Below are 69,882 nucleotides of genomic sequence, written 5' to 3'. Positions count from 1 at the left end.
CCTGAATAGCTGGTACCCCTTCCCCATGCTCAGTGCCTCTCCCAAAGACTTGGTAGCTTCTGAATACCTATTAAAGATTGATTGATTGATTGATTGATTGATTGATTGTATATGAGTACACTGTAGCTGTCTTCAGACACACCAGAAGAGGGCATCGGACCCCATTACAGATGGTTGTGAGCCACCATGTGGTTGCTGGGAATTGAACTCAGGACCTCTGGAAGAGCAGTCAGTGCTCTTAACCACTGAGCCATCTCTCTAGCCCTGGGCATCTCCTATTAAAGAAATGGTAACACAGCCTTCCCAGTCTGGCTTCTTTCACTCAGCATGACTTTAAGGTCCGTTCACAGTTTAGTGCATGTGACAGTTGGTTTTAATTGTCAGCCTGACTAACTCTAGAATGGCCGTTCTCAACCTATGGGTCATGAACCCTTTGGGGGTCACATATCAGATACCCTGCATGTCAGAAATTTACATTATGACTCAGAACAGTAGCAGAATTACAGTTATGAAGTTGCAACAAGATAATTTATTGTCGTAGGTCACCCCAACACGAGGAGCTGTATAAAAGGGTCTCAGTGTTAGAAAGGTTGAGACCCACTGATTCAGAACCAGCCGAGAAGAGAGTTTCCATGAAGAATTGTCCAGGTGGGGGGCTTGTCTGATGAGGACAGTCCTGGTTTGGATGGTGCCATTTCCTGGTTTGGAGTTCTGAATTATGGAGAGGAAGAACCTGGTACAGACATTCCTTCTTGGATGTTGACTGTGGGTGTGGCGAGCTGCTTTGTGGGGAGTGTGTGAAGTCCTAGAGAATGAGCGTTGCTGACTGAGCTTGGCAGGGGCCCCAGTGCCTGAGGCCCACAGAATGACAAAGACCTCCATCCACCGTCTATATGCAGATGTTGACGGCGCCTAGAGAAAATGTCCACAACAGCTTCCTCCTCTTGGGTGTTTACAGGGACTCCCCTCCTATGAAGACTAGCTACACTTACCTCCTCCTTCAGGGGTGTGTGTGTGTGCGCGCACTCACCTATCATTCTGTTTGGACTGGTGGCCACACTGATCTCTACATGCCATGCCATACTCAGTTGGCACCAGAGCCTTGGACGGCATCTCTGTCCACAACCATATTGTGTATTTCCTTTGGGCTTTTGCTCTTTGGGGCGTCAGCTGCACAGGTGTGAGTGCCTCTCACGTCTATGCCTGGTATTCCAGAAGTCTCCAGTCATGCTTGGCTTGTAAGTCCCCACCGTCTCATTTCCTCAAGTCACGCTGGGAGACCAGGCTCCGGAGAACTGACATCTGTCCCGTCCACAGCAGTGGAAGACAGAGGTGCTCAGGCTGTGAGCCTTTCTGAGGTCACTGTGCCAGGCCTAGCACTGCCACCAGCCTCTGATGTCAACCCTGACCCTCGGGTCCCGCCCTGCCGGCCTTCTATCCTTCACCCCCTGCTATGAATAACGTTTGGATTTTTTAAAGTCTTATGGAAGGAAATTAATCAAAGACGATTGTGCAAAGTCTAAGATATTTACTGCTTGCCTCTTTGGAGTTGAGGGTTCCTAGTCAGCTTAGTGGGGTGACTAACAGCCTGGGGGCGTGACCGTGAGTAAGGCTGGAACGGTGTTTCCCAGCTGTGCCTCACCCAAGGCCTGGGTGCTGGCCCGGGATCACACAACCCAGGTTCCTCTCAGCCTAGGTTCTGCCTGGATCCCCAATACCTTCTCTTCCACTCACCCCTCCCCCACCCCAGGAGGAGGTAAAGAATGTGACACCTCAAAGTGGGGCATTAAATTTTAATGGGGGCCGATGCATATTTAATAGGGCTTAACAAAGCGTCCTTAAAGACATCCCAGACAGCCCCTGGGGGGGCTAAGTGCTGGCTGCTACAAAGGCCAGCCTGCCCGCCATAGCCTGTGCCCCCTCATCAGTCTATGGTGGCATCGTGGGACGACTTGGCATTCCAAACTCCTGCCAGAGCCCAGTGCAGGCCCTGAGTCTCTGAGGGAACTGTCCTTCCATTATTAATATTTGTGAGCTGTCTGATGAGCCCCTGAGGCAGGCGGCCCAGTCACAGCCCTGCAACTGCAGGCTCAGCATAGCCCTTCTTCCTCACATCCCAGCCAACGTCAGGCACCACTGTTGGAGGCAGAGGGTCGGCTGCAGACATCTGGGTACGAGCAGAGGCATGGGCAGGTCCCCCTGAGGCTCTGGGATGAGGAGGGTCTGTCTCCATGCCTGCCCCATGCTAAGAATCCTGGTGTCTTAGATTGGCTGCCAGCCAGGCCCTCCTGGCCCTGCTGAGTGCTCTGAGACCAAAGGGACTTTCACTCACGGTCCCCCACTCCCAGTCTACTTTCACACGTACCCTTGGAGACATTTCCAGGGGTCCCCAAAGGTCTTCAACGGGAACACGCCTGTGCTTAGGGATACTTCTGTGCAGAGGAAGCTCCCCCAGCCCTGGGTACATGAAGTACAAGGACATCCCTGGTCCTCCCACCCACCCCCCTGGAAGTCTCCCTGATTTCTGGTTGTACAGACAGCATGACCTAGCCTTCCGTCTGCACCTGCAGCCCATCGGTACTGTGTCCACACTTGCGTGACGTGTTGCCTCCTTACTTCCCCCATGGGACTTTCCAAAGTCTACCAGAGCTCAGTAGGTTCATCCTGAGGCTTTAGATGGACTCTGACCTAGTCCTGGCTCCAAGCTTCCCCTTGAGAGGAACTCGTCCCTGTCAAAATGCTCAGGACGAATGCCTGCTCAGAGTATCTCTCCATAACTACTTCTCTGACACCCATTGCTGGCCTTGTTCCTGCTCAGACCTACTGATTCTGCACCCACACCCACACCCACACTCCCTATGCTCACCCCCTTACCTCCCTCACACCCCCACCCCACACGCCCATGGTCCCAGTGACCATGACCTGTCCTGAGCTCTGTCTGTGCAGCTTCTAGATGACACCATTGCATCAAATCTCCAAGTCCCTGGCCCTCTCTGAAGGAAAACAGGCTCCTCATTCCAACCCAGAGGGACCCTTTCTGGTTCTCCATACTACGAGGGGCTTGGGGTCCACAGAAGTGCACAGATCAAGTATTACACTCTGTGCTAGTCAAGGCTTGAGCCCTAAAGCAACACAAGGCGACCTCAAGTCTTCCAGGGTCCATCCTCAGGATAGTTAATATATATCTTCTTGTGTGTGTGTGTGTGTGTGTGTGTGTGTGTGTGTGTATGTGTGTGCATGTGGGTCTGTGTTTATGTGTTTGTATATGTGTATGTATGTGTGTGCATGTGTGTTTATATATGTGTTTATGTGTGTGTATGTGTTTGTATATTTGTGTGCATGTGTGTATGTATGTGTCTATATATGTGTATGCATGTGTGTGCATATGTATATGTGTGTATGTGTGTGCATGTGTGTATGTGTGTTTATATGTGTTTTTGTATGTGTATGTGTTTGTGTATGTGTATATTATATGTATGTATGTGCATATGTGTATGTGTGTGCATGTGTTTGTGTATATGTATGTGTTTGTGTATGTGTACCTATGTTTGTATATTTGTGTGCATGTGTGTATGTGTTTGTATATGTGTGTGTGTGTGTGTGTGTGTGTGTATGTGTATGTGTGTGTGTGTACTTGTAGAGGTCAGAGGATGGCCTCAGGTGTCATTTGTCAGGCAACATCAACCATTTATTTTTATTTTTTTTTTTTATTTTTTTCGGAGCTGGGGACCGAACCCAGGGCCTTGTGCTTGCTAGGCAAGCGCTCTACCACTGAGCTAAATCCCCAGCCCCAACCATTTATTTTTAAGAGATGGACTCTCTCGCTGGCTTGTCGAGTAGGCTGTGCAGTGAACCCCAGGGGTCTGCCTGTCAACCTTTCCCATTGGGTTCTGAGACTCAGACTTCACTGATTGAATTATGTCTCAAGTCCCAGCATGTGCCTTCTTCCTCCAATCACTTGCCTCGGCTCAGCTCACCTATGCCCTATCTGAAGTGAACAGGAGTTTATTCATAGCCACATAGTCACTGGCTGGGCAAGCACAGGGCCCTGATCTTCATAGAACCTTAAGATTGCCTGCTGCTGGGGTTGGGGATTTAGCTCAGTGGTAGAGTGCTTGCCTAGGAAGCGCAAGGCCCTGGGTTCGGTCCCCAGCTCCGGAAAAAAAAAAAAAAAAGAACCAAAAAAAAAAAAAGATTGCCTGCTGCTGTGTTGAGAGAGTTGATTCGATGCCATGGACAGACCTGGGGGTTGGGCCAGAGATGTGGGTCAGTGCTTGCTTGGCACCGGAGGCCCTGAGTTGAATCCCCAGCATAAGAGAGAGGTCATGGGGGGAGAAGCAGAGACAGAGACAGAGACAGAGACAGAGACAGAGACAGATAGAGAGACAGAGACACAGGAAGATAGAGAGAAACAGAGAGATAGAGTGACAGAGAGACAGAGACAGAGACACAGGAAGATAGAGAGAAACAGAGAGATAGAGTGACAGAGAGACAGAGACAGACAGACAAACAGACAGAGACACACAGAGAAAGACGGGGACAGAGAAATTGCACAAAGAAGTACACATCTGTGCCTGCAGCCTCTGGCTCTCTGAAGTGACATCTGTGGGACTACACTGTGTAGCTGTTGTACTTTGAGGCACTATTGTACTTTGTACTTTGTACTTTGAGGCAGACTCAAGAACCTGGGTATGGTAGCCATGCTTTCAATCCTGATACTCAGGGGCAGATCTCTGTGAAGTTGAGGCCAGCCTGGTCTCCATAATGAGTTCCAGGCCAGCCAGGGCCACAGAGTGAGTCAGGAGTCAAGCTAAGCAAATTTACAAGACTCACGAAGCAGATGAACTTCAATGGTTCAGAAAGGGGCCAGTGAGATGGCTCAGGAAGGAAAGATGCTTGCTGCCAAGACTTCAGGACTTAAGTTCAATCCCCAGGACCCACATGATAGTTAAGAAGTGATTTTTACGAGACCTGACCCTTCCACACAGCCCTAGCTCTCACATGCTCCCCCTCCAAACAAACAGATGTAGTCTAAAATTTAAGCTCAGAAAGTTTCAAGTCTCATGAGTCAAAAACAGCAAGCAGTCGTTGGGGAGGAGAGCCTTTCTGGTGCAGATGCCTGGCACAGGGAGCTGCCACCCGGGCTGTGGTGACCCGCACTCCTGTGCTTATGGCCAGTCAACTCACTGGATCGTCTAGACAGACTTGAGTGGAATTATAGTTTTGGTCTGCCACCTACTTCCTATCTGAAGTGAACAGGAGTTCATGTCTCCCCAGGAAAAGTCACACAGCAGTAGGCAGGAGAGGCTGAGGGAGGAAATGGGACGCCAAAGTGACCAGTGCAATCCAGGCCCTTCAGGAATGGCAGACCCAGAGGAGCTCTGCCGCGCTGCCCCCAACCCCCGCCTCTCTTTCTTCCGTTGAGGTGGGAACTCCCAGATGATACCTTGTTTGAACAGAGCATCACAGTTAAAGCTATGCCAGACACTTCCTTTGGCAGATGGGAACAGGATATACAGGACAGGGCGGTTCCTCTAAGGCTCAGGCATGCCCTGGACCAGTGGGACCCGGCAGTGCAGGGGCCTTCTGCTACCTTGCCAGCAACTTGTCACATCCAGGTCATTGCTCAGAAAGAACTGCGTGTCCTTGCAGCTCCCCAGCCCCCTTTGTGTTTCCAGCCCCTCCCCAGCAGCCCACGCCCACCCTCCAAGCTGGCGTGCACAAGACAACTCACATGTGAGATGTGTTTTCAATTCTTTTACCATTTGCTGTCTTGTTAAAAAATATATATATCGTTCTTCCAACCGTCCTGAGAGACCTGTGAGTCCGTGTCTAAGATGCTCTGGTCCCCAGACTCTGGAAAATTCTCAGCGTTGGAACCTGTCACCCTGCATCTAGGGATGGGTGGGTGCCTGGCCCAGGGACTTGGCTCTTTAGGCAGTGGGGTCAACCCTGGCCTGAGGACTCGTGGCGTGGGAACTGAAAGGAAGCCCCACTGCTATATTTTGGGGTCCCGTTCGGAGATCTTAACCTGCATCCTCTTGCTCAGAGACAGGGGTTCAAAGCCTCACAGGAGGGTGGTCTGTGTACTGTGGCTTGCTGAACACTCTACTACAGTTCACCTCTCTCTTCCTTCTTGGGGCTGAGTGCCCTCTCCTCCCATGGGGCCACCAGCCCTGGCCCTCAGACTTGTTTTGGAGCCTCTAGAGACACAGGGTGGGCATTTCCTGGCAGACTCCAGGTGGTAGTAAGGAGGTCAGATAGGCCACTCCTACTGGCCACTTTGATCTGGACAGCTTAGAGTCAAATTGTGAGGATTAGATAGAGCAGTCGAAGGAAACTTCCAGAATAGAAAAGTCAAATCCAGTTTCACTTCCCATTCACACTCAGTGTCCCTGAAACCTCCCCATCTCCAGGGCCAGGGTGGGTGCCCATGCCCCAGGGCAGGATAGCAAGGCCTTGGTCAAAACACTCTCACCCTGCCTCCTCAAGGGCTCCTCTGAACCTCCAGGCCCAGGAGGAGGGGGCAACTGTGGTTAATTTAGTCTGTTTGACTCTTGTGAGCCTTCTGAAGTTCATAATGTATGGGGACTGTAGGGGACAGAGTGTCAGGTGGGAGCCATGAGCAGCAAACCTAGGCCAAAAATAGGCCCTTGCCTCATAATCAGGCCCCACAGGTGGCCCTGAGCTGGCATGGCTTTGGAGCCTGGTAATCAAGGAATTAATGCTGGGTCGGTGTGAGTGGGCACGCTCTAACTCCGGTACTGACTGTTCGAGGGTGCAGATTAAGCCTGGGAAAGTATCTGGTGGTCTTTGCAGAAAGCAGGCCACAGAGGCTTTGTGGAGAGAGGTGGGAGGGGGTGAAGACAACGCCAGCGGCAGAGCAGGGATGGTGGAGGGGAAGGCGGGCGCGCGCGCGCATGTGTGTGTGTGTGTGTGTGTGTGTGTGTGTGTGTGTGTGTGTGTGTGTGTGTCAGCCACAGTGGTGGTTATAGCGGTGAGGATGACTGGTGGGAGTGATGGTGGGGGCGTGACCATGGTAAAGAACACCTGTGATGGCAGTGGCAGTAATGGTGATGATGAAGGTGGGGATGAATGGGATGATGGAGATGGTGGTGGCAAGGTGGCGATGGTGGTTTTGGGGACTAGCCAGCACGGGGAGCGAGGGGTATGAGGATGACTGTAGCCCTGTTCCTGGCAGGCCCACGCTGTGGGGCCAACTGCTGTGTTTCATCTTCATGGCTCCCCAAGCAGGCTTGGCCTATTGTTCTTTGTGGGTATTTTGTTTTTAAATCTTGAAGGATAAATGAGTAGAGACTTCGAGAGATGCTGCCCCTGGCTCATGATCCTTCAAAGCAGCAAGGCTGAACCAGCACCCATGCCTGTTGCCTCCACTGCTCTGGCCCCTGCTTCAGGGATGCAGAGTCTGGTCAGCCAGAGGGATACACCACAGTCCATGTCTCTCCCTTTCATAAATGACATCCCCCTTGCCCAACCTGGGTGCGAGCCTGTGTGTCCTCAGCAGCCCCTCTGCAGAGTGGCTTCATGTTTCTTATCTCTTTGACTTCTGCAAGGAAGCTGATTAACAGATGGGGAAACTGAGGCCAGAGAGAAGCTATAACCTAACTTAAGAGGTCACAGAACACAGGTGAGGAGGTTGCTGACCTGCCCAGGGTGCTGATTCCTGGCTTCTCCCCTGGTCTCCCTGGAGCCCCAGCTGCCCCCTCATGCTCTGGGACAGAGAAGAGCATCCCAGGCAGGTGGGTCACTCTCCTGAACGTGGCACCAGTCCCTGGATGCCTATGCTCATCCTATCGTCCCTGTGGTGGGACCTCCTGACAGGGGGACCCAGCTGGGCTACAGTCCCCAGTGCCCAAGCTGCTGAAGGAAACATGAAAAAAAAAAAAAAAAAACAGAACCAGATGCCTCTGTGAACGCTCCTGGCGTTCTCTCCTCTCTCTCTGAAGGCTGGGGCTCCCCAAATGCTTGTACTTCCTCTCTCTGTCTCCTGGCTGCTGTCTCCAGCTCTCCCACCCTGCAGGTGACAGTCCCCACGACAGGCACCTTCCAGTCAAACTCAGCAGCCAGCCGGCCTGCAGTTTCCCCAACCCCCAAATTGCTCTCACTCACTGGCCAAGGCTCTGCTGGTGATCCAGACTTCCACCTCCCCAGGGAGTCACACTCCTGGACAATCTGTCCAGCCCTGTGCAGGGCCCTAGTCTACCTGACAGGCCTCCACCTATCTCTCATCTTCTCTGAAGAACCCATGGCCTTGGTCAGCCCCCAGAGGCCTCCTGCAGAGAAAATGAAGGCCGGCTATGCTGGAGAAAGGTGACTTTTGTCACCTCCTGGGCCCAGCAGAGACAGAGCTGGGTCTCCTGAGGACCCTCTGCTTTGCCCATTGGCTTGGAGGAAAGTCAGATCCCTAGGCAACAAGCAGACGCAGAGGCCCAGCGCTGCGCCTTGAAGACCCTCATTGGGCTGCCTCTCTCCCCGATGGCCCTCTGTGCCATTGGTCCCAGGGTCTCCTGAAGAAGGAGCTACGAAGGGGGCTCCTCTGGGTATGCTCAAGGCTCCTGTGTGGACCTCAGTTTCCTATCTGGAAGTCAAGAGGGCTAAGCTGGCTGGCTGTTAGCCGCTCTTCCCGTCCTGACATTGCAGGGATGGAGAACGGCCCCCTCCCCTCCTGCCCCACTGCAACCCCATCTCCATCACTAAGGGAAAATAAAAAGAAAAAACCCCACCACCCACCCCATCTAATCCTTTGCCGGCTTATACCACGCAGCTCAGCTCTCTCTCAGCTCCTCTGGGGGATGATGGAAATGTGAATTTAAATAGAGTTATGTTGAAAGAACATTACCTCGTACGGTCCCAGCAGGGAGAGGTCCTGCCGAGATGCCGAGGAGGCGGCGGGTGAGGCCGTCTGTTTGTGAGCAAGGCCAGCACCTTTGGACAATTACAATCAGGACAGCTTGATTAGCCCTCCTTCTCGCCTCACCCCTTCCCATGAATCTCTTTAATAGCTAGCTGCTTTCTTTTGGGGCGCTGGGGCCTGCTGCTGGGAACTAGCCACGGGTAGATAATCTCCAGGTGGCGCCTGCATGCCATTGGCTGCCAAGCCAGACTCAGCACCAGCTTTCTGGGCAGCCGGTTCCCCTGCCTCGCAGAGTGACCATCGGCCCGGGACAGGATTAACATGGCTGTCTGCTCTGAGTTAAGGCTCCAGACACAGAGCTCTTGGGCAGAAGGGAATGGGTGTTATGAGCTGGGAGCACCCAGAAGGCCCTTCTCCCAGTGTTACAGCCTAAGCTGAATCGTCCCATGCTACTGCGGGACAAGGGGTCCGCTGCCTCTCCTGCTGGCTTCAGAGTGGGCAGTTATGGGGAGGGCAGGGTGGGCAGGATTGTGGGAAATATTCTTGGAGGTATCCGGGTTGACTGGGAGAGGTTGCAAGCTCAGCCCGGCTTGTCCCCCACCCCCCCCCCACCCACCCCCCACCCCCCGGGTATCCCTTCAGCCTGGAGTTCACAGAGAGCCCTGAGGGGGTGATCAGGAGCGGAGTAGTGTTGAACTGGTTAGAACTGAGCTCTACGTAGTCACACAAGGCAGGGGGGCGGCGCTCTAGGAGGAAGCCAGGCAGGCAGAGGGAGCAGGAGTCCTGCAATCCCCACTGGCCCAAACCAGTTCTTCCAGGTAAAAGCCAGGCCTCCAAGATGAGAGGAGCTTGCTGAGGGGTACAGTTCCAAGAGGTACAGTTGACCCCAAATGCAGTGGTGTTGATGACCGTGGTGCTGGTGAGGATGATGGGGTGATAACGCTTGTGTCAGTGCTGGTGATGATAAGGGTGATGGAGATGAAGATGCTGATGAAGTCCATGATGGGTTTTGGTTACAGACCCCAGGTCTTCCTTTCTACCTCCTCTTCCCCACCCCACAGCATCAAGCTTCCTTCTCCATGAGAGGACCACGCTTGTGACACCATATGGGAGGGGTTGATCCACAGGGAGCTGCTCTGTGACTGAGAACAGATGAAGTAAGACCTCATTCATTCATTCATTCATTCATTCATTCATTCATAATCAAGTCTGCTGTGTACTGGAGCAAGCATAGTCCCTCACAACCCTGCTTCCCTGTGGCCCCAGCGCAGTCCCAGCCCATCAGAGGACTGCAGGACAGGCCTGAGTTGTCGGGATAGAGGTTACCCCACGTCCTCCGGTGCAGAGAAGGCTAGAGCCTTCCCACCAACCCTGGGCTCCAGGCACTGTGGGAAAGAAACCCTGAGATTGCAGAATCAAGGCCAGGCTGGGAGAGGGGATGGGGTGTCTTAAAGATGGGCTTGCCCTCTGACTTGGTAATTCCCTCCCCGGGAATCCATCTAAGGGAATAATTAGCGAGGCGGGCGGAGATGCACGGGAGTGTTCACTGTGATGCAGGCTGTTCATGGAACGTTGTTTATCAACAGCTACAAAGTGGAAATAAACGTCTAAAAAGAAGCAAGATTTACAAAGATGCAGCCCCGCCATTCCAATTCTGGAGGCTGGCCACGTGTGGCTGGGCTCCAGGCTCACTTGGGTGGCCTCTTGAGGCCTCTGTTCCCTCATCTGTAGATGGGGTAACCTAAGAGATGGCTTCCTGTGGAGGGTGAGCTAGTTAGTAGCCGTGAACTCAGCTTGACTCAGCTCCGGGTACCTAGAGCACCTTCTGGACACATCCCCTAATGCCAGTGATGACCAGACTGGCGATTAGACAGGAGATTTAGGGCATTTGACATGATGCCATCAGAAGCTACTACTCAGATCTCCCTTGTCCCCCTGCTGACCCCAGTTGTCTTAGAAAATTCTTCCTAAAACCACAGGCCAGACACACCCATCTGAAAGGTCTTTGATGGGCCGCATAGTTGTCTCAGGGGACAAAGGCGCTGGCCGCTGAGCCTGGTGCCCTGAGTTTGATACTCAGAATCCACAGGGTGGAAGGACAGACCTGATTCCCACAAGTTGTCCTCTGCCCTCTACTTGTGTGGAGCACACTGTGTGTATGCATGTACGTAATGCACACATACACACACACAGGCATGCACACACACAGAGGCATGCACACACACAGGCATGCACACACAGATGCATGAACACACACACAGGCATACAATAAATAAAACGTGATAGGAAATTTAAAATAAACCAAATAAACACGTGACTTGAAGATCTTAGAACATGAGCTCTCTGCCCAGCCTGGTAACGAAATGACGTATGTAGTTAAACACAAAGGCCACCTCTGCTTAGCCAGAGGGGCACTGCCTTTGCGCCGAGGACACAGATGCCACACGCCCCCATAGGGACAGACCGTGGCTGTTGTCAGGCTACAGTCTACACACTGGTTAGATCACAATGCACTGGTGGTGGCAAGAAGTGTGATGGCGGCCAGTCGGCATACATGGCATTGGCTGTCTTGTGGGAGCTTCAGAGCTTTACATACCAGAGAGATCTCCAGATGATCCCAAAGTACTGAGGTCAAGAGGGGACAATGCCAGGAGGAAAGATGGCCATTACAGGCTCAAGCATACAGGAACCCAGAAAACAAGTGTGCACTGACTTTTGCAAAGGCGAGATCTAAAGGGGTCTCTCTAAACCACCCTGCTTCTCTGCGTCTGTGACGAAGGCTTGCCCCAGGACCAGGGTACAGTTGCATGTATGATGTGGTCTAGAATGATAAGTGCCCAGAGAGCTAAACTCCCACAGGCCAGAGATCTGATGACACAGGCTGTGCTGGGCTGGGCTGTGGTAAATATTGATGAATGAGCTGCTGTTTTCCTGTCTAAGCCCCAGGGGCTCACGCTGCCACTCCCTCCCTCCCTCCGCCTGGGTTACACAGGCACAGATTCCTAAGAAGAGAAAAGAGAGTGTAGTATATACAGTCTCCAGCAATGCCTGAAAGCACAAGTGCGGGCTGGGAAGCTCAGACATACAGGGCTGCACTAAGCCCCAACATTCTCCATCCCCAGCACCACATAACCCAAGCGTGGTAGCTCGAGCCTGTAGTCCAAGCACTTGAAACGGAGACAGGAGGATCACCAGTTCAAGGTCATCCATGGCCACGTAGCAAGTTCGAGGCCAGCCTGGGTTACACGAGAGACCCTGTCCCAAAACAAATAAACTAAACACAGGTTCGAAAGAAGTTCTCTAAATCAGTAACAGAGGTGGTTTCTAGATCCAACCTTTATACAGCTATTCACGATCACTTGCCCCTGCTTGTGCATTGGTCAGCTACGGCTGTGGCAATGCTGTGTAACAACCATCTCTGACACAGCGGCTTACTAAATAGCTGACTGGTAGCTTCTCAGAGCCCCAAGAGGAATGCAGGAATACCTCTTATGGTCTGTGCTGCCCTGGCTCCAGTTCCTCTTCTCCCTGCTTCATCCCTTACAGCCATAATGGGCTCTTTCTTTCTCTCTCTGTCATGTCCACAAGGATGAACTATTTCCTCTAAAACTGGGGGCAAAACATGTCTTTGGGTCCTTAGGTTGCTTCAGGCCACTCCAGCAATAGAAGAATGACACAATACCCCACCTCTGTCTGCGGTCTGTCCAGGCCTCTCCTGCCTCTATCCTAACTCCGCCCCACACTTGTTCACTAGTCCATTTAAGTCAAGGCAGTCTGAGCTGCTCCATCTCCTGCAGTCCCAGCAGCCTCTTCAGTGACCTGCCTCAGCCTCCCTTAGAGCCTGTGTGGTAACTAACCAACAAAGACGTCCACTGGATACTGCTTCTCCGACCTCTGCCTGCAATGTCCCTAGGGCTTCCTATTCTGAGCGGTATAAAATCTACAGTGGGTCCCTTGCCTTGTGTCACACAGTCTTCTTTGTGTCTCTGACATCCTCTCTCCATTGTCCTGTCCCTAATACCTGCCAGTTCTGTTGGCACCCCAGGACCTTTGCGTCTGCTTCTTCCTGTGTCTGGTGTGTGTGTGTGTGTGTGTGTGTGTGTGTGTGTGTGTGTGAGAGAGAGAGAGAGAGAGAGAGAGAGAGACAGAGAGAGAGAGACAGAGAGAGAGAGACAGAGAGAGAGAGAGACAGAGAGAGAGACACAAAGAGAGAGACACAGAGAGACAGAGAGACAGAGAGACAGAGAGATAGAGAGACAGAGAGACAGAGAGCTCCCTCTCAGCGTCTCTCTCCCGTCTTCTCTGAAGATTAGCACTCAGCAGCCCTTCCCTAGTTCCTGGTTCATTTTCTCAGACACACCGTTTCACTGTAGCTAACACCACTAGGCTTAAACTGCATATAGTAGCACTTAATAAATATTTGCTGAAGGCGCTTGCTAGCAGATTGGCTGTGGGTGGAGAGGGAAGCGGCAGAAGAGAAAGCTAGAGAGACAGCTCCAAGTTCTGAGGGGTCAAGGGGTTGGCTGAAGTCTCTGTGAGGTTAGGGGGTTGTTACTGTGCAGTGACACCTGTCACTCCAGCTGAGGGTCTGAGCTGGACTCAGAGTGCAAACTCCCAACTCCGAGGCCAGCTGGGAGACAGAATCCAGTCAGTCACGCTTGAGTAATCGTTCCCTTCATGGGAAGGGGATGTGGGGCTCGGGGGTCTCCCTGCGAGCGGGAGTGTGGATGGGTCCGACTGCACAGGAAAGAAAAGAGGCAGCCCTGGGGAGGGGACCAATGCTGTGTTCTCGGCGGTGAAGGGGGCTGGGCACTGAAGCCCACGTCACCGCCAAGGAGATGATTGGTGTGCCCTTCCTTCTCACTGACACTGCTTCTGAGTGTTGACCCGTGCGTCAACCTCCTTGGAGGCACGGTGACAGCTGGGCTGCCTGCCCTGCCACTGCACTGAGAGCAGCCCTCTGGCAGGCAACACTGAGAGAGGGTCCCCAGGGAGCCAGAGCTTTCCCTGGGGACAGACACCCCTTCAGTCTAAGGGTCCACACTGAATGAGGCCTGCTGGGTGCTGGACATGGTGTGTTGAGGTAACAGGGTGAGGAGGCCAAGGGATGGAGTGACAGATCCACCTGGGAGCACATCACCACCCAGATTCCCACTGAGCATCGGGGAAGAGAACCATGTGCCTGGAGACCACACTTTGTGGGCAGGGGAGAGTAGTGGAACAGCCGCCAGGAACAGTGACTTGGCCAGTTCTTTCGGAGTTAGTCACCCTTCCACTCTAAGTTCCCGCAGAGCACACCCCAAGGTATGGTGCACCAGAAACGTGTGCAAAGGTGCTCGCAGCAGTGCCAGCACCATTCCTTACAGCCTTGAACAGAAACCGGCCAGATGCCCACCAACACAGAGACAGCAGCAGCAGAGGCCCAGGTGGAGCTGCGGACACACACAGGTGGATGACCTGTGAGGGCCCCCAAGGTGCACCAGGTCTCACCCCAAGTGTTTAAGAAGTGGCGAAACAGGGCTGGTCTGTGTCTGCATGACAAGCAGTTGCCTAGTATGCAGGAACCCTCCACACCAAACAGGCATGGTGGGACATCGGACACTGGGGAGGCGGAGGCAAGTGAAGGAGGAAAAACGCATTCTGTGCTACAACAGCTACACAGCGAGTTGAAGGTTAGCGTGGGCTACAGGAAACCTTGTCCAAAAAAAATAAAGAGCAAGATGAACCAAGAACAGGAGTAACACGGAAAGGAATGTGACCAAGTGGAAGTTCAAGGTGCCAGCAGTGCCCTACATGCTGACTGGCATGATGGACAAGACTCTTCTTAAGGTCCACAGATTTGGAGCGGAGGTGATAGCTCAGTAGGTAAGGGGTCGGGCTGCTACTGCAGAGGTCCAGGGTTCAATTCCCAGCACCCGCTGGGACTGCTGCCATCTGTAACTCCAGTTCCAGTGGATCGAATGTGCTCTCCTGGTCTCTGCAGTCACTGTTCACACATCATGCTAGCAAAACACCCATACCTGTAAAATAAAGATGAATAAATCTTTATTTTAAAAAAAAGAGACCTGCACATTTGGAGTTGGGGAAGTGGTGCTTACTGAGTACCGTGCTTATAAGCACAAAGACCTAAGTTTGTGCTTACAAGCACAAAGACCTAAGTTTGAGCCTCGAAAGTTGCATCAAAACCTGGAAGAGATGGTGGGCGATCCCTCGGAATCACACTGGGGAGGCAGAGCTGACAGCACAGCCTGGGGGCAGGAGCTGCTCCCTGGGATGCACCTGTGCCGCCCATCCCCCAACTCTCTCACTAATTAAGACCAAGAGAGTCTTCAGGCCTAAGCAGGAAACTGTGCGGTGAATGAACCTCTTATGATTCAGTTGCCCCTTTCATCCAAAGGGTTAACAGCACCTCACTCTGAAGGGCTCTCTCTTCTGGGGTCCTGAGGCAGACATCATTAGCATCTGAGGGGTTAGGGCTCAAACTTCCCTGCTGTAACCTCAGGCAGGCTTCATGCTCTCTCAGGGCCTCAGTTTCTTCATCGAGTGAGCAAAGGGTTCCCCAGGGCTCCCCGGCCAGCCAATCTATCCTGAAAGGTGGGCCTCGGTCCTAGTGAGGACTGTCCCAGAAGACAAGGTAGATGAAGCCCAAACAGGGACACTGGAGACTGACCTTTGGCACCTGCTTCCTTCCTCAGGGCTCGGGAAACGATAAAAGCGACTCCACAAAGCTGTCCTCGATGTCCACGCATGCCCCATGGCACAGGTGCCTGCCCACCCCACTTCTCAATACTTATACATTAAATTAAACAATTTAAAGTGAAGACTCGGGGTTGGGGATTTAGCTCAGTGGTAGAGCACTTGCCTAGCAAGCACAAGGCCCTGGGTTCAGTCCTCAGCTCCGGAAAAAATAAAAAATAAAATGAAGACTCTGGAGCCTGGAGGGAGAACTTAACTTCTCACCATGGTTTTTAAAAGACCAGCAGCCATCCTCCATGGATTTGCCTCAGCTCTTCCTGTCTTGTGGAAACACACAGAGCATGCAGAGGTCAGTCACATGGCAGACACATAAACCAGCTGGTCCAGGCACCCCAGTTGTGTCCTCTCCCTCCTGCTTGGGTTTCCTGCCTAGTGGGTAACTCTGCATCTGGGGTTCCCCACTCCCCACTTCTCCTTTCTCCTGCCTTCTCTTCTCCCAGCCTCAGGGGTGCCAGGGTCTTGAGAGGCACACCGCCTCCACCATGCGCTGGTTAGCCTCCACCCTCCCTCCAGGGTGCTCCTTTTTTTTTTTTTTGGTTCTTTTTTTCGGAGCTTTTTGGTTCTTTTTTTCTTTTCCGGAGCTGGGGACCAAACCCAGGGCCTTGGGCTTCCTAGGCAATCGCTCTACCACTGAGCTAAATCCCCAACCCCCAGGGTGCTCCTTTCTGTTTTCTCCCAACCCTCCTTTCAGACAGGTCCTTACTTCTCTTGGGTTTCTTGTGTCTCTTGCGTTCTGCTCTCTCCTCGAGCTTCCAATTTATGAGTGTGTGTGTGTGTATGTGTGTGCATGTGTCTATGTGTGTGTGCGCGTGTGTGTGTGTGAGTGTGTCTGTGTGTGTATGTGTGTGTGTCTATGTGTGTTGTCTGTATGCGTGTGTCTGTGTGTGTGAGTATGAGTGTGTGTCTGTGTGAGTGTAAGTATGTGTCTGTGTGTGAGTGTGTGTCTGTGTGAGTGTGAGTGTGTGTGTCTGTGTGTGTGTCTGTGCAAGTGTGAGTGTATGTGAGTGTGTGTGTATGAGTGTGTGCATGTATGTGTGTGTGCATGTATGTGTGTGCAGGCACTCCTGAGCACATACATGTGCATATTTGCATGCCACAGCACTTGTATGGATTCCCTGCCTTCTTTTTAAAGATAAAGACTTCAACAGACCTGAAGCTTGCCACTTTGCTCACACTGTCTGGCCACCAAGCCCCAGAGATCCTGTTTCTACACCGTGCTAGGAAACACAGATGTGCTGTGCCCAGCTTTTCTGTGGGTGCTGGGATCCTCGTGTTTGTAGAGCAAGCACTTTACCCAGTGAACCATGTCCATCTCCCCAGCCCAGTGAACCTCCAATTTCGACAACTAAATGGCCCATCAGACTGCTCTGTCCAATAAAACCCAGCTTTCTTTCTGAGAGAAACTCCGCTGAAATGTTTAAAATGACATATTTCCTTTGCGCCCTGTATTTACTGGGTGCTGAGTATATCTCAGAGGATCTGGGCAAAGTGCTAGGACACAGGGATGGAAGGACTATACTGTCCAGCTTCCGGGCACCAGCACGGGCTGTCACAGCTCAGCCTTGGTGCTTGCTTCTCTGGTAATGGTAACATCTGACAGACTAGCCTCAAGGTTCGAAAGACGCTGTCCAGTGGACTCAAGGAATGCACATGGCAGAGTGTGCTCTCTCTCTCTCTCTCTCTCTCTCTCTCTCTCTCTCTTTCTCTCCCTCTCTCTCTCTCTCTCTCTCATACACACACACACACACACACACCACACTACACGCACACTCGGTTTCTGCTAATTCTTGCCTTTGATGGCAGTCTCTGGCTTGTCATCATGTTGACAAAGCAAAAGTTAAAAAAAAAAAAAAGAAAAGAAAAGAAAAGAAAAAGAAAGAAATCCACCCCGTCACTCGGACTCCCCCATCCCTGCCCGGCTTGGCAGCCCCCACCCACCCCCGTCTTTGTATTATGAGTTTGTGTCAAGGTATGTTGGATTCTAAATTAAATGTCAGCCCACTGTACATTTCTGGCTCCAGTGCAGAAAATGAGGCGCTGCCTCTGGAGCCCATCCAGTTGTTCAGCTCCCCGCGTCTAACCGAGAGGGTGACAAGCCCACTGAATCACTGCACAGCACCTTCCCATGCCAAGGGGAGCCAGGATGAATTTATTTTTAATGATAAATGTGACTGTCAGAGGTGAGTTGAAACCGCTTTACCAGAAGAGTGAAGAGCCCAGGGCAGTGTGCGGGGAGAGGTGGGTGGACGAAGGCCAGAGGTCTTGACCTCCTGGATCACTGCCTCCAGGTCTCTGGAGACAGGCACATTTGACATGCAGCCCACGTTCTGGAGCTCTGCTGCGTGCAATGCTCTCTGGGAATATCAGAGACCAGCAAGTGCTGAGACGTTTGAGGAGATGGGCTCCAGCAGAGCACAGCCCGGGATTCAAATTCTGGATCTACCGCTGCTGTGTGATCTTTGTCAAGGTACTTAACCTCTCTGTTCTTCAGTTGCCTCACCTTTAAAATGGGCATTTTACCATAGTTCACAGGTCTTTGGAGAGGAGACTGTTCGTGAAATCTGTTGATACGGTGTTCCACATGTGAGGAAACCATTAATCGCATGGTTTTAGATGGTTAGGCAAATTGTTTAACTGTATTCCTGAGACCATTTCACCATCCTTGAATGAGGCTAACAATAGTTCTGATCTGTCAGGATAACTGGGGGACCCCGGGTTCACCACACAGGGCTGTATGTATGCTCCACTGATGGTGGCCACTTCAGTCACTCCAGAGACATGTCACTCTAAGCCCCTAGCTACTCTCTCTTGTCTCCTCTCTTCACTTCTGTCCTCACTGTCCATCCTGTACCCCTCCCTGTGAAGACAGCAAGAAGCCATAACTCCCCATTGCACTGCAGTGAAGACCCAGGTGAGGACAGCTACCTTGGGCCAGCTGACAACTGTGACTGATGGATCCAGGCTCAGAAGGAAGGGCAGGACCCTCTCTCTAGAATCTCAACTAAAATTTCCAGACTGTAACTGCCTGACGGTTGGAGTTATCACACTCAGGGGACTTCAGGAAGGAGAAGGAGAAGGATAAAAAGGAGGAGGAGGGGGGCTGGGGATTTAGCTCAGTGGTAGAGCGCTTACCTAGGAAGCTCAAGGCCCTGGGTTCGGTCCCCAGCTCCGAAAAAAAGAACCAAAAAAAAAAAAAAGGAGGAGGAGGAGGAAGAAGAGGAGGAATAGGAGAAGGAGGAGGAAGAGGAGGAAGAGAAAGAGGAAGAGGAGGAGAAGGAAGAAGAGGAGAAGGAAGAGGAGGAAGAGAGGAGGAGGAGGAAGAGGAGGAAGAGGAAGAGGAGGAAGAGGAAGAGGAGGAGGAGGAGGAAGAGGAGTAGGAAGACGAGGAAGAGGAGGAAGAGGAGGAGGAGGAAGAGGAGGAGGAGGAGGAGGAGCAGCAGCAGCACTACCACCACCCTAAATACACAGTGAGCCAGAGAGGAGGGATCAGGGTGCCAGACAGTTCTGGATTGAGTCTTTGTAGTTCATGAGTCCTGGGTTCTATCTTCCATGAGGCCCTGCCTGGTCCCTAGCTGGCTAAAAGGCAGCTTCTGCAGTGGTCAGGATGCTAAGCTCAGCCATACTTGTCCCTGACACTTGGCTCCTATCAGCCTGGTAAAAAGTCACAGCCCATGGGGACAGTGTTATTCTGCTCTGTGGCTTCTCCCAGGAGCTTCTCCTTTGTGAATTCATCTCATTCACACATCCCCGTGGGGCTGATGAGCCTGTGTGCACTGGGCTAGTGCAGTGCACAGGAACTGAGTGTGCTCCTGCCAACCCCAGGCCACCACTGATCCTCCTAGTGGGACCTGAGCACAGTAGGTGCAGAGTGGTCACAGGGCGAGGCCCACAGCTCGCCACGCCCATCTCCACCCCAGCAGGCAGGAGAATTGGTGACTCTTGCTGAGTTGGTGACAGGTCCAAGCAGCAAACACTTCCTGGAAAAACCGCTAGGTGGCCCCCGCTTACCTGTCCTTCCACAGGTTCAGCAGCGGCCGTCCTGAAGGCTCCCATGCACACCTGCTGGACGAATTCACTGTGTCTCCCACTCAGCGCTTGGCCTCCCTTGTCTTAACGTCAAAGTGATGTCTCCTGAACCAAGTATCCATGTCCTAAAGAGGCTGACTGACCGCTCTCTGTGTACACCCTGGGACCTTTGGATCCCTTACCCCGTTTAGGACTGCCCAGAGAGATTTTTAGTGCACACCTTGCCTGGCGTCAAAATTCTCTCCCAGCACTGTGGAATCAGACTTGGGATTCCTAAGACCTACTTCTTGTGAGGGGCCCTGGGAAATCTTTTTTCTCGTCCATCCTTGCTTGCCCAATGAGGAAACAGGCTCTGAGAGAGTATGAAGCCTGTCTGAGGTTCCAGCAGGGAAGTTTGAACCCTAACCCCTCAGATGCTTATGGAAGGTGCCTGCTTCTGAATCCCAGAAGAGAGAGCCCTTCAGATTGAGGTGCTGTTAACCCTTTGGATACAAGGGGAACCTATGTCAAGAGAGGTTTAGTGGCCAGTAATCACAGTTTCCTGCTTAGGCCTGAAGGATCTCTGGGTCACCTACAACCCTTTTAAGTGATGAGGGAGTTGCGGGGTGGGGGGTGTTTCAGGTTGACACAGGTACATCCTCAAGGAACTGGCTTCTGACCCCAGCCTTAGTTACTTGGGCAGTAACTCTGGCAGCTTGCTGGTGGGAAACCGGGCTGGGACTGCAGGAGACGACAGCCACCGGTAACTCTGGAAGTTCGTAGACTGTAGGACCGAGTTTCTGGCTGGTGACAGTCTGGGAGGGCATGTGGCCACGGTGCCTAGCTCCAGCTGCGATCCTAGGGACCACTCTGCCTGTGTTAGGCTCGGGCCCCACCCTCACAAGGTCTACCCCACGTCTGCCAGGCACCTAGAGGGACGAGAAGAGGGATGAAGACGAAGATGGGGCGACAGACTGGAAACCGGTGGGAGAGAGACGACGCCGGTGCCAGGGAACAGCAAGGCGGCCAGAGCGCCCTGGAGCCGGAAAACAGCTTTAAGAAGTAGCGGGGGGCCCAGGCGTCTCTGCGGAGCTGGGGGAAGGGCGGCCGGCGGGGCGCGGCGTGGGGCGCGTGGGAGCCACACGGTCGGAGTCACAACAGCAGCTCGTTAACCGCGCAGATTAAGGACTTTGTCAATTACCTCCGAAGGCTGCTCGGGCGGATTAAACGCTTTAAAAAGTGTTGCTGGTGGGAGGGACGACTGAGAAGCCCCCACTGGTGGCTCACATCCCTCCTCCAGCGGTTGGGATAGCTCCAGGACGGCTTTGGAGGGGTTGGCGGGGACTCCGGGTGGGCAGATGCCTTGGGGGCGTGCAGCAGCCCTGCTGCGGAGTGGGGGACTCCAGCACCAGGCCCCAGGGCTGGAGATTAGCCGGCCACGTGCATACTTGCCCAGGACCTGGAACCCCGGAGCCCCGCAAGGGACAACCGGTCTCCGCTTAGCCCCTTCCTTAGGGGTGATCTCTACACCTGGGACTTAGAGGAGTCCTGCCCTAGAGGAAGTTTGCGCGGGGCACCGCAGGGTGCGAAGGTTCCTCGGGGAGCCGTTGGCTGCCGTCACGCCCGCTGCTGCTGGCTAGTCCCCTCTCTCAACCCCTAGCGACCCGGCTGGAGCGGGAGTCACTCTTAGAGCCCTTGGGGGAGGAGGGGAGCGCGTGCCCGGGAAGCTGCGGGGAGCAATAAAAGGCCCTGAGAGTCCGAGACGAAGACGCGGAGACTAAGCCGGGAGGAAGAGGGCGGAGCGCGCGGGAGGCGCGGGAGCGGGACGCGGGGACGGCGCGGCGCGGGCGGCTCTCGGAGGCTCGCGCCCGCGCTCCCAGCAATCACACGCGCTCACACGCAGCCTAGCTTGCGGCCGCCGCTCCCGGGCCACCCCGGATCCCCGGCACCGAGGGGACCTCCTGCAAGTGCAACGCATCCTGTGCACCCCTCGCCTCCTTTGCGCTCGCCCTCGCCCCGCACCCCTTGCGGGTCCTGCAGGAAGATGGTCCACGAGCGGTGGAAGACCGTGGGCGGCGCGTCCCAACTTGAGGACCGACCGCGCGACAAACCGCAGGTACCCACGGGCGCGGGGACCGGTGTGGGGGCTGGAGTTTGGGGAGCTTGAGCAGAGATTAGGGGGAGTACCTGCTCTTCTCCTCCCCTCAGCGGAGACTTGAACTCTAGGCTCCCTGCAGAAGGCACCGGCTTCAGCCAGTCCCCACCCCCATCGGAGACCCCGGTGCTTGCTCGTGCAGTGAGGAGAGAGGACCTATAGTTGGTTGTGGATCAGCCCTTCAGTTGGGGACAGCCGACAGATGACCGGCGCGCAGAGTCCCATTCACCCACAGCCTCAGTGGGGGTCCTCCTCACTAGCAATTCCTTAACCTATGCCAGGCGCCCCACTCATCTTTCCAGGCTTCAAGAGCAGGACCCCCCCCCAGGTCCTCCCTCTTTACCCAGGCGCCCAGATTCAATTGGGGAACAGTAAATATTAATCTCCCATAAGAAGCCTAGGCACTATGATTCTCTGACTTTTAAGACCAGGAGAACAAGACTCAGAGAGGTCCCGCTGCAGCCCGAGGCCACGCAGCCCTATAGGGATTTGAACCTAGGTCTGGCTGATCTCTTTACCTACTGCCTCTGCAGGGACAGTGAAGTGTCCCGGCTTGGAGGGTGCCCAGGGCTGTGCAGTGCACCAACTGGGACAGAGCAGGGAGAGGCTGCTGACGTACTGGGCATCCAGCTTCTGAGGCAGAGGGGTGGCCGCAGGACTGCCCCAGGCTGAGCCATCAAGGGACTGGGATAGACAGGCATAGTGAAGAGGCCATTCGCCAAGGAGAGCAGATAATGGGGCTGCCCGTTTTAAATTTTAAATTTCTCCCAGACAGATGTCACTGGGGAAGGAACAGTGAGAGTTTGCAACCAGAGAAGGAGGAGGAGGTGGCAGGGGCGGGCGTGGCCACCCCTCACTATTCAAAGCTGCAACCTGCCTGTCTTTCAGAGTAACACTGGTCTGGCAAGGGGACCAGCTAGCTGCAGTTTGCAAAGCTAGCTCTTCCCAAGTACACATTTCCCACGTCGCAGATAAGGATCAGGGAGGTTGGACATGCCCAAGACACACAGCATGTGAGCCAGAGAGCTAGGACTCTACCTTTCAAACCGCAGACTGGTTCTATTGCTTCCCTGGGTGGTCTGTCCCCCTTCTTAACTGTTCCTGTCTTCACTGTGTCCCCAGGTGGCAGGGCCCGTTCTGCTGAGATCTTAAAGGAGCAGTGGAAACTTCAAGGCTGGTCCCCAAGGCTGCCCCAGCCTGGTTCGGTCTTTCCTCCTTTTGGTACCTTATGGGTCTCACTGATTGTTATTTCCCTCCCTGGGCCCAATCCCACCTCAAGACCTTTGCTCTCTCATTTGATTGACACCACCAGGCTCCCAAATGCTGCATACCCAGGGACACCCTACCTGTCCTACACAGTGTGGGAAAGAGGCTGCCTCCTCTTGGAGGCCTCCCTGATTGCCTGGGGTGGGGCTCTTGGTCCAGACGGTTTCACTATTTTTTAAAGTATGCCCCTGGCTCTAGATCCCTTCTCCCTTTGGAGCTCCCTGGAGCCACAAGTGTCCCCATTGCCCACTACCAAGGCTGTTGCCTTTCCCGGAAGCCCAGCTGAGGTAAGGGCCATTGCTGAGGTCAGAAGCTTGAAATCTGCCAGGAGGAACATGGAAAAGGAGGGGTGGGGTTTCTGGGGAGTCTGCTAGAAATGGGGCTTCAAGGTGCCCTGGCCAGGTGTGGCCTCCCAGTTTCTATTGCCCCTTGGAAGCTGCACCAGGTAGATCCCAGCCGGGTCTATGCTGGGTATGGGGTATCAGGCACCCCTTCTATCCTCTGTGCATACTATGTGTTGTCATGGCCACATGAGGCTGGGGGTGGTGGAAAGAGAGGGATGCCTCAGCTCCCCCCGGGCTTTCTCCCTTGCTTCCTCGTTATATCTTGACCCCTGACATATTTGCATCTCTTACTAGTGCATCTGTGAAAGGGACCAACCATTCCCTCTTCTTCCTCCTCACACCACCTGAGCTGATGGGGAAGCCCGGTGAACTTCTGGTGTATTTGTAAACCTCAGAGTGCTGTGCACCCCCACACAGGCTGTTCCTCCTGTCACAGCTCTCCTTTTCGCTCCCAGGGTGGGGTACCCGCACAGTGGCTTCCCACTGGAAGGAGACTGTATTCCAGCACAGGCTAGCTCACACCTTTGCCTATCATGTCTTGGTCACATCACCCTAGGAGGCCGCGGATATAATAGATGAGCAGACTGGGGCTAGGCTCTCAGGCAGGGGAATCAAACCTGTGACCTCTGGACGCAGATGGGGCAAAGGGGAAAGGAGGGAGGGAGGGAACCCTGTTTTTCCCTGAACCGGCTACTCCCAGAGCTTAGTCATTTAGCCAGGCCTGAACAGCAGAGTCTCTCACTCTTCCTCACAGCCAGACATGGCTGCTCCTGGGGATCTCACTGGACCTGTTCTACCTGGCTGTGTTTCAGAACTATCTCCTCATTGGATGGGTGACCTTGGCCAGGTGGCTGACTCCAGCTTCATTAGGGTATCCTTCCTGCCCCCTGTACAAGAAAGGTCTTGTGGACCTTGGGGGAAGGAAGACAAGCTACAGTGACGATTGTCAGGTGTCTGGAACCACACATGGGCTTCCCCTGGGGTCTCTGTAAGGTGTCACCCTGGACCACCTCCTTGAAGGGAGCGGTGACTTCTTGATGAGTGAACCAGGAGCCGGGCCTCCCTCCGGCAGTCAACCTCCCAGCCATGCTTAAGTCGGTTATTTCCAAACTAGAAACACCCCAGGAAGTAAGGACGCCACTGTGGGAAGCCTTTTAATCCTTGTCCTATTACTTCACTCCATGGCTATTTGTGGAGCCCCTACATCACACCAGGCGATGCAGCCCCGGTCACCAGGAACACAGAATACTCTGGGGACCAACCTACAAGACAGGAACTGCCACTGGCCATGGTGGATACCATACAAGGAAGACTTCTCTCTCTTCCCATTTACTTGATTATGAGAAGTCGCCATCAGATTTGGGGTGAGGGAGGAAGAGGCCACCGGAGGCACAGTCCTTCAGCTGTCTATTGACTCAGCGTGGTCCTGGAGAGACATAGAGTTATGCTGGTGATGTTTGGCTGAGAAGGACCTGGGTAGGTGTGGCCCTGGGGAGGGAGCAGCAGACTTCGAGTGTGGACTTGGAGCTGGTCATAGCTAAGCTTCCAGTGTGTGGGTCCTGAAGGGGTGTAAGGGGACAGTGCTCTGTGTTCAGGCCACTGGTGACACTGGTTCTGAAGCAGGCGATAGAGATGTGGCCAGGTTGGCGGTGCAGAGCTAAGGCTCAAGTGAGGCATGTGGAAGAGGGCAGGATCTGGGGGCCCTTCACAGACACCTGTGGAAACCATTTGTTTGCCAGCAAAGCGAGAGCCAAACCCAAGGTTTCCTGGGGAGTGACAGTGTGAGTATCTTAGAGTCCCTAGGAGTTGTGCTGCAGGCAGCATTGTCTCTGTCCCCTTGGGTACTTTTAGAGGCTGCTCCTAGAACCGTCCAGAAAGCCAGGGCTCCCCAGATTGCCAGTGCACGGTCAGCAGCACCAGTCTACCCTAAGCACAGCTGCAGCCTTTGGCTGAGACTCCCCAGAGGGGAGACAGAGTGGCCCTCCAGATACCCTGCCTTCCTAACCCAAAAGAGACATCCTCGCTCTGGCTGACAGCCAAGAGGAGGCTCTCTGCCTCAGACCCGTGGGACTGGGCCACCAGGGAGAGCAAACAGGAGGGGGTGCGTGCCATGCGCGAGGATGGGGTTACCAGGACCCCTTGGTATTAAACCTCACCCTCAAGATGACAAGTTCTCAAGGATTGGTGGCCCCAAGAAATATACTGGACAAATGTCACCTCGCAACAGAGGTGTTCTGGGAGGCCCCTCACGCAAACCCTACTTAGCTTTCCTTTAGACAATGGCTTAATTTTTTTGGTCGTTTTTTTTCTTTTTTCTTTATTAACTTGAGTATTTCTTATATACATTTTTTTTGGTCGTTTTTATTTTATTTTGTGTGGTGGGAGAGCAGGGTTAACACTTTCCACAGTGCATGTGTAGAGGTTCAGAAGACAACTCTCGGGAGGCTGCTCCTCCTTCCTCCTTGGCGTGGGTTCTTGAGGTGGAACTCAGCTTGTCCAGCTTACCAGCGAGCCCCTTAACCTGATGGCCACCTCACAGGCCCTGCCAGGGGCTGTGTAGGGAGCCGCCGCTGACCCCTACTGCAGGGATCAAAGACATCCCTTAAGCTGGGAACAGGCAAGCCTTCAACCCCATCTGCTGACCGGCTTCCGGTTCCTTCTAGGCACTGTGCCTTGTCCTTGGAAGGCTCTACTCCCTCTCCTTGTATGTGAAGGTTGGGGTGCACCTCGCTCTGCCTGGCCAAAGACTGATTAATAAGCTCAGCCCAAGGCACCGTGCTGGCCGCCTGGCCCAGGCCCCTTATTATCTTGGGCGATTTCTCTGCGAGGCACGTAAGCCGCAGCCTATAAAAGCGAACAGCTCTTCATCTTTAAGGTTGATCTCTGAAGACTAATTCTCCTCCAGGAGTGAACTGCTCCTTCGCTGAGCTCCCATGCCACCCTGGCTCCGAGGGACCCTGCAACTCCCTCCACCCTCCCCAGCTCTGTCCCCTCTGTCCCCACTCCCCTGGGAAGATGTGTGCTCAATCCACCAGGATGAAGTCCTGGAGATGTTGAGCCTCCCCCCACCCCCACCCCCACCCCCACCCCCAAGCTGGCTGGAGGTCCTTAATGCTACAAAATCAGAGGACGCAGCTTGGAGATGCTCAGGGCAAGGTATCTCCTGACGGGCCAGAAGCCGGTGTAATAGCCATTTAGCTGCCAAGACAGTTGTGTCCCTGAATCCCCAGCCTTGCTTCTCAGAGAAGGAGTGTTGGGAGACATTCAACCCATGGCCTCCCAGCCCCCAGTTGTCTTAACACCTTCTCCCCAACCCCTACCCCCACTGTGTCACTTTGGGACTGGGTCTTTGCTCACTGGGCCTCAGTTTCCACATCTCCAAAATGAGTCCGGTCACAGCCTTCACAGCAGGCAGTAGCTGCAGGCTTCAGGGGCAGGGATGAGGGCAATGGCTGAGGGATGACAGGAGAAGGCTCCCTGCAGGCTGCTGGCTTGCCTGGGCTAGGAGGCTTGGCCCAGCCTGGGGTTGCCCCCGTTCTGTGTGTGCCATCGTGGAGAGGACGTAGCCCCACCTCAGGATCGAAGACACTGGCTCTGCCAGGAAGTCCTAGGGCTCTGTGGTGCCAGGCATCCCAGCTTGTCCCAAAGGTATGGCCTGACCCACCCACTTTTCCTGCCTCCATCTATCCATCCACTTCATAGATGAGGACTTACCTGCACCCAGTGCTCAGACTGGGCACGGGGCCCAGATACTTTGTCCTCAGACTTTGTCAGGCCCCTAGCAAGGCCCAGAATCAAGTCTACGGACACAGACACCCCTGAAGCAGACACAGGGTCTGAACCCCCTCTCATGCCTCTATTGGAGTGGCCCAGAGCCTGGCTAGTGGGACTTCCTGTGAGTAGAAAGGTGCTGAAGTCTGTCAGGGAGGAGTCCTCCAGTCCCTGGGGAAATGGGGATGAAGCAGTCAAGGAGAGCTTCCTGGAGAAGGCCAGCCCTTTCCCCCAGCCTCTGCTGCCAAGAGAGTCAGGAGACGGTGTTCGAATTTTATAGGAGAAAAGCCGTTTGCCTCACTGCTTTCTCAGTGGTAAATGCAACGGGTATTTTCTATGTGGCTAGGAAAGCAAGCCAGCAATCAGCTACACCCCAAAGGTTTTGCCGTGTGTGAGAAAGGGAAGGTGTCCTCCCAATGCGGAGGACACGCGGACATAACGCTCTGGGTGGGAGATAAAAACCACCTCCAGATGCTCTGCGCGCATTGATCATGAGATAATAAAAGCCACTAATATTTACTGCAGAAGTGTAACGTGCCCGGCACGGCTCCAGGGCCTTTAATATACTAATTCAGCTTAAGAGGTACCTCCAGTTCAGGACGTGGGGAACGGAGGGGCAGTGTGTGGGAGAGAGCTTGATATAGGGGGTGCCTGCCCCTTCCCAGAAAGCGGGGTGAGGTGGGGGCACAGAGCCAATCAGAATGCTGTTTCTAATTGGCTGTGTGACTCTGGGTAGGTCCTTGTCTTCTCTGGGCTTCTGTTTTTCCCGTGTGTAAACATTCAGGGGCCATGAGTGACTTGACTTGGTAGAATGAGTGGGTCCCCAAGGCGTTTGTTGCTACACAGTCACTGCACCATCTTAAATTACAAGTGACACTCTGGTTTTGGTTTCAGTTGTTATTAAGGCCCTGTTAGGACAGCTTGGGGCAGCAGCCCCATTTTTATAGCAACAGCTCTGCCCAGTTTGTCCCTTGCATGTACGCTGGCTTGGGGAAACACAGTGTCTGTATTGCCTCAGCCCTTCTCCATAGTGGCCTCAGAGCTCCTCTGCCTGACTCTCTGACCTTTGTCTTGTCAGGGCCCTGCTCTAGGAAGAGAGCAAGGTAGAGAGATGGCTCGGTGCAGGGGTGAGAAAAGAGTGCTCTCTCTGTCCCTCCTCTACCCCTGCCTCTGTCTCTCTGACTGGGCTGTGTACAGCTTTCTTGGGGGGGGGGGTCCTCTTGCCCTTCCAGCCTCCTGAGCCTCCCTGGGCACAAGCTGGCGTCTAACCCTTGCCTTCTTTTCTCCTGTCCGTCTGTCTGTCTGTCCATCTGTCTGTCTGTCTGTCTCTGCCTGTGTCCTGGGCTGACCCACAGAGAGCAGGCTGCAGTTACATCCTGTGCACGGTGCTCCTGTCCCTTGCGGTGCTGCTGGCGGTGGCTGTCACCGGCGCCGTTCTCTTCCTGAACCATGCCCATGCACCAGGCACAGCGCCTCCACCCATCGTCAGCACTGGGGCTGCCGGGGCCAACAGTGCCCTGGTCACCGTGGAGAGGGCTGACAGTTCCCACCTCAGTCTCCTCATCGACCCTCGCTGCCCTGACCTCACTGACAGCTTCGCCCGCCTGGAGGGCATCCAGGCCTCCATACTTCGGACACTGAGTGAGCACCAGGCACAGCCGCGGCTGGATGGTGCCCCCGAGCTGCTGGATGCACTGGCTGACCAGCTGCCCCGGCTGCTGGCCCGGGCCTCTGAGCTGCAGGCTGAATGTGCTGGGCTGCGCAAAGGACACAGCCTCCTGGGCCAGGGCCTCAGCACCCTGCAGAGTGAACAGGGTCGCCTCATTCAGGTGAGGGTAGGATCTACATATGCCGTGTGCATGTGTGTGTCTGTGGAGGGATGCGGGATGCGTGCCTTGATTTGAGGGGTGGGGTCACCGGTACCCTGTGCCAAGTGCGTAATGTCCACAGCCTTAGTCCCTAAGTGTTCCAACCTGGGCCTTGTTCTTTCATTTGTAGAGGGCTGTGTTCTCACATCCATGACCAGTATCCCAACCCACTTTTTCTCCCCCGCTCCCACCCTCTTCATGCTAACTCTGTAGCCTCGTAGACCCAAGGCTAGAGGGGTTTCCCAGGTTGACTGAGGGGCTGTGAACTGTAAGCCAGGTGGGCGTTGCCTCCCTGTCTCCCGACCCACCGCAATCATTAGGTGCAACCTGAGGTGAGGAGGTTTGAGGCTTGCTCTCGGACTATCATATGACAGCTCAGTGTCCTCCTGGAGGGGGGCAGTTCCCCACCACCATTTGCTCTGTGCTGAGCTATCCATAGCTGTCTTGGGATGGTGGCTATTGTGGGGAACCCAGCCAGACCTTTGGTCTCACAATTCCTCCCTCCCCTCCTCTGGACCCAGCCAGATTCCTTCAAAGATCACGTGGAGCTAGGGGAAAGCTTTTGACTTTGCCTCTGCCATTTTCCAGAACAAGAAAAAAAAAAAAAACAAAAAACAAAAAACAAAAAAACAAAAAAAAAATTGAGGTCTGGAAAATAGTAACATGGGTGTGTCGTGGGTACCACAGGTAGATCAGGCCTGAAGCGGAGCCCTGCCCAGCCTCCAGCCCTGTGCCACTGCACCATCTGACTCAGCTTAGGGCTGAAGTCAACTTCCACCCAACCGGCCATCACAGCTGCTTCTATACTTCCCTCGTTTGAGCACCCAAGGTGACCAGGCGTTTGGTCACCCATAGCTCATGAGCACTGTCTCTCTTCCCTCCCCTTGAAGGCTGCAGCTGGAGAAATTACAGCCCTTGTCACCCTGTCTGAGTGACTGACGGGGTGATGGGTCCCCTGGGCTGGGGGACATACAGCCAGCTTCCTGCTGCCCTTCCCCCTAGGCCCATCAGCAGAACAGATTGCCTGGCTCTGGGTGACACGGGTGAGGTGGGGGGCTGCTCTGCTTTTCCCGAGCTCAACCCTGGACAACTCAGGCTGGCTGTGGTCCCCTGCGGAATGCCCCCATGCAAGAGGGATGGTGCCCCTAGTCTCTAGTACAGCAGCTCCTCTGGTGCAGGGCCATCTAAGATGTTTTCTGTCTGCCCAAATCATTCAGAGACAACCAGCCAGGTCTCACCCCATCTTGAAGTTTCTTCCCTTGGCAGTGGCACAGACCTGAGGTTCTGTTCCCAAAGGCACGATCGTCAGAGGTCTGTTGCTCACCGACCCTGCTTAGGTTAGCAGTTCTGCCTGTTAACCTGAGGCTACAGTGTGGAATCCATCTTGGGTTTCGGCCACCATGAGTGGACCACATCCCCTCTCTGGGAAGTTCCTTCCCACTTGTAAAATGGGGTAATCGGCCAAGCCCAAGGAGATGCTGAAGTCCTGACTGTGCAGAGCTCAGCAGGTCTCCAGCATGTAGAGACACCCACTCTCAGCGCCATTTGTAGACTCCACATGGAGACCATCATTGAGCACCCTTTGTGAGTAGAAGCAATGGTCTGCCCTGTAAGCACATTGCAATGCAGTTACCCTAGGGGCAGGTGCCTTTGTCGCCCACTCTGCAGAGGGGCAGACTGAGGCTCAATGGGGAAGGGCCCGGAGGGAGCCTGGCTGCCACTGAGCCTCGCTGGAAGCAGCTGCCCTGATTTCACGGCCTCTGGTTGCCGCCAGCTTCTCTTGTGATGGTTTGCGCGGCTCAGCGAGCAGGGACTGACTCCCTATTAATTCGGGGCAGGTTTATATGTTTCAGTGGTAATCATTTGCTAGTTTAAACCGAGGTCTCCTCGGCCTGCCAGGGAGAGGGAGGGGCTGTGCCTGAGCTGTTGAATGTCACGGCCATGGTGACTCAAAAGGATGGGCTTGTGAGGGAAGATTTACCAAGGGGTTTTTGTCACCCCCTCACTAAGGGCTGCCTGCGAGCATCCCCACAAGGGCTCCATGGAGCCTGACCATAGATCACCGTGGTGGGCTCCTGCAGCCCATTGCCGTTCTCCTGGAAACCACTGAATCACCTGCTCAGCAGAGGGGAAACCAACAGGGCCTAGAGCTTCACAGGGCCCTGCCTTCGGACGAACTGAGAATCACATTTTGTAAACTGCTGGCTGGCCGGGCGTATTTCTCCCTCTTCTCCGATGGGCTATTATCTGGCAAGTGACAGGTTCGGTGAGCAAGACCTAGCTTGCTTCGTGCTGCCAGCTGCCTGCTAACCCCACCCCCGCCCCAACACACACACACACACACACACACACACACACACAGAGTCCTATAGCCTCCTGAAACCCAGGGGGGTACATGAGGAGGTAGGAGACCCCCTGGCCCTTCCGGTAGTCAGCATAGTAAGACACCCGTGGAGATCTATGGGTCTCTGGTGTGCTCCGACCCATGGACAATGATGAAGGGGGAGATAGGAGAGGTAAGTGTTTCCTCGCATGGCTGGAATCTTAGGGAGAGCAGGTAATAGTGACAGTCCCCTCATCCTGCTCTGCAGAAGGGGAAGGAAGGGTGTCACACAGCCACAACCCACTCAGAGGACACCAGGGCCCAGCCCCACCCACACCTGGTGTGGTCATAGGACGGTTGTGCTCTTCCTTCCACTCATCTGCCTTGAGGAAGTGGCATGAGTCCTGATTCCCCTGTGGGTTTATGGAGGTGGGTAGGGAGTTGGGGTCCAGGAGTAGGGGGTGGGAATTCTCCTTCTAGGCCTCAGATTCCCTCTTGGAACATGTCTCTTTGCCGTACCCTGGAGCCCTGTGAGTCGATGTACACCAGGCTTCTATGGAGACACCCCATCTGAACATGGAGGTGGGGTGGGGAAGGAAGCAGGGGACATCGTGGTTTGGAGCCCAGTTTGAACACAGCACCCTGAGCCCTGGCTGTATGGCCTTCCCAATACTCAGGACTGCCCCTGCCTTAGCCTCCTCATGTGGGGGTCTTAGGGGAGATCGGAGGTGGGTTGTGCTATAGCCAGGAATGAAAAGCAAGGGCCCCATGAGGCCTGATGCCGTGCTGGTGTACCGTGCTGGTGTGCCTATGTGAGCTCACCAGTCCCCAGAGCAGTTAGGCTAGGCTGGTGAGGACTCCTTTCTCTCCTAACAACCAAGGGGACATGGCTCAGTGGGTAGAGTGCTTGTCTGGGAAGCAGGAAGCCCCAGACTGGGAGCTGAGTTTCCAGCACTGTATATATTGAATGTGGTTGGCACTCGCCTCTAATCTCCACACTGGAGCATCAGAGGTTTAAAGTCAGCCTGAGCCACATGATGCCCTGTCCCAGTAAAGGAACGCAGGCAGCTTCAGAAGGAACTGGTTGGTGGGTAAGCTCATGCTGATGCCTGCTGGTACCTTTTCCCACATGTTCGCCATCAGCTGGGCTGGGTGCATAGAAGCGACCAAGCTTCTACCTGAGCCCTTGCCCTCTAACCCCTCGAACTGCAGAGAGCATGACCCTGAGATCAAAGCAAGCCAGGGGAGCCTTCCCTGGCAGGGGCTTCTGCAGACCTGTGCCCTCTAAGGCCTTCTGTCCTCCCCAGCTTCTCTCCGAGAGTCAAGGTCACATGGCTCATCTGGTGAACTCAGTCAGTGATGTCCTGGAGGCTCTGCAGAGGGAGCGGGGGCTAGGCCGGCCCCGAGTCAAGGCTGACCTTCAGAGGGCACCTTCCAGGGGAGCCCGGCCTCGAGGCTGTGCAAACGGTGAGTGAGATACACTTGCTCTCTGGTGCCCAGTTCCAGAGAGACAGAGTGCGGTAGGGAGGGTTGCTTTCCACCTGTCCCTTGACTCTCATAGACAAGGACATGCTGCTGCTGTAGAAAAGGGACTTCCTGCAGCTAGGTGACTCGGAGCCTGACCTGTTGAGCTGTGATCCCATTTTCCAGATGAGGACAGCAAGGCCTCAGGGATGTACCTGGGACTGAGGGCTTGTGCTCTTCTTGACCTCTGGTGGAGATCCTTGTCAGAGATTACCAGGAACTTCTTTGGAGGGAAGGGATGATAGAATGTAGTGTCTGGGGGGACCGTCAACCCTGATGTGGTTCCTCGTCATAGGATCTCGGCCCCGGGACTGTCTGGATGTTCTCCTGAGTGGACAGCAGGATGATGGTGTCTACTCGGTCTTCCCCACTCACTACCCAGCTGGCTTCCAGGTCTACTGCGACATGCGTACTGACGGCGGGGGCTGGACGGTGAGTCTGGCTTCTGCATCCTGCAGAGGTAGCACTCAGAGGTCCACGTGGAGGAAGCGAGGGGCTCTCTAAGCCCCATCCTGCCTGATGCCTGCCTCCCTGGTCAGTGGGAGAATGGGATTCTATCAGGCAGCAAGGACGGTATGACCACAGGTACCCTGAGGTTCCCCTTGGTGCATCCAGCAAGCCAGACATGACCAGTTGTCTGCAGAGCACCAGGCAGGAAATGTAGGCTTGGGCTCAGCAAAGGACTCTGACATCTGCAGGGGCCTTTGTGGGGGAAAGAAGACAAAGAGGAGCCGGACTGGCTGTTCTTGATGAGATCTGAACTTAAGGAAATATTTGCCCTTCTTCAGTAGCATTCAAAGGGTATTGACCATTGGGAAGCAGGCAAGAGCTATTCCATGCACTGTGACTCCTGGGCTAGCGCCGAAGGGGGCGCTGTAGGAAGTGAACTGCAGTCCCTTCCCCATAGTGGTCGCTTCTGATCCTCTCAAGAGCCCTGCAGGCTCCTTACACGCTAACTATTGTGTGAAATTTAAAAATGCAAGCCTTCATCACAGCACTGGGGAGGCAGAGGCAGAGGCAGGTGGGTCTCAGAGGTGGAGGCCAGCCTGGTCTACAGAGTGAGTTCCAGGACAGCCAGGACTGCATAGAGAAACCCTGTATCAAAAACCAAATGTGGGATTGGGGATTTAGCTCAGTGGTGGAGCGCTTGCCTAGCAAGCGCAAGGTCGGGTTCGGTCCCCAGCTCCGGAAAAAAAGAAAAAAAAACGTATATACATAAACAAAAATGCAAATCCCTCTTCCTTTGTGAAGAATGAAGCGCTGGGCTTGGCTGGAGGAAACCTTGCTCTGTTCATTGGGTTTCCTTGAACAGTAGACATGTTTGAGCACCTACTGGGTACTGTGGACTGTGGAAGTGTGGAAGTGTAGAGTTGAACAGTCCCCTGCAGGGGGTTAAGCTGAAAGGGGCAGCTTGGGTTGGGAGGGTGGCTGTGGCTTTTGAGCACAGGCAGTAGAGAGCAGTTGACCTCTCAGGGCGCAGTCAGCTGGGGTGCGCGGCTGTGAAGTGAGGCTGGATTTGGAGACAGGCACTGGGTAGCTATGGAAGGTGCTGAGGGGGAATGCCATGCGGCTTCAGCAGTGGTCTGACTGTATGCTCTTGGGCAGAGCTGGGACACTGACTCTCAGGTGTCTGCGGATACATGTGGAGTTCAGCCAACAAGGCTTAAGAAGCACTGGGGCCCAGAGGTCATAGTTGGGCCCCTCCATTGATCCGGCAATGCTGTGTGATCTTATGTAAGTTACTTAAGGTCTCTGAGCCCCAATTCTTCACATGGTTGCTTCTTATTCTTAACTCTGTGCACTGCGTGCATCTATGCGGGTGTGTGCCCACCAGTACAGGTACCCTTAGACGAAGAGAGGGAGAGTTCCAAACAGTTATGAGCGGGACTCGAACTCGGGTCCCCTGTAAGAGCACTAGAGACTCTTAACCACTGAGCTATCTCTCCAGCTGCATCCTTAGATGCTTTTAAAGGCGAGTACCAGAAAATGGATGAAAGGACCACAAGAAACTTACTGGAGGGAGACAAGAGGTTGGAGACTCCGGGTCATGGTCACTTAGCCAGGATCAGTCAGATTTCTGGGCGAGGCTGGAGTAGGTCTGGTATGAGCTCCAGTATCTCAGCCACTGCCACTGTTACACACCGTGGCTTTGAAGCTGCCCAGTCAGTAACTCAAAGTCACCTCTCTAGACGGGGTGGGGTCACCCTGCTGTGCTGGAACCTGGCATTTTAACATTCAGGCTGTGATTTACCTGCACTCGAGCCAAACCAAAGCCAAGGCCGAGAGCTGAGGGGATAGCATTATTTATCAGTCAGCAGAGTGTGCACCCCACACATGAGAGCCAGGATAAAAGCTGCGCCTGGCTACCCGAGCCTGTACCCCAGTTTGGGGGGAGGCTGGGACAGATTTCCTGGAGTTTGCTGGTCAGCTGATCCAGGCTCAGGGAGAGACCCTGTCTCTGTAAATGAGGTGGGGTACAGTCGAAGAAGACACCGGAGGTCAAGCTGAAACCTTCCCAATCACAGGCATTCACACATACACATGCACACACATGCATGTGCACATGCATACACGCACAGTCTTATTCATTCAATCATTCTTTTTTATTTATTTATTTTTATCTTTTTTTAAAGAATTATTTATTTAGTTTATGTATATGAGTACATTATAGCTGTCTTCAGACACACCAAAAGAGGGCATTGGATCCCCATTACAGATGGTTGTGAGCCACCATGTGGTTGCTGGGAATTGAACTCAGGACCTCTGGAAGAGCAGTCAGTGCTTTTAACCGCTGAGCCACCTCTCCAGCCCTCTCATTCTTCCTTCTTTCCTTTCTTTCTTTCTTCCTTCCTTTCTTTCTTTCATTTATCTGAGACAGGATCTCTCTATGCAGTTCTTGCTCAGAGACCCACCTACCTCTTCCTCCCGAGTGCTGGGACCAAAGGTGTGCACCATCACCCCTGGCTCGTTCGGTTTTTAAAAGAAATTGCAAAGTCCACTTGTGTGCCTCCTGGTCCACACTGACCTAGAAGCCAGTGTTTTACCAGGAGCCACTCAGATATTTTGCCCCACCCCATCTCACTCTTCAGGAAGGGAGGCCCCTTGGTTCCGTGAAGTACAGGCAGAGCGTTCCCGGTGTGGCCACTCTGCCCATCTCTGACCTTGGCTCACTGCTTACCTGAGACCCTTGGCATTGACTATTTTTGGTGTTTGATGTCTAGGCCGATGGACGTCCAAGGGGGATTTTAACGCCAGTTAAAGCTACAAAACAGAAGGGTAGGAAGTGTTTCCAGAGAGCACCTGGGACTTGTAAAGCAGGCAGCCTGAGCAGCTTTGAAAGGGGTCGGTGTCCCCAGTAGAAGGGAAGGAGATATGGGGGGGGGGGCAGAGCGAGTGCAGAGAAGGAGCAGAGCAAAGTCTGCAATTAGGAACCAGCCTGAGTGCAACCAAGGATCCCCAGAGACCCCGAAGATGGACAGATCTCTAAACTTGTCTTCGGGCTCTAGGGGAGAGCTTTTAAACATAGCAGATCCGTGTCTGGGGTTAAAAGCTCTTTTGTTTTTCTAACTGCAAAGAGGCTGAGTTATGGCCTTTGCCTCTGGGATTCCTAGGCAGGCAGACCAGCCAGGAGGCCCCTCCCTGCCAGGCCCAGAAATCAGAATTAAGGGTTAGGGGGGCTTGGTGCCTGACTGAGGCTCTGCCTGCCGCACATCTGTCTTCCACTCGGGCTGACTTGGAGCCAATCTTCTGGGGAGTCAGTCAGGGTCTGGGCCTGGTAATTCCTTTGGCCTTGGCTTCAGGGACGATTAACTGGGATAGGTGAGGAACAGCGCCCGTCTTAGACTTGACACCCCTTCGCCTGAGTGGGGGGGTTCTTACAGGAGAGGCCAGAGTGCTCTGCAAAGTGCTTGCATGGTTGGGAAACGTTCATATCCATTTGGCTTCTGTCTGAAGCAATCTTCCCCTAGATGCCTGCGGGCACCTGTCAGGATCACCCCCTCCACACACACAGACTCTCCTGGATGTTCAATTGTTGTTTGGGAAGGTGCTGGCCTCTCTTGGCCCATCCATCCTCATTAGGTTCCCTGTCAAAACCACCCAGCTTCAGGCACCAACACTGGATGGTCCTCCTCAGCGGACTGGATGCTGTGCTGGGCCTCAAACCTGTGAGTGGGCTTCTCCGTCACAGCATGCCTTTTCGAGACCAGAGTGGGCAGGATCGGGCCCAGTCTGAGAGGTTCTTTGTAGTCCGAATACCACTTCCTGCCTGGCATTGCCCCATGCTCCTTCTATTCCCAAAGGCTGGCAGAGCAGTCTGGAGAGAGCAAGAGGTTTGCCTCTGTGACTCAGCCAGACTGGCCAGGGAAAATCCAGGCCTTCTGAAGCAAGTCAATGCAATTTATTGCTCCGAACAATTAATTGAGCATCAGGCACAGGGAGTCATCTGGGACTGAGGCAGAGAGGCAAGCTCTCAGTTGAGAGGGCAGAAGGACAAGGGAGCTGGCTTGTGTCTAGGCTGGGGGGGTCACCGGAGAGAGCCTGATCTTAGTCTAGAGACCTGGTGATGGTGGACAGAGAGGGGCTCAGTTCTGGACTAAGGCTGCTTCATATTACTGACCCATCTGATATAAGAGGGTCTGAGTCAGAGGACAGTGGACAGTGGTAAATGTGGGTGACGGGTCCGTGTAGTCGGGCACCTTCTGAGGTATGAGTGAATTCTCTGTATCACAGGGTTTCCAAGGGAGGGGTGACCCTAACAGGCAAGGAGGGGTGTGGTGATTGTGGAATAAAACTCAAACATGAGTTCCATGGACTCTGAGTCCTTGCTTCTGGAAGTGGGGGTACCATTTGGGAGCGATGCTGCTTGGAGCCCTTTGCCATTGGACAGATCTCGGGCAGACAGATAGATGCTTCAAGGTGGCCTTCCGACTCACTTGGCCCCTGATGGTGACTAAGCCAGACCCTTTGCTGTCCCACACTCAGACAGGCTCATACAAGCCAGGCCAGGAAGAGACTTCACATGAAGGGGTGTCAGGACACGCTGAACTTTGAACTTGAGAAACTGAGAAAGGGCACCATGGATGGTCTTGTGACCCAGACCAGAGACTTCCTCACTGGGTATAGACCAGCCCTAGCCGTGTCCTCTGCGAGGCCTCTGTGATCACCCTGACCCACTTTCCACCCTCCTTCCCTCACGTCTTGCAGGTTACCACCTGCCCCTATGTCTCCTATCCCTGTCCTAGGCAGGGTGGGTGGGGATTGTGTTCTCTTGAGGTCACCTGGGCTTAGGACAGCACCTGCACTGTCCTCACCCCCTACAACACTGCTCAGATGAGTGACCCTCCCCTCTGGGCCCTCAGGATGCTCTGTGGAGTGGAGAGCAGGTTGGGCAGGGGAGGAAACCCTTTGTAACCAAAGCCTTACCTTTGTGTAATCATGGGTGGATCTCACATCTCCTCCAGTAGAGACTCAAGACACACACACACACACACACACACACACACACACACACACACACACACTCATACATAGTCTCACACACACTTATATACACACATATGCCTATTTATACACACAATTTCACATGCAGATACACACATAAACACGCACATGCACACACGTGCATGCACACACTACCCTACCTGGCTGTCACCCACTCACACCTTCTGCCGGGCACCAGGCATTTTCCCACTGAGCAAGTAGGGTCTCGGGTTCAGATGTGCCTCTAATTGGCTCCGTATAAGAGGAAGCTTCCCTTCCCCACGTCCTCCTGTCTCCTCCTTAGGCTGTGGGGCAGGAGGAGAGCCGTGCCCTGTCTGTAGAACTTCAAAGGAACCTGGCAGGCAGTCGGTGTAGAGAGAGATCAAAAGCTCCAGGGGACCCTATGCTGGGGAGGCCAGGCTACAAGACTGCCAGAGAGACTATGGCCAGCCCCCTCCCCTCAGGAGGGCCAGTGACCTGCTGGAGTGTCCCCACACTGCTGCCCAGAGCCCCGCTACCTTCACACTGACTGAAGAGATGGACTGGTGCCTCCCCCTTGCTGTTCTCCCGATTTGCTGGAGGAAGCCGCCTCCACCTGGTGCAGGTCAGTTTCCACAACTCTGGCGTCCACTGTGGAGCGAGCGCACAGTGTCCATGGGACACCACACGTGAAACACCAGGCACAGCACTGGATAAATGGCAGCTCGGAGCACTGTTTTGCCAGAGCCAGCAGGCCCTGACTGCCAAGCCTGGGAAATGTGGCAGGGTGCCAAGCCCGGGGGTACCATTTCCAGTCACAAACAAGGAGCGGGCTGTTTCCTTCTGGAACTAGCAGCTGTCTTCTTTATTTTTTTTTTTTTTTTTGGCAGGGGGTGGGGGGTGGGGTTCGTTTGCTGTCAACCTACTGTGTGTCATCAGCAGGTTTGTGGGCAGCTGTCAGACCTACTGTGAGCCATCAGCTGGTTTGGGGGAGGGGACAGATGTTAGGCCTACTGTGTGTCACCAGCTTATGCTGACTCTGGTTCATCTTGAGGAGTAAGGAGGGTTGGGGATTTAGCTCAGTGGTAGAGCACTTGCCTAGCATGCGCAAGGCCCTGGGTTCGGTCCCCAGCTCCGGAAAAAAAAAAAAGAAAAAGGAGGAGTAAGGAAAGGGCTCAGAGGGGGAAACATGGCTTCAGGACTTGTTGCGAGTCAGACAGCCATGGGAAGTGGGCGGAGCACCTTGAGGATATCTTCGAAGGTGGAGCATTTCCCTGGCTCCTCCTTGCTTTACTCCCAGAGTCACCTGCTGGGCAGGCCCCTACCTGTCCCCAGGTCAGCAAGCTTCTCAGACTAGGATAATCTAAAGCGTCCTCTCCTGAGGACATTCTAAGGTATAGGGACCACTGCTACCCCAGGGTCATGGCCTGTGGGAGAGCATCCTTCCTTCACCCCCTGATTTTCAGGGTCTCAGTGTTACTCCAAGTATAGCAGCCTCCCCAGTTCCCAACTGCCCAGAGCCATAGCTGAGTGCTGGGTGCCAGCATGTCATGTGTGTGTAATAGTTTGGTTTTGAGACAGGGTCTCATGTAGCTCAGGCTAGCCTCAAAGTTGCTGTGTAGCCGAGGAGGACTTTGAGCTTCTGGTCTTTCTGTCTCCGGTTCCCATGTTTTGAGATTTCTGGAATGTTTCATCACACCCGGTACTGAGGATTGAACCCAGGGCTCTGCGCATGTGAGGCAAGCATTCTGTCAGCTGAGCTACATCCCTACCATTGAACTCTGATTCCTCACATAAACTGTAGGGCCTGGGACTGTCTGTCACAATCTCCAGTTAATATATGATGAATCTGAGGTACACCTGTCAGATGCATCTATGCTGTGTCTGCAGGCTTTGGTATGCCTGTGTCTTGGGACTGCCAGCTCACTGATGCTGTGCTCATCCATGTATGCCCAGTACACAATGGGCTCGGGGGTAGCCATGATTCCACGGGAGAAGCCAAGACATGGGCAGTGACACTGTTAGCAGAGTTTAGTACCCTGGCTCCTGGGTGCCACTCAAGGGTGCTCCCCTGGGGTTGAGAGACAGTTGGGCTCAGGGGTGTGCAGGCTTAATTAATTTCTTATCTACCAGGCCACAGGATGTCTCCACAGGGAATGCATACACCATCTCTAGTCTCTGACCATCCCTAATCCCAAAAGTCACATGCACTCCCAGTCTTGGTCTCAACAAGTGCCGGATGGGAGCCTAAACCACCCCCCCACCCCCACCCCCCTCACAGCTGCAGTGCGAGGCCCGTTCCCCCCTCTGAGAAACATATGGAACTTCTGTGATCCCAGATCCCACTGGCCACTTAGGATACCAGCTCTAAGCTCAGTGCTGTTGTAGGCACGGAGTGGGCTGGACAGGGTTATCCTACAGTGGACACTCCACTAGGCCCAGACCTGTGGAGAAAGGCTGAGGAGGCAATGGGTGTTGATGTGGCCCTCTGGCTCTGCTGACACTCCCAGGACAATCAACTACACCAAGTGCGATCTTGACTGTCCTTTGAAACCGCCCAGCACCATCTGCAGGACCATGTGAACCACACACTTCCTTGGCAGAACCCCCTGGGTGGGACTTCCAAGCTGTGGTAGCAGGAGGCTGGGTTTTAAGAATCAGAACCAAGAAAACACACGCTGTCTGCCTTCCCACTCATGGCTCCGGCCCAGGAGGCCTCGGCGTCGGTGAGTGTTTCTCTGTTGCCTTCCAAGCCGGAAGCCAAGTAAAGCTCAGGAGCTGGGCCGACACCCACTGCAGGCCCCGGGTTGATCAATAAGTACTTTGCTCTGGCCTTGGCCTCCTCAGCCTTTGCCTACCTGGGAAGCCTGGGGCTGAAGGAGGGGGTGTAGACACTTCAGGCCTGTGGCTGGCAGCCTCCTGTCCAGCTGAACCTTGCTCTCTAATTAAAGTCCGCCATCCTGTCGTCGATGCTAAAATCCAGCTGATTTTCAGAACTCCAAAGTCACAGCTGCAGTTTGCCTTGGGCCTCAGAGTCAAAACACACACCCATGCGCCCAGCACCCTGGTCTTGTCCATCTGGCTATCTGGAGCACGTGGGCCTCTCAGAATTTGTTAGGACACACACTGTACCCCAGTGGGTACCAGCGTGTGCGCAGGGACGCTCAGTCATTCCAAATCCAACCCATGACTAGCATGGCCCAGGGCAGACACCAGGAACCTGACGGCAACAGTTCTTAAACTGTGGGCCTGGATCCATTGGCAGGTGGCGAAATCAATTTCCTGGGTTGCGATCAACGTTGCTTTTTTAAATCGAATGGAGCAGAGCAGAAGAGGACACAGTAGGGAATGGCGCAGCCTGCTTATTTCCTGCCGCCGCCGTTTCCGATGTAGATGTAGACTGCGCGACTGCTTGCCTGTGTGTGGGGGTGGGACGTGCACTCCTCTGAGCCCTGGTCCAAAGATCTCAAAGTCCCATCTCCAAAGCCATGGCAGGGACGTCTTGTGGCTCCTCAAGGGTGGGTCACAGAGTGTCTTAGTGCAACTTCAATGCCCATGTTGGCAAATGCTAAGGTTTCTTTGTATTTGTGTATGCACGTACATGTGTGCGTGTGTGTAAGTGTATGTGTGTGTGCCTGTGTGTGTGTTTGTGTCTGTGTGTGTATGTGTGTGCGTGTGTATGTGTGTGTGTGTGAGAGAGAGTGTATGTGTATATATGTGTATGTGTATGTGTGTGTGTTTATATGTGGGTGTCTCTGTGTGTGTGTCTGTGTCTGTGTGTGTGTCTGTGTCTGTGTCTGTGTGTGTGTGTCTGTGTGTGTGTCTGTGTGTGTGTATCTGTGTTGGTGTGTGTATGTGTGTGTGTTGGTGTGTGCATGTGCGTGTGTAAGCATATGTGTGCACATGTGTGCACATGGACGCCAGAGAACAATGTCTGACACTGCTCTTCAGGCTGTGTGTACCCATTTGTTGTCGTTGCTGAGACAGTGTCTCATCATGTTCAAGGCTGGCCTTGAACTCAGAAATCTGCCTTCTTCTTACTCTGTGCTGGGATTAAAATCATGCCCAGTTGAAATACCTTTTTGTTTTAATTTGAGAGTGTGTCATCGGGCTTGCCAAGTAGGAAAGACTGACAAGCAAGTCTCCAGGGATCCACCGTCTCTGCGGCCTCCCCACTGTGTGTCCTTAGACTTGGCTTGGCTTGGTGTATTCCTGTGTGCATACAAGCATGCAGTGTGTCCACAAGCACATAGTGTGGTCACAGTGTATTCATGTGGATGCGTGTATGAGCACACAGTGTGTTCACATGGATGTGTTTGAGCGCATGGTGTGTTCACAGTGTGCTATATGGATGTGTGTGCAAACACACAGTGCATTCACATGAATGTGGCTGTGTGCTCCACACTTGAAATGCTGACACAAGAGAAGGACATGGCCTGTCTTCCTCTATTGCTTTCTACAGTATTGACTCAAGACATGATCGCTCACCGGACCAGAAGCGCACCATGTCTCCTAGGCTGGCAGGGAGCCACCTGTCTCTGTCCTCTAATGTGGAGATTAAAGGTGCAGAGAGCCAGGTCCAGTTTTCTACAGGGGTCTAAGGGTTTTGACTCAGGCACTGTGCTTTTACAGCAAGCAATTTTGAACTGATCTATCTCCCAAGGCCACCATTATGGTTTCTTCAGGGCCAAATCTAACAGTCTAATATGAACGTTGGCCATTCGATGTCACTTTAAAGAAAGAAGTGAGAAGCCCTGGTGGGCGCAGGGTGTGTGTCCGCCTCAGGTGACCATTCAGGTGAAGGCCGCAGTGCAGTGGGGACAGTCTGGTGGGTAACAGCAGCTGTGTCAGCAGTGGAGCAGTGGCTGAGCATGTGCTGGCTACCTTGCCACTATCCCAGCTCTATCCGCCATAACACACAGAACACAGAAGCAGCACAGAGCCCATCTGTGCCGGAGGAGGGACGTGGTGAACAGCGGGTGCCTTGGAGGGAAGCAATGGGCCCGGCACCATCTGTCTGATTCTCAGCCCTCCCGGCTTGGATTGCTTTACTGTGCCCTTTAGGGTTAGGGAAAGGCAGGACCAGGCCAAGTTCTAGGAACTATAACTCTCGGGACCACAGGGCCCTCGCAGTGCATCTGAAGAGCAGGCTGGGCCAGGCCCACAGCTCTGAGCTCTCTGGGGATAGTTTGCAGAACTTGGAGGCTCCACCCAGAAACCTTAGTGTCCCTTCTGACCCTCATCCTTTCAGGAGGGGCACAGCTGGACCTCTGTGTTTTCAACTCCACTGCCTGCAGCCTGCGTTGGGCCTGGCTGCCTGTGGGAGGTGCTGTTCCTCTCTGACACCCTTCTCTATAGCAGACTTCCCTGTTGGCTCCCCACAAGTTTCTTTCCCATGGAGGGGTTGGAAGCCTGGCACCCCACTTTCACTAGGCAAGGCACTAGAAGGGTTTCTTTGCGGAGGTCCCAGGATGAAGAGCTTGCTGTTAGAATTGAAGGACAGAGCTGCGCTATAGAGCAGGCCAGTGTGGGTCAGGGTTCTGTCTCTAGGAAGCTGCGTTTCTCTGTGTAGACTATTTTTTCCCTTCTACCCTAGATCTGCTCTGTGTCCATATGTGTGTCCGTGTGTGTGTGTGTGTGTGTGTGTGTGTGTGTGTGTGTATGTGGTGTGTGTGTATGGTGTGTGTGTGTGTGTGTGTGTGTGTGTGTGTGTGTGTGTGTGTGTATGTAGTGGAGAGTCCCCTACACACTGGTCCTTCTGTGTTTTCCTGCCCCAAGACCCCTGAGGGCAGTCTGGACCTTATGCCTTGGAACTAGTTATCTAGAGAGACTGGATGGGATCGTATGCCTGAAAAAGGCTGGTAGCACAAGAAGCCTGGGGAGGAGGTGTGTAGAGCTGGCGTTTGGAAGAGAGAGCAGGATAAGGAGGAGAGGGGAGAAAGGAGACTGGCCAGGCCTTCTAAGCTCCTCTTGATCTGCCCAGCTAGCACTGACCGCACACCCATTGCAGGAAGCTCGTGGATCCTGGCAGCCTGTGGTATTCGCAGATGACAAAACAGGTCTGGAGAGGTGAAGAGATCCGAGCAGCAGCCATAGGCTCTAGTCCAGGCCCTTAGCACTCGACTTCCCCATTTGAGGGGACTGGGATCCACGGGGTGGGGGCCTTAGGGCTTCCAGTGGGAGCCTGGCCTGCGGGGGGTGGGGGCTTCCAGACAGCTGGTCCCACGGATCTCCTCCTCCTCCTCTTCCAGCAGAAGCAGGCTCAGCCTGTCTGCCGCCTTCGCCTTGCCTTCGGGAGGGCCTAAGCTTCTGCCAGGATTAAGCCTTTCAAAGGGCGCGTGCTCAGGGTCCCAATGTGCATCAGTCAATACGGCTCTCCACACCGCTCAGATCTCCCCAAGCCGTATCGAACTTCCTTCCACCCAGCGGGTCCCTCCTGAGGACTTGATATTTCAGGGCAGGACCAGGTCGAGGGAAGCAGGAGGAAAAAAAAAGTGTCATCTCCCCCCCTAGCCTGTGACGTCAGAGCTGCCCAACTGTCTGTGACTGACGCGTCCCTGGGGACCTGGTGCATCTCGAGAGCAGACGCCGATGCTCTGCCCGGGCACCCGGGCGGTTCCGAGCTGCCGGAACCTGGCTGCTTAGTAATGAAAGTGGCAGCCAGAGCTCTGACATCAGACAGACACAGATGGAGGCAGGTGGGCGCTGCCTCTGCAAATGAGCAGGAAAAGGCTTGTTAAACAGAAAGGCGGCGTGGGCCAGGCGGCCCCAGAACGGGACTGTCAGCGATCGCGTAAATACCCGTCAGCTCGGCCGGGACCAGCACCGTCCTTATTTCAAGGCAATTTAACCAAGGGGACTTCAGACTCCCAAATCGAGAATGTTATTAAAAAGAACAGCGGCGGCTCTGGCGGCTCGTTGGTACCCAAGTCACACCCGAAGCCTGCTCAGGACTCATGGGCCTCCCTCAGAAGTGGTTTGGATCCAGGGTTCCCAGGCCACACCCCCTGGATCCTGCCAGGAGTACGTGGTTTGTGGAGAGGAGCTATGTGAGAGGTGGGAATCTGGGGGTCAGGGTTGAGGTGAGGAGCTGCTTAAGAACCTGAGAATGGGGGCTGGAGAGATGGCTCAGTGGTTAAAAGCACTGACTGCTCTTCCAGAGGTCCTGAGTTCAATTCCCAGCAACCACATAGTGGCTCACAACCATCTGTAATGGGATCTGGTGCCCTCTTCTGGCCTGCAGTCACATATGCAGGCAGAATGCTGTACATAAAACAAAACAAAACAAAACAAAACAAAAGGGGTTGGGGATTTAGCTCAGTGGTAGAGCGCTTGCTTGGGTTCGGTCCCCAGCTCCGAAAAAAAGAACCAAAAAAAAAAAAAAAAAAAAAGAAAAAACAACCAACCAACCAACAAACAAAAAAGAACCTGAGAATGGACTGCATAGTATGGTGTATGCTTACAATTCTAGCATTTGGGAGGCTAAGGCAGGAGGATTGCTATGAGCTGCATTGTGAGTTTCAGGTAGATCAGTACAGGGGAGATCCTGTCTCAGAAACAAAACACAACTCCAATAAAAAACATCAAGCATATGCCCCTCTCCTTCCCTCTCTCCCCCTCCTTTAATCTTCCCCCCACCTTCCCCCTCCCTTCACCCCCTCTCTCCCTCCACCCCCTCTCTCCCTCACCTTTCCTCTCTCCCTCACCCTCCCCATCCTTCTCTTCCCTCTCTCCCTCTCCCCCTCCCTCTCTCCCTTTCCATCTCTCCCACCCTCCCTCTCTCCCTCCACCCTCCCTGTCTTCCCCACCCTTCCTGTCTCCATCTCCCTCTCTCCCCCTCCCCATCCTTTCTCCCCCTCACTCTCTCCCCTTCCATTCTCCCCCTCCTCTCCCTCTCTTCCCCCACCTTTCCTCTCTCCCCCACTCCCTTCTTCTCCTCCCCCTCCTTCTTCCCCCTCCCTCTCCTCTCCTCTTCCCCCTCTCCCCCTCCCTCCCCTTCCTCTCCTCGCTCTCCCTCTGTGTTTAACTTTTTTTCTTTTATTTGAGACAGCATTTCGTGAAGCTCATGCCCTTGGATTTTCAGTGTAGCCACAGATGACTTTGATCTTCCGCTCTTCCTGCCTCTGTCTCCTAGTGCCATGCCACCACGCCTGGCTTAGACCGACAAAACACAGAGAGCTCATGTTCAGCTTGCGAGCACTGTGTGAGTGGGGCCACAGCTTCCTGGTGAGAACCAGGAAAGGCTCAGCCCCGTACCCACAGCAGAAGTGGGCCTGGGAGCTGAGGTTCCCCCACTGTGGCAACTCCTCCTTGTGGGGACAGTCCAGGGCTCTGTGGTGGGTTAGTCAGACCTGCCTCTGGTCAGCAGGAGCCTCTGAGACTCTGGTCTGCTCCAGGTCCCAGAACCAGGAGCTCTTGAGAGAAGTGGGTGGCCTGGCCCCCACCCCAGCCCATCCCTGTGTCCCATGTTGGCGGGGGTGGGGCTGTGAGGAAGGGTGGGAGTCAAGGGTCTGGGGTCCTTATGCCGCTGGCTCCAATGTTGTCCTTCCTTTGCCCTTGCAGGTGTTTCAGCGCCGGGAGGATGGCTCTGTGAACTTTTTCAGAGGCTGGGAGGCTTACCGGGAGGGCTTCGGCAAGCTTACAGGGGAGCACTGGCTGGGTAAGCTTCCGCACCCTGGGGATTCCATGCTCTGCCGGGTCCTTGCATGTCCTTAAACAGATTCCACTCTAGTCTCTGAGGCCATTCGCTGGTATGTGGGAGCAACTAAGGAGGTTCAAGTGATGGAGAGCTTGAGAACAGAACCAACAGAAGACCTTTATGTGTGGGTCCCATGAACATGCAGTGTTCAACGTGACAGGGAAAGCTGTCACCCAGGGGGCAGGTGGACCCCAGTTCCAGGCCAGCCAGGCTACATAGTTTAAGGCCAGACATGATGGTTCATGCTTGTAACCCTAGCACCAGAGAGACTGAGGCATGGGGATTGCTACAAGTTTGAGTCCAGCTTGGTGTGCTTAGGATTTCCAGACCAGACAGTGCTACATATTAAGACCCTGTCCCCAAAAACAACAACAGTAATAACAAACCAAACTCAGCCACATAACCGTTCTTCAGTTCTCAGGCCTCTCATAGGAGGTAGGGAGGGGTTGTCTCGGTAACTCTAGGCGGGAAGCCAGAAGCATTGTCTTGTTTGGGGACTGCCTAGGAGCCCTCTACAGTCATGGCTCACTCTGGCTGCGGTGGGCATGGGGACCCCATCCCAGGCATCAGGAAGACTGGGGATACCCCGGGTATTGTACTGCCCTCGGGGCCAGCAGTGACCGTGTTGGGGATACTGAGGGTGAGCCTCCAGTGAGAGGTGAGTTCATACTGAGGAGTGGGATCCAGGGTGGGTGCCAGGTGGTGTGGGACAGCTCCCTGGTGAGAAGAGACTTGCATTGCACCAGCATGCTGACCTGTGGTGTCAGTTCAGTCCATGGTCCTTGACCAGAGGCAAGGAGGGCAGGGTCCACCCCATCCATCCTGGTGCTCAGATGGGGACAATTCTATAGGGGAAGGCTGCACACCATTTGGACTGTGGTCAGAGTTTGCTGGGAGCTCACTATGGGGCCATTTAAATGTCACACATCAGGCCCTGGGGCAGCCAGGAGGCCATCCTGTTGTCTATGCTGGGTGTGGAAGCCCAGGCGGCTCCAGGGAAGGACCGGGGCTTGCTTCGATGAGGGGCCACAAACAGGAATGGGTGGGACACTCCTCCTCACCCACCTGAGGTGGTTATGTGAAGGAAACTCGGTGGTGACCGGCTAAAGGCTGTCCCCACTTCCCACCACAAGCTTAGAGCAGGGTTGGCGCCTCACTGCTCGCTGCTTGGTGGCATCTTAATTGAAATCTATCAGCAGCTGTAGAAGGTGGGGAGGAAGCATTTAAGCAGGGCCTTGATTAGCTCTGCAGACGAGAAGCCCTGACAAGAATGTCAACCGGGAGGCCTTCAGCATCCCTGTGCTTTTCATCACCACCTCTGCTTTTCTGCCCCTCCATCACCTTCTCATTGAGGGCTTCCTCTGTTTCTATTGATTTACAGATGCTCTTTATATATTACAGTTACAGGTAGACATCACACATGTCTGCTTTCATTAATTTACCTCTCTGTTTTTTTTCCCCCACTATTGCTTGTTTCCTGAAGTTTTAATTTTTGTATGTGTATGTGGGGTAATATGGATGGATGCAGGTTGGGGTGTGTGTGTGTGTGTGTGTGTGTGTGTGTGTGTGTGTGTGTATGTGCCAGAGGTTGACCTCAGGTGTCTGCCATTCCTCAGGCACTATTTACAATGCTTTTAAATTTTATTTATTTGTCCTTTCGTGTGTTGTGTTTTTTAGAATTATTTATTTATTTTATGTATGTGAGTACACTGTAGCTGTCTTCAGACACACCAGAAGAGGGTATCAGATCTCTTTACAGATGGTTGTGAGCCACCATGTGGTTGCTGGGAATTGAACTCAGGACCTCTGGAGGGGCTATCAGTGCTCTTAACCTCTAAGCCATCTCTCCAGCCCTCGTTTTTAATTCAATTTTACTTGTTGTCATCTATTATGTGTACAGGTGTGTGTGTGTGTGTGTGTGTGTGTGTGTATGTGTGTGTGTGTGTGCCGTGGTGTGTGTCGAGATCAGGGGACAACTAGAAAAGTTAGTTCTCTTCGCTATGTTAAGGAGTGAACCCTGGTTGTCGGGCTTGGCAGCAAGCCCTTTTACCCACTGAGCCATCTAGCTGGCCCCTTATGCTTTTGTGTGGTGTGCCTTAGATTCAGGTCTTTGAGCCTTGGAATTCCCTGGGGTGACTGTGTGTGGTGTGGGCTCCTGTGTCACTCTGAGGGACAACTAGGCTGCATTGTAACTCCCAGCCCATTGTCCAGGGAGTCAGAGACATGGTTGGCGGAGATCCTGAGTTGGTGAGAGCGGGAGCTTCCTGGAGTGAAGATGGAGGAGGCTGAGGAAGGGGACGGGGACAGCACTATGACAGGTCTCAGAGGTCCACCCCTTTGTCAAGCAGCTCGTCCGGCCCCCCGGGGCAAGGCACCAGGAAGGTGCACCCAAAGCCCAGGACCGTTAACCCGAACTGTAGTATGCGGACTGTAGTGCTGTCTCCATCATACCCTATTCCTGGAAAAATGCAATCTGTCTCAGCTAAGGTCTAAAGAAGAACAGGGGTCTGGGCCCTTCTGCCTGGGTTCAAATCCCAGCTCTGCTGCCTGCCAGCTGTGTGATCTGGCCAGGTGACTGAACTTCTCTGGGCCTTCCTTCTCCCACCCATACAATGGGGCATCATTGTACCCACCTCCTTGCTAGTTCTGAGCAGCGTGTGACTCGGTCATGGGCTGTGCTGAGGCTCTGTAATTAATCAGGTTCTGATGTCACCTGATTGATCACTATGTAGGTATGTGGGAAGCCAACACCAAGGTGCTGAGACTGTACCTGGCTTCCAGGAGGCTGTTGCCATGGTCACCTGCTGCCTGAGCATCTGTCCATCAGTCCTGCACAGTTGTTCAAGCCACGCCCAGAGAGGGGAGAGTTGCCTTGATGACAGCAGCCCTGGGGAGAACAGGCCAGGCAGGGAGGTGGGATGTAGTGGGATTGCCCGCTCTTGGGTGAACTCCACAGCCTCCTGGTCTCAGGGCTGAACAGAGTCAGCAGTTCTGAGCAGGGGGTTTGAAGGGGGAACAGGGGTCCTGGGGTGATCTGCTGATTGCCTGGCAGAGAACACTGGGGTTGGGCAAGGAGGGTCCGTAAAGCTGTCGTGCACACGGAAACCCAAAATCTAGCCCACGGGGAGGGACCGATGGAACACTCTAGGCCTGCGAAGCTGTGAGGCGTTTAATTAAATGCCCTCTTAATCAAGGGTTGATGCTGATGGCAGGGAAGTGCCCTGCTTGTGTGAGACCCTGGGATGGCCCAAGGACCAGAGAGCAGGAGAGTGGGAGAGAGGAAGGGGGTAGGCGGCAGGGGTGAGCAGAACCAGGCCCGTGGATAGCAGGAGACAGGCACTGCCTTGGCCCTATGAACTAAGTGTTTATTGAGCACTTGTCATGCCTGGTCCCGCTGTGCCCACTGGGGTCGCAACAAACACTGACTGTAGAGTTGTGTTTGGGGAAACTAAGCTGACTGGGAAATTCACACGGAACCAGGGAGAACCAGAATGATGAATATTAAAAAGAAGGAGGTGCCTGGGTCAGCGTGAGAGACCAGCCACCTTCCCAAGGCCGAAGGGAAAGGCGACAGGTTGATAAAAGACAGGCAGAGAAAACGGCACGCTCGAAGGCTCAGAGGCCGGGTTCAGACGCCTGCACTGCCACCCATCTGAACTGCAAATTCCGACTTCAAAATACATACATTTGGGGGACTAAGGAGATGGCTCAGTCAGTAAAGGCAACCTCAGTGTGGACCCCATACCATGTTAACAACAACAGCAACAACCCCTCAAAACTAAGTTCACTGTCAGGTCCTGCACCATCCTGGTGATGGGGGTACGGGGTTCCTGGGGCTCACTGGTCAGGAAGCCTAGCTGAATCAGTGAGCCTCAGGCTCCGTGAGAGACCATGCCTCAAAAAAATAAGGTGGAGGGGGACGGAGGAAGATTCCTGAGATGGACAGGTTACACGGGATGGCCACACCAAGATCGGAAAGATCAGCCCGACTAAAGCGAACACATGAAATCAGATAATGATGACTAAGCCTCTACTTCCTGCCCAAATCCCGCCTGCAGGGAGAAGGAAGTGGCCCAGAGACCAGAGCACACACTTAGCAGTTGTCCCCAGCTCCTGTCTGGGTGGGTGGAGGGTATCCGCGCCCATCCCTTGACTTCATCCATCTTTCTCCCCTCCCCCATCCTCAGGGCTCAAGCGGATCCACGCCCTGACCACGCAAGCAGCATATGAGCTTCACGTGGACCTAGAGGACTTTGACAATGGCACCGCCTATGCCCACTACGGGAGCTTTGGTGTGGGCTTGTTCTCTGTGGACCCTGAGGAGGATGGGTACCCACTCACGGTGGCTGACTACTCTGGCACTGCAGGTGAGGCCCCGGTGCAGCAGGGAGAACTGGCCTGCCGGGTCAAGCCCCTCTGCTCTCTGGGCTCAGGATCTAGGTCACAAGTCCCATCAGGTCCTCGCTCTCGCAACCCTATGGAGCCTGGGCAACTTACCCATTTCACAGAGCGAAATGCTGAGCCCAGAGCTGGAGCCAAGAGATCCTGGGGGTTGGCTTCTATGGGGCTATTAGGGTGTAGATGAGATCTCTGGGCTTCGTCTCAATAAAAGGAATGGGCAAGTCCGAAAGCAGGGAGGAGGTTAGAGACAGACTGGACACAGGGACAGCCAGAATGCCTGCGAGTGGCATGGGGCTGGTGTGTATACTCGCATACCCAGACTCACACGGTTGGTGGACAGCGTTCGGGGGGCCTGTGCATGCTCCTGCCCGGGCGTCTGCCCAGTTGCCCACCCCTGTGTGCACATGCTTTACAGGCGACTCCCTCCTGAAGCACAGTGGCATGAGATTTACCACCAAAGACCGGGACAGCGACCATTCAGAGAACAACTGTGCCGCCTTCTACCGAGGGGCCTGGTGGTACCGCAACTGCCACACATCCAACCTCAACGGCCAGTACCTGCGGGGCCCACACGCCTCCTACGCCGACGGTGTCGAGTGGTCCTCTTGGACGGGATGGCAGTACTCACTCAAGTTCTCGGAGATGAAGATCCGGCCACTCCGTGAGGACCGCTAGACTGGCACGCTGCCCAGCGCTAGTGTCCTCTGGTTATGTCTAGTCCACACACATCTCATCCCATGCCCACCCCATGCCCACTGCTTCGAGAATACGCTCTGCTCACCTGTGCATGGCTGGCCTGCTCTTCGGTAGGGCTGGCCCAGGGCTGACCCTGAAACTCAGCTCCCTGAGCCAGTGACGCCCCTTCCCAACCAGGTCCCTGTGTATCAGGTAACATGATCGTTTGTTTCTAACAGTGGAGCTGGCACCTGGCAACCCCAAATCCCACCTGCCCGGGCTTTGTCTGCTGCATCCTGGTAGGGCAGCATCCCCCACTTTTCCTGGCTTTGCAAAACCATCCAGAGTAGGGGGCAGAGAGCACTCCAGCCCCCTCCCTCCAGCAGATAAAAGTGGAAGAAGGTTCAGACCTCCTCGCCTGCCTGACACCTGCCTGCCTGCCCTAGCTTCAATCCCCCAGGGCCTGGAGACCCTACCTCTTATCAGAGGACCTTGAACAGCTGCCACAGCTCTCACTTGTGGCCAACTGAGCCGGGGCACAGCTGCCTACAAAGCCCCAAGGCCAAGACCAGTCCCCTGGGCCACCCTTCCCCTGGGTTTCTGAAGAGCTGGGGCGGGGGTTTCTATTCTCCTGGTTGCTTTCAGAGCTCATTTGCTTTCCCACCTCAAACAAGGTCCACCTGCCCTCCTGCAGGGCAACCATGGGTCCTGCCTGTGGGGCAAGAGGGGTGGGGTGGGACTGGCCTAAGCCAGTGAGAACCTCTTGGGGTGAGGCTGTGTCAGGCTCTTGTGTGGTGCCAACCTCTGTGGACTGACTCTAGGATCTTCTCAGAAGCCAGAGTTAGAGTCAGCCAGCCCTGGGACTCAGCATGGCCCAAGACTGCAGAGAGGCTGCCCCCTGCTGGCCATCATGGACACTGCCATCAGGGCCTAACGGGGCAGGGGACAAAGCATCAAGCAGGTTGGACGTCTGGACATTTCCTTGTCTAACCTTCTCAACACCTGCACAGGTTATCCCCCAGGAAGGCAGGCTGCAGCCCCACCCTCAGCTACCTTCTTGTCAGCTGAGACGCTCTTATGGAAACCTGACAGGGGCTTTTAAAGGACTGGGTGGTAAGATGGCAATGGTGACCTCCAGTCAGGAGGCAGAGACCCACGCCTCTTCCTTCTGCCAGACTTGTGCCAAAGCCTGAACCCCGCTGATGAACTGTGTGACCCGCTCAGTCCCTCACATTGAGCCTCGGGTCTTCAGCAAGGGTCTGTCGCACATCGGTTGGAGTCAAAGCCATCCTAGGTGCTAGACAAGGCTGGCTATTGCTTATATGTCCCAAGCTGATGGCAAGAAGCATGGGTAGAGTGGCCATGGTTCTGATGGGACAAGGGATACACAGGGAAGTCCCCTCCCATTCCCTCTCTGTCCTCGACACCCGGCACCTAGCTTCATTGCAGAGGTGGGTAGGAGCCTAAACACATCCCGGCAGACACCACCCACCCCCGAGGCTGCTGCTGAAGTGGCTTCTGTTGCCAGCTGCCGCTTTGAGCGCTGCTCAGAAGTGCCGAGCGCTTTCTGATGTGGTATCAAACAAACCCCTTCGAGTGAAGCAACAGATTCACACATGCGAGTGTGGGACAGGAGAGCTTCCAGCCAGGACTGAGCTGCAAGGACTGCAGGAACTGAAGCTCATCCCACCAGGGCAGCTGGTGGGCAGGTGAGGGGTGACAAGCATCCCTGTCTGCTCACATCGGAAATGACAGCCCTTTCAGCCCAGCCACTGCCCCAGGGACACCAAGCCCTCTCCCAGGACAGGTTGGTACTCTAGGGGGTGTGGTTCTGCCAAACACTGGCAGAATGGGCACAAGGTAGGGAAAAGTAGGGAGAGACCAGGTCAATAGTCCTTCACCTTCCTCATGTGCACCCTCCAAGGGCAGGTGGGAGCACTGTCCATGGGAGCACTGTCCCTGGGAGCACTGTCACAGCACACTGGGCCACAGCCTCCAGCCCTGGCTTGAGTTCACTGGTCTGATGTCTGTGTAGATGGCTGCCAACCATAATCAGAGTAGCCACGGAAATCAGGAATGTTTTTGGGGTGGGGGCAGGACAGGTGCATGGAGACATGATAATGTCAGCAGGCCGTGGGCCCTGACCCACCAGACCTACTTTGGTTTGGCAATGGATGACTAACCAGGGTGAGTCAGTGATGTCACCTGGCAGTCACACTGCTTGCCTTCCTGGGCAGGGTCTCCACACCCCACACTAGGGTCTTAGCAGTGTGGCTGTCTCTTTGCAAAGCATCAAAACTTCCTTCCAAGCCCTAGCTGGCTCTGTGGATTCCACCAAAGGCCTCCCAGCTGGCTATACCTGGACAGCAATCCTGGGATGATGAGAGACCAGTTAGAGCCATGAGCCTCTCCGGTGGCATTAGTGGCTTGTGGGAGCGGCAGGACACTAGTGTTTGTTGTGGGAGTGGCGTCGCCAGTTCCCGGTTCTTCCCTGCCCCCAAACCCGTGTCACCCCAAGCCTCCAGGTGGAGGACAGGCATCTGTGGCCATGGTCACTGCAGGTCTTGGCTCCCAACAGCACTTCTGGAAGAGAGCAGGCCCTCGAATGACCAGAAAGTCTCCGAGCAAGAGCGTGAGCCTCCAGCTTTGAATAAAATGACTTGACCCTGAGGCAGGAGACATGGATGAGCGAGGGGCAAGAGCTAGGCCCATGGCTGCCCTGAACCCTGTGATCTGAGGAGGAACACGCCAGCAGAAGTCTCATGGAACCCAGGAGTGTGGTGAAGCAACATGGACCCAAGCATCTGGAGGCCTCTCAGTGCCTCCGTCTGCCTTCGGTGAAGGTTGCCCGAGGTTCTAAGGCTCAGCAACTGCAGGATCCATAAATCCAGAGGCCAGGGTCAGGCTGCTGTGGAATTGGGGGTGAGGGAGGGGTCAGACCTGAGGCTTTGAGGAGCAGGGCAGGCGTGCATGCTGGCAGATGCAATGGAACCCTGGGCTGGGGAGCGGCTCTGAGGGTCAGTGCAGCAGCCCACAGGCAAATAGTGTGGGTCGGTTGCTACTTGGGGCTTTGTGCACTCAGTGTCTTGTATTTCCCTGTCTTCAATAAAGTCTCGTGGTGACCCAACACCAGCCTTCCCTGATAGTACGTGTTCCATGCCACTGCAGAGTGAGGCAGGTATCCTGTGCTCTGGGACTGTGCTCACTGCCCTACTCTCCAGATGGTTTTGTGCTCGTTCCCAAGGAGATGCAGAGACAGAGACAGGCTAGGCAGAGACAGGCAGGCCTGGCAGCAGGGCCAGGTCAGGCCAGCCTTCTGCATAGGTTGCATCCAGCAGGGCTTGTGTCCTGGAGTCTAGGTCTCACCTAGGCTGGCTCTGTGCAGCCCACGGGTGTCTCAGTGGTGATGAACTGCCCCTAGAGGGGATGGGTCCTGGGGTTCTGAGCAGTCAACACTCCGAGAAACTAATTAGCAATCATTCATTCCTAATAGATGCTTCAACTTGAAGCCCAAGTTATCCCATGAAAGGTAATGTTGATTGAGGGCCCACATTGCAGAAAGTACATGGGAGGGCAGGGCCCGGCATGAGGGCAGACAAGGAGGGACCTCACTCCTGTACTGTGGACATGGCCTCAGGACACTAGTTCTCAGACTCTCTCCCAGGATCCTCAGTGTCCTGTCCTTTGGGCAGTGCATTCTGGGACACAGGGCTGAAGGGATGGGGTGGGGGAGATACTTGGGGACAGAACTCCTGAGCCAGGCCCTCAGATATCCAAGGTGATTGTGTCCAATTGACTCTGTGAGAGCACACCCACCTATGTGGGGGCCACCGCCATGATGTTTCCCTCAGCTGAACCATTCTGGCTATGGCTCCAAGAGCCAGCTGGATGGGTCTTACCAACCCAATCTCACAGAGCTTTCTAGAGCTATCAAGGGGCATATACTGAGGGAAGAGGGTTTGGTGTGGAGACCGGAGAGGCCCGAGTAGTGGTGAACGTTTGTGGGGAGGGCACCCTGCTGGTCTTGCCATCCTCAGGATGTAGCGTGTCCTTCATGACATGACTGGTGTTGACACATCATCAATTTCAGGGCTGCCTGAGATCATGGCCACATGGAGTTCCAGGCTGGGTCCTATTCTGGGATGGATCATTCGGATGAAGCCAGGAGCCTGCAAGGGCACAGCCCAGACTGGCTGTCGTGAATATACCGGTTCACATCCAGTCCCAGCCCTCCCTCATACCATGAGAAATAAGGATGGGTCCAGAAGCCAGGCTGTTAGGGGAGCTTGGATGGACGGCTGAAGCCCTGTTCCCGCTGGAGCCTTGGAACCTTCTGAACTTCCCAACCCCCACGCTCCCTCCTGTAGCACTGCTTCCTGCTGTGCCCTGCCTCTAACCTCGATGAACCTGTGCTGCTGGATGACATCATAAATGCCCTCAACTCCCGCTTCCACGCCGCCCCAGACACGAGTTGCTGGCAAGGTCCCACATCATGGCGGTCAGCAGCTTACAGTACTAGGACTCGAGGATCAGAGAGACAGATGCACGCAGGAACCCGGGAGTGTGCCTGAGAGCTCTTTGGGAGTCTGCCCAGGCCTCAGCGCCAAGCCTTTGACTGAGGCAAACGTCTGAGCTAGCTTCTGGCCTGAGAGACACAGCATTGCAGGACAGACCCAGTGTGAGCTGAGGAACCAGCCGTGGGGCCCGGGGGGAAGGGTCCCACCCCACCGTGCAGCTGCTAAATCCAGGTCTCAACTGGGAGTGGGGTGGGTGGGGACATTGTCATTAGTCACCGGAAGAACTGTACTGAGTAGTGGCCCTGGAATGGGCAGTGACCATGCCTTGGCCAGAGCACCTGTGGGCATCCTCCAGAGGGAGTCTGATAAAAGGAGTGCACTGTGGAGATGAGGTGTCCACAGCCCCTGTGGAGACACACTCGCCTCGGTGATGCCAGTATAAGACCAGCACCCCGTCATGGACTCAGCTGAAGAGAAGCCATGGCGTTGTGGTGAGGGGCAGTGGTGACAGACAACCCTATCCTTACTTGCGGGTGCCAGTGTGGAAGGAGCTGGAGTTGATGACCTCATCATCTGCCCTACTCCTTTGCCAGGGACCACCTCTAGCTAGCAATGATGCCTTATCTTCAGGCCACCATGACAGCCACTGTGGAGGTGGGTATGATCGTACTCTGCTGTTCAGAAGGACCAGTCCTTGTGGTTTTACAACCGGATGGGCAGCCAAATCTGAAAAAGTACATATACCCAGGCATCAAGTACAGCCCAGCCATGGGGCCGCATGGTGAGAGAGACAGAGTACACCATCACTGGGACAGAGTATGTTGCTGGAGCTGGAGGCCAAGAGGGGCCTCCTTAGTCACGAGTTCTAAACCCTGAACCCCCGAGAAGCAAGAATTCCTGCCCAGTTTCATGTATCCTAAGGAATCACACAGACCAGAACACCTTACCTGTCTACAGAAGGGACTGGGTGTCCATGACCCTCCAGCACCCACGGTGGTGAGGAAGCGCCTCTGTAAGCCCACTCTCTCTGGAGGGAGGTCAAGGCAGCACCATCAGGGTTCTCAAGAGTGGGCCTCCATGTCTCCACCCAGACCCAGGGTCTGAGCCCGCAGTCGACCGTGATGATGCTACTCTCCAAGGGCACTCTCATCAAACCACATCCTGTTTGCATTGTGTCTCTTTGTCCTGTGGTCCACAGCGTCTCTTCCTTCGACACCAGCAGCCCCAAAGGAATCCTAGGGCTAGGAATGCAGAGCAGCCAGGCAGGTGGGGGCTCCCCACACTAGGGAGCTTCATAAAGCAGGGAAACCCCAGAGCCATGCCTGCCGATTCGGGACCTGAGCAGCTCTGCCTGACATTGGGACCCAGGGACTCGCCTGCCCTTCTTAGAGCGGCCCACAGCACAGTGAGTTCAGCAGGGGACAGGAGGACAGGCTCTGCAGGTAAGCTGGGTGCAGGCAGGTGCAGCAAGCAGCCGGAACCACACCAGGAAGGGAAGGGCACGTTTGTGTGAGACCTGCGGCTTCATCCTCAGCTCAAGTTCCACCAGAGCCAGTCAACCCTAGCTGCCAGCCAGGAAGTATTAATCTCGTAAGATAAAGAACTTTCCTTGTTCCTCCCCTTCCTTGGGGAGAAGGCAACTAGGCTTGTCTGTCCCCCGTGGGGGTCCTCTCTATCCGGGCCTGAGGACAGCCCCTTTAGCAGCAGCAGACTGGAGGCTACTCCAGCCCCTGGGGACCAGGGGGCTTAGTGAGCTGGATTTGGGTAGAAGCAGGGCTGCTTTTGTTGTTGTTTTTGAAGCTTTCTGGCTGAGCTCACTTCTTTGAAATGTTTTCAAGGGAGCTGTTTCTGGAAAGAAGTCCTCCCCTCCCCTCTATTCCAGCTTCAGGGGTTTCCTCAGAGGATGAGCCAGCCCAGCCCAGCTCACCCATGGACATTGCAAAACAGACTTCCTCTGTGAAGGGGGAGAACCGGTCCCAACAAGCGGTGGGGGGGGGACTCTGGGACAGATTTGGGGGCACGGAGTAACAAGGCTGCCTTGAACTCAGCTCCCTCCCTTATGAAGCTAGGGGCAAACCCTGAGCCTCTTTGAGCCTGAGGTATTGGGGGGTGGCCCCCTAGTTGGTGGGCTGGATGGCTGCACACAGGACACAATCGATTCCCCAAGGACTGGCACACGAAGAAACCGCACTGATGTGAGAGCCCAGAGTGTGTGGTGGGGCCGAGTTTGCTGCAGATAGACTTACTGTGAAGAGAGGTCCATCCATTCATGTGTGTAATCTTTAGCCCAGAGCCTGTCCTGTCCAGGGAGTTCAGTGGGTGTTGGTTGTCCCCAGCCTTACCTCCAGCTCCTCCCCAGGTAGATGCGTGACTTACACAAAGGCCACCAGACCCATTTCCCCCTCTCCCAAGAGCAACTTGTTCCTGAATTAGGGAGACAGTGGGGTTTCCCAGCAGAGCTGCTAGACCTATTCATTATCAAGTTGAATACACAGGCAGCTTCTCACTCTGCCCACGGCCCAAGTGTCAATAATTATAATAGAAAATTGAACCCAAATACACACAGCCCCGAGGGCCACCCAGGTACCTCTGCAAGCCAGCTGGCAGCCCTGGTATTCTAATACTGAGCCACCAAGGCAGGCGGCTCCCTGGCTGCAGGTGAATGGGAATCAACCTAATTGGTACAGCCAGCTCGCCAACTCCCACGCTGGCTAGGAGAGCCCGGTGGCCTGGCTGTTAGGGAATCAGGCTAAGCGCAGTCAGCAGCTTTCTCTCCAAAGGCTGCGGAGACCTTGGGGATCCTGGGGCCTGGGATCCTATGTGGCCAAATGGTGGCCACTCACCCCCTCTTCTCTCCCCTTCCTGTGCTCAGATGAGGTGCCTCTGCTCTTGGCTTTGCCTCCTCCTGCCTCTGAGTGCCTGCTTTCCTCTGCTGGACAGAAGGGGACCCACAGACATCGGTGACATCGGAGCCAGAATGAGCTGGGTCCAGCTGACTGAGGGACACACCCCCCGCTCAGTTCAAAGTCCACGGCCACAGGCCCTGCTCGTGGTGGCCAAGGAGCAGCAGGCCTCTCGCAGGGAGCACACTGGCTTCCGTCTAGGGAGGCAGGACAGTGGCAGTGAAGCCACGGGGTTCCTGCCCACTGACTCAGAGAAGGCCAGCGGCCCCCTGGGGACTCTGGCAGAGGAGCTCAGCAGCTACAGCCGGCGGAAGGGAGGCTTCAGCTTCCGCTTCGGCCGGTGAGGGCCTGCGTGGACTCTGCCCTGACTGTCCACTCAAGTCTGGGCCCCAACCTTGAGAGAGAATATCACAATGAATCTGGTGGTGAATAGGTGTGTGTTTGTTTTTATTTACAACTTTGCTAAAGTGAAAGACCTGGGTGGTGTTAAAACAACAACAAAAAAAACCCAAAAAAACAAAAAACAAAAAAAAACCCAGCTGGAGATGGCTCACAACCATCTGAAATATACATTAAATAAATAAATAAAACCCCCAAAAATGAACCCCCTAAAATTAACAACCCCCCCAAGCCTCCCCCAACTCTGCACACAGGAGGACCCAGTGTGTCTTGGTTAATAAGACAATGCGTCTTTCTCCCAGCGCTTGTCTCCAGCTGCTGTCTGTCTCAGCCTCGTCTTTCCCCAGCGGTCTGACTGGAGCAGCCCCCATCCCCCAGTGGCAGAGCATTGAGGCTGTGATGGGGCCACGGATACAACAGGCCTCTGGCTCTGTTGTTCATTTGTCAGTAGGTGGACTGAGAAATTACAGCGGGAAATCAAAGTTCTGACAGTCCCCAAAGGGACGCCGGTAGCTGACATCTGAAGGGCCGCGGCGAAACAACACACTCCGCTGTGTATAGACTGAGAGTCTGAAAGTTAGAAGTGAAGAGGAAGAAAATAACCCAGATGCAAACAAACCCAAAACAGTCAGTGTGTTCTCCATCCCATTAGCACAAGACGCCTCTGGCAAGAAAGCCCGGCAGAGGCACCAAGCTGCCCGTTGAATGGCCGGTGCATCCCCTCTGGCTGCCCACGGTAGTGTTAGCTAACCTAAGGGCCTCCTGGGAACTGAACCCTGAAAGGGGTGGGATTTTTTGTTGTTTTTGTGCTAAGCAAGGTTGAGTTTCAAATACCCAAACTAGGAATTACCCTGTGTATCTTCTGAAATAAAAGTTGTAACAAGTGTAGCATCATAATGGGATGCTGGCCTCCTCCTTGCAGGTCCTCTGGGCCCCAGAAACTTCTTTTCTTGAGTTCCTCCAGCCTTCACTTTGGGGAGATGGAAATCAGGTTGCCTGTACCCCGTACACCTCTCCAAGCAGCCCCTTAATTGGCAGCTGGGCGAAGGTGCAGGGAGAGGAGAAGGCACAGGCTGTTTTCCTCTCCACTTCCCTGTTCCCTGAGTTTCTCAGAATGAGTGTGAGGGAAAAAAAAAAAAAACCCGACATCTCCACCTGGGGGAGGCGAGGGGAGGTGTGTGTAGGGGGGACAGGCTCGGTCTGGGCTGTGTGCAGGCCTGGGGCCAAGCAGAGCATCCCTTTCAAAGGCTGCTGAGTCTCCTACATCCCATCCCGGGTCACACACAGCCGTCAGAAGCAGCTCACTCCAGGGCTGGCTGTGACTGCTGAGATGAGAACTTATATTGATGTTTCTATGGCAACATCTCCCCTCCTCCTTGCAAGTAGCGGCTTGCCCCCGTTCACAATTGAATAATTTTCCATTGAGCTGTCACAATTAATTGGTGGATTTTTATTAGCCTTTTAGAACCATACTGGGCCAGGCCCAGCTTGGCCCCTCACAGTATTCTGGTGTTTTCCGTTCTGTTAGTGACTTTACGTCCTCTGTAGCAGCTTTCAATCCTCGGCAGCCAGGAAGCCACTTCATTAAGGTTGACAGATCAGAGCCACAAAAGAACCGTGTTGACTGGGGAGCAGGGCCGGGAGGTGAGGTGAGGAGGGGGGCCAGAGTCAAACACCTGACACTGCGGTGCCCTGCCTTCCCCCAAAGATACCCTGGGCTCCCCCCGGCCTTGTACATGAGTCCTGGGCTGCAGCCACAGGGACAAGACAAGCGCACCAGAATCTGTAAGGCACCATCTCGGGAAGATGTGACAGGGACTGTGTCCAGCGAAGGGATGCTACTGCTCTCCCCTAGTACGGACATCACGGGCACCACCATAGTCTCTGGGTCAGTGTCTGTGAAGACAGCCCTGAGAACACGGATCTGTGTTTCCACTCAGCTCCCTCGCCAGCCGGGAATGCCCACCCTTCTTCTGTGGGGCAGTACCCTGCCTCATTCAGACACACGTAGACAGGCCGAGACAGATAAGACCACAAGCCAGGGCTGAAGGGCACCCTGGGGACCGGGCCCTTGTGCCTCTCCTGACCCGTGAGGCTCAGCCTGCACACCCCCATTCACTCTGTGGGTAGGTAGGGCTCGTTTTGAATTTTCTTCTTTTGTGGTGCTGGGGTTCCAGCTCGGGCCCTCGCGCAGGCTAGGCAAGCGCTCTACCACTGAGCTGCACCCCGAGCCTGAGCCTGGCAGGTTCTTAATTTAGCAGGATTAGATTAACCTCATCGGAGAGGACTGGAATGAAGGGGGAAGCCTTCAAAGGAACGCATCTGCCGTCATTACCTTTAATCATTAGAAGAAAACCAACAAAGCTATTTTTTCCAGTTTGCTTGTACATTGGAGCTCAATAGCCCTGAAAATCAGAACAGTCAGACTGCTAAAGCATTGATCTGCTAAACCAGCTCGCCTACGTGGTGCTAAGCTCCGTCTTTAACCCCCTGCCCCCAAGTTTCCCACGCTCTGGCGGGGTCTAGGCCCTCCGCTGTCCTCTTGGGAAGGAGAAAAATCACTTCTCTCCAAACCGGGGAAGGGGAGGCTCTGAGAAACAACCACCCCGGAGTAGACTCAGCCCCACGCTGCTCGCCCGGCCGGCCTGGCATTTCCTGCTCTCAACCAGGAGCTGTCTGTAGCGCCACCCTGTATTCATTCAAGATATAAGCAAGAGGCAGGTATGGTGGTGTAGACCTGTAATCCCTCATCCTCAGGAGGCTGCAGCTGGAGGATCAGAAGTTCAAGGCCAGCTTTGGTTCCACAGCCAGATGGAGGCCAGCCTGGACTAATGAGTCCCTGTCTCAAAGAACAAAAAGAGAAAGGCAAATCTTCTCCGTGGTATGTACACATATGGGCTATTAGCTGCTAAGATGGGTGAAAAGGTCTGTTCAATTTCCCTGTGTTTAAAATAGTAATTAAATGCTTAAGGAAGAAGAAAAAGAAAGGCCCAGGACAGGTGCTCCGGTACCAGAGACACCAGATTCACAGCCCCCAACCCTGATGCGATCTGGTCTCATGGGGCCTAACTCCCGAAGCCCCTGGGGAGCGGAGTCCCACAGGTGTCTTGACTGCAGAACTGACATTAGCTGGAGCAGAGTCCCAGGCAAGAGGCTAAGTGGTTATCAGGGGTGAAGGCAGATGAGGTGGGGGTGGGGTGTTTGTGTCCCCGGCCACTTTAGTGTTATCTGTGCAAGACCAGACTTAGAAATGACTTCCTGGGGGCTGAGGACCATAGCTTTGTAAAGAGCCTGCCAGGTAAGCCAGGAGGAGCTAAATGCAGACCCACAGCACCTACAGAGAAGCCGGACACCAGTCTGTCATCCCGGCTCCGGCTGAGGGTGTGTGGGGTAGATGGCAGTGGTGGAAGTGGAGACAGGTAGATTCCTGGGGCTCGCTGGCCAGTTAGCCTAGCCAATGGGTGGGTTTCAGGTTCAATGAGAATCTGTCCCCTCGTGCTGTGTGGGGGTGGGGTGGGGTGGTGGTGGGTGGTGGAGGGTAACGGCGGTCAGAGAGACACTGTGTGGTCAGGCCAGCCAGTTTACCATTGTAGAGCCCAGCCTGGAAGGCGCTTCCACTGGGCAGGACGTAGCTATCCGCATTGTCTACCAATGCCCTGGCTAAGTGGCTTCGCCTCTTTGAGCTTGGACAGCACCAGACCTCAGGGCAGTTATGAGCATTCCACACGGCGACACGGGACCGTCACGGCTGTCATTTCCGACTTCCTCTGTGTACGTAGTCAGGTGTGCACGCACACGCACCACGGTGTACACGTGGGAGGTCGGAGGACAACTTGCAGTGGTTGGTTCTCTCTTTCACCACGTGGGCCCCGGAGATTGAACTCGATCATCAGTCTTGCACTAGGTGCTTTGGGTGCTGAGCCATCTCACTGGCCCCTCAGAATGGGCGTATCAGGGTGTGTCTCTCTGGGCAAACCCACAGCTATTGGATTCTAGGGAGCGGCCATGCTCGAAGGAGGTCAGTCTTTCTATCGTTGTTTTCAAGCCAGGGTTTCTCTGTGTAGCCCCGACGGCCCTGGCACTTGCTCTGTAGGCCAGGCCACCTGCCTTTGTGGGCACTGCCATGTCTTAGAAGTAACAAACTAAGTTTCCGATGACAACATCAGGACCTTCTTTGGGAGACAGGAAGTATTTTATGCTTGGGACAAGGTGACAGGTCTCACGCCTGTGGCCTTACAAGAAACAGAGAATATAGGCAAACAGTATTTGCGTGAGGTCACGGGGAGCACCCTTGAGTCCGTGTCACACATGGGCTACACAGCTACCCTGTGTGTGGTAGCTGCGGTGGCTGCCTCTGGGACCTCCTGCTGCTCCTGTTACACAAAGCAGCCACTCAAGGACGACCCTATTGGCTACAGAAAACCTGCAGGAGGGCCAGTGTCTAGATTTGATGGGTGTCTCTGAACCACTTTAACATTTGTGACAACAGCCAGGGGAGGCAGAGCCGGCTGTGTGGAGCTGTCAGAGTGGCAGGGTACCACAGCCTGTGGCCCTGGCATGGGCTCCAGTGACTGAATCACACCCCTCCCAGAGCCTGCTGGAGGAGGGGCTCGTTCTCTGCCCACTCAGACTTCACATCTGGCACCCAAAGGCACGTGTGTGAGTGTGCCGGGTGGCCGGCCGAAGGCTAGGGCAGGAAGTAGGCTCAGATGCAGAAGCGATCTTGCCGGGGAGGGATCCACTCTGCCAGCAAGAATCTCAGGTGTTTAGCCGCTCCTCCTCCAGGCCTGACACAGGACACGACCATCTGCTGTGAGGCCGACAAGAGCTGGGCAGCTGGCAACTATGTGCTCAGGACAAACGGGCTGTGATCCTTTGGGACATGAGGGGTGGCAAGGATGAATCACAGACCAAGCAGTCTGCCAATAGTTCTGTAAACATTTATTTAAAAAATACTACAGAGAGATTTGGATTCAAAAAACAGTCATATACAGAAACAAAATGTACTGGACTGAGAGAAAAGGGGAATGCTGCTGGAGTGCCAGAGGGGCACAGTGGTGAACTATTTACATATCACTTATAAGAGCACACGGCTATTTAAAAAAGAGTGTAATACCAAAGTGTAATACAAAATATAGTGGCACCGACATCAGCTACAGAGCAGTACCTTGTGAGCATGGTGTCAGCGCATGGTAGTGTCTGGCAGTGTGGACCATGGGAGAACAGTCCAGAGGAAATCATCTATCAACCCCGAGTCTAGGTGAGCAGTGTGGGCTTGGGGCAGCACAGCGCTGCAGGAGTGTGGAGGTGTCTTCCAGCCCTGTACAAGGCCTAGGTAGGTGCCCCGTTCTTCGCTGGCTGCTCTGGGTCAGTCAAGGAGTTGCCCACACCTGTCCCTGCCTGTGCTCAGCTCTGGTCCTGGCTGCCTGGGAAGGAAGACCAGCCCTGGCTAAGTCTACAAAGTACACCCAGCCCCAGCTGTGCTGTGTGCTCCCAGGAGCTCTGGGCTAAGCCCTGCTCAGTTGTTGGGTAGCAGTTCTAAGCAGTCAGGGCTCAGGAGAGCCCGGTGGTTTGTACCTAGTGGCTGTTCCTTCCTATGCAGACCTTTGAAATGCTCAAAACCCCAGAAGGCTGGATCCTTGTCATCAAGGCAAGGACCAGAGAGGATGGGTCTGACCTTAGAACAGGAGAGGGAAATGAAGAGTACTCAGAAATTCAGATTTTGGGGAGTCCCTGGAGCCCTAGGCTTGGCCTGGCTATGTGCCTGGTCAACCAGTGACTGCCACCCATGAAATTCAAGCTTGCTGTCCAGGATCTGCAGGGCGCACTGCTGAGGACATTGACAGCGGGTGACAGAGCACTGCCCAGCGCCTGTGTCCAGTCCCACCCACCCGGGCACCTAGCTTTAGCACCTCAAGACCCTTAAAGCAATTTTCCTTCACATGAAAACACAGTGAGCACAGGCTCTCTGGGACAGTTTGTGAGCATAGAAGGTTAGGGACAGCAAGCACAGGGCTCCCATGCCTTGGTGACAAGAAGTCCAGCAGAAGAGGTGGTTTTCCTGCAAGGCTGACCTGGGAGCTGGGTCTGAGGCACCGGGGAGTGAGGAGCCTGGCGGCCTGGCGGGCCAGGTGCAGTCTTCAGAGCAGGAGGCCGGTCCACAGTGGGACAGTGGGGCAGTGAGGAGAAGTGGCTTGAGGTGCCTGGGTTGGGCAGGAAAGGTGCACAGCGTAGGTGGAAGAGCTGACTCCATCACACCCTGGCTCTGTGTGGTGCTCTGTAAAGCTCCTGGGGAGAGGTACCAACTCCCCAGTCCTCTGTCCCCATCTTTATAAGCACAAAAGCCCCGAGGGCTGCAGTATCTCTCGCTGACACACACAGGTTGCTGCTACCTCCGGACAATGTCGCTGATCTCCTTCACAGAGCTAAGCAGCTTGCTGAAGTCTTGTGTGGCCGCTGGCCCACTGGAGGCTGTCGCAGGGCAGATCTGCAGCTCTCGGAGGTTGCTCTCCAGCTTGTTGATAGCCTCGCGGAAGGCAAACTTGTTCCTCATCTGCTGGATAGAGTCCACGTAGCTCACACAGAATGTGTACAGGTTCTTGCCCGCCTCCAGCACAGCACTGTGGCTGGCCATCTGCTCCGAGTTCCGGGAGATGGCAAGGCACAGGGCCTCAGTACTGTCCAGAACCACACCCTTGGTGATGGTGCCACTGGCGATGCGCTCTGGCGGCTGTCGGGTCTTTCGAAGAGACACACGGGTTGATATGAGGGGGATGAAGGCAGCAGAAGATGGCTGCTGGTCCCCAGCCAGGGGTGAAGGTGCTGGCGCTGTGGAGGGGGTGGAGACCGGGCTGGTGGGGGTCCCCGGTGGCTTAGTAGCTGACTGAGGCTTTGGCACAGATGGGGGCACAGATTTTCTCAGTCCTTCTCCAGGCTGGCCAGCCTTGGTGGGGTCACTGTTCACAGCATCCACAGACAGACTTGTGCATTTTGTCTTGGTGGCCCCACCTGCCTCCCCAGCCACATCTTGGCTGGGGCTCTGTGCAGGCTTCCCTGCTTTCCCTGTGGAGGAGGGCGGAGGTGGCGGGGCCGGCTTGAGCTTGGACAGCCGCCCCTTGTCTCTCCCTGGGGACTCCGAGCTGTGCTTGTGTCTCCTTGCACGGGGCTCCTCGGAGGAGGCCTTGCTGAGGCCCGCTTTGTTGCTGGGGGCTGCTGGCTCTGCAGTGGCAGGAGTCCCCATGCCCGAGGCATTGCCCTTGGTGGCCTCGTCCTTGTGAGAGGGGCCAGAGGAGGGGGAGGCAGGGACCTGCCTACGGAGGAGTTTGGGGGTCAAGCTGGGAGGGCTGGAGCCAGGGCTGGATTCCGTGTCTTTGAAGACATCTTCGGCGGCCTCCTCAGTCTTCTTCACCAGCCGAGGAGGGGGTGTCGCTGTGCTTTTGGCCACCTGCTCAGACCTGCTCTCACTGGTGCGTTTCCGAGGCAGAGCTGGCTTTTCACTTTTGTGCCCTCCAAAGGTGGAAGAGTCAAACTGCTTACCAGCAGACGGCAGGTCCCGAGGCAGCGTGACTGACCGCCACTCAGTGTCCCTAACCCCATGGGGCATGCAGGAGGCCGAGCAGGAGCGCAGGAAGCGCTTACTGGAACTGAGGCCACTCTCCTCTTCAGCAGCAGCGAGGCGGCTGCTGGTCAGTGTGCTGCTCTTCTTCCACACATGGGGAGAGCGGAAGCCCGAGTTGCCTGGCTCCCGGAAGGCTCCATTGGGGACGCCAGCCCCATTGCTGGCCTTTGGGGACTTGGTAGGCTCTACTGCATCTGAGGTGAGAGCTGGTGGCCCATTGCTGATTTCCCGGCCGTCATCCTCACTAGCCCCTCTGCGTTCTGACTGGCCATCCATCTCTCGGAAGGAACTGCTGCGCTTAGGGGGCGTCGGCGCCATTTTCTTCTTCTTCTTGATCAAGGCGCTGAACAGGTTGGTCTTTTTGTCTTTGGGGAGGAGACGCTCATCTTCATTTAGGCTGCCGTCCGGGGGCCCACGCTCTTTCCGAGGAAGCAGTGGTGATACAGCAGGTTCACTGTCCAGTGCGTCTGAAACAGAGGAGAGAGTGAGCAACAGTGCCCAGCAAACGCTGCCTCAGGGCTAGCGACCCACTGTGGGGAGGCTCCGCATGGCGCGTCTGCACCCTCGGCCTTCATGGCACGAGCAGCTCGGAGCTCAGCACCACTGGAGGGCGGAAGACACAGCTGTGGCACTCCTCACGGCTCGGCCTTGTCATCGATATCATGATGACCCCTGTCACCGTCAGTAGAAGTAAAAGTCTCTCTCCCTGAACCCAGAGGGTCAAGGGCTGGAATGACCCTGCCTTCCTCATCCTGAAGCCTGTTAAAGCTGTGGAGCCCTCCACTGTCAGCAGAATGACAATGCCAAGTCAGACCTGCTGAGGGGAAGACATCAGCTGTCCCACGGGGGCATGACAATCAGCTGCTGTGACAACAGGGCAAGATGACCTTTACGAAAGTTCACATGGGTATTTTTAAAACACGAGGGACATGGCTGGGCAGAGGTGCCTGCACCCTACACTCAGGAGGCAGAGGCAGCCAGATCTCTGAGTTTGGGGCCAGCCCAGTCTACAGAGTTCCAGGTCAGCTAGGGCTACACAGAGAAACCCTGTCTTGAAAAACAAAACAAAAAAGAAGCCTTTGTGCTGTCAGGCACTGCAGCCAACTGTACAAGGCTTCCTTCTGTCAGCCTCCAGGATGGAGGTAGACTGTGCAGCTGTCCTAAGACTGGTAGACATGAGCATCAGAACGAGGCAAGCAGAGGACCTGGGTCTCTACTGGGTCACAGAGCCACACCCAGAGCACAATGTTTGGGGCACTCCTGGCTCAGCAGATGACCTACCCAAAACTTCAGTAATGACACTGATGGAACAATCTCCCTCTCTCTCTCTCTCTCTCTCTCTCTCTCTCTCTCTCTCTCTCATCACTGCTCTCTCATCACTGGCTTTTTCTTTTCTTTTTTTTTAAATTTATTTATTTTATTTATATGTTAGTACACTGTCGTTCTCTTCTGACACTTCAGAAGAGAGCATCTCATTACAGATGGTTGTGAGCCACCATGTGGTTGCTGGGAATTGAACTCAGGACCTCTGGAAGAGCAGTCAGTGCTCTTAACCGCTGAGCCATCTCTCCAGCCCACACTGGCCTTTTCTAGTCGATGCTCCTGCAGCAGCTTCTCTTTCCCACTGCCAATGACCTGACAGCATGGCAGCCGATGGGGAAGACAGCACAGCTTGTGTGCTGCAGCTGACACAGGCGACACAGGGGAGGGAGATGATCCAGTGGCTCTACAATTTGGACTTTCTTGTTTATATAAACTTTCTTAAGACACACATGTGTGTGCACATGCCACAGCATATCTGTAGAGGTCAGAGGATAAGCGCAGGCATCAGTTCTCCCTCCCGAGGTTGTTTGAGGTAGTGTGTCTGTCGTTTACTGCTGTGTGTATAACACTAAGTGGCCCTTACATTTCTGAGGAGTCTCCTGCTGCCCCCTCCTGTCTCTGAGGAGTACCGGGAGTTTCGGACGTGTTTCCACATGTGACTCTGACTACTACTCAGCACTTCCCACTGAGCCACGCCCTCGTCTCGCATGCAAACTTCCAAACACACTCCTTTAGCACCTGTGTCTGGATAGCTTTATGACACAGTGACAGTCACCTGAGCAGAGAGCCTCAAATGAGAACACCCTTCCATAAGACTGGGCTATGGACAAGCCTGTGGAACATTTTTTTTTTTTTTCGGAGCTGGGGACCGAACCCAGGGCCTTGCGCTCGCTAGGCAAGCGCTCTACCGCTGAGCTAAATCCCCAACCCTGGAACATTTTTTTAATTAGTGACTGATGGGGTGGGCCCAGCCCATTGTGAGTGGGGCCATCCCCAGGATG

The 69,882-nt window shown here is 54.5% G+C and overlaps 3 protein-coding genes across 4 annotated transcripts in view; 2 read left to right on the top strand and 1 right to left on the bottom strand.

Annotated features, from left to right (window-relative positions):
- Nucleotides 1-21,521: 21,521 nt before the first annotated feature.
- On the top strand, nt 21,522-55,248 carry Fibcd1 (fibrinogen C domain containing 1). Its single transcript, NM_001107829.2, is given in 7 exon segments — nt 21,522-21,752; nt 28,528-29,001; nt 32,671-32,830; nt 33,183-33,319; nt 46,910-47,006; nt 51,233-51,412; nt 51,862-55,248. Coding segments are annotated over 7 exon segments (1,380 nt in total). The 5' UTR covers nt 21,522-21,680; the 3' UTR covers nt 52,122-55,248.
- A 2,714-nt stretch (nt 55,249-57,962) lies between these two features.
- Qrfp (pyroglutamylated RFamide peptide) lies at nt 57,963-60,128 on the top strand. Its single transcript, NM_198200.2, is given in 2 exon segments — nt 57,963-58,043; nt 59,511-60,128. A coding segment is annotated over 1 exon segment (375 nt). The 5' UTR covers nt 57,963-58,043; the 3' UTR covers nt 59,886-60,128.
- A 4,732-nt stretch (nt 60,129-64,860) lies between these two features.
- The window catches only part of Abl1 (ABL proto-oncogene 1, non-receptor tyrosine kinase), a 103,386-nt gene continuing 98,364 nt past the window's right edge, over nt 64,861-69,882 (bottom strand). Inside the window, 1 exon segment of one of the 2 annotated variants that reach the window (NM_001100850.1) lies at nt 64,861-68,025. In NM_001100850.1, the coding sequence (NP_001094320.1) occupies nt 66,329-68,025 (1,697 nt within the window). In that variant the 3' untranslated portion in view covers nt 64,861-66,328. 2 annotated transcript variants of the gene reach the window in all.

This window comes from Rattus norvegicus, chromosome 3, assembly GCF_021556685.1.
Source record: "Rattus norvegicus strain SHRSP/BbbUtx chromosome 3, alternate assembly SHRSP_T2T, whole genome shotgun sequence".
NCBI lineage: Eukaryota > Metazoa > Chordata > Mammalia > Rodentia > Muridae > Rattus > Rattus norvegicus.
The sequence above is the reverse complement of the archived record's forward strand: the minus strand, read 5'-3'. Positions and strand labels throughout refer to the sequence as shown.